The sequence below is a fragment of the Pholis gunnellus genome (genome assembly GCF_910591455.1).
Source record: "Pholis gunnellus genome assembly, chromosome: 15".
In the NCBI taxonomy this organism is placed as follows: Eukaryota; Metazoa; Chordata; class Actinopteri; order Perciformes; family Pholidae; genus Pholis; species Pholis gunnellus.
In genome coordinates this window covers 13,384,755-13,435,877 of record NC_136542.1, presented here as the reverse complement: position 1 = coordinate 13,435,877, position 51,123 = coordinate 13,384,755, and the positions used below count along the sequence as shown (strand labels likewise).

Sequence of the window (51,123 nt, the reverse complement as noted above, 5' to 3'; positions counted from 1 at the left end):
CACTGATTTATTTAAGGCACTATAACGAAATGCTGTTTCTAATATATTTATTTATAACTGTACCACAAAGAACATTATGCTCCATCTGAGACTAAAGGTCCTGAGACTGCCATGTTTGCAACTTGTAGGCTATAACGGTATATTTTGGTGGGCGCGTCCAAATACGTGGGATTGTGGGAAATGCAGTTCACATTTCAGAAGCATCACCAACGAAAAGCCGGCGTGCGTGTTGGAGAAGTACTTCATTACCCACAATGCCTTGTTTTGTTGCGCCTGCGCTGTTTATATTTTCCCGTCCATGTGTAGGCGAATCACGTGTAGAGAAACCGTTGATCGTCATGTCTCTGCTGTAGCAAAGATCCGTGCTAGATTTTATTATTTGCCTTCAGTTGTCGCTGCACTTTGTTTTGACAGCTGCTTGTTTTCTTTTCTCGTAACCTGTTTACCGAAGAATGAGCGAAAACGACGACATCGACGTCGACAGCGATGTATGTGTTTTAGTTTCCTCTAGAAGTAGCTAGCTTAGCCAAATTGTTAGCCGAACAGCAACTTTAACATTCCTGCCAACCGTAGCTATGTGATTGAGTTAGCTAGCTAGCTAGCGGGGTTTCTTGGCTGAAACTGGATTTTGAGACAAATCGAGAGTGAGCTATTTGGAAAAATAATGTTTTTGAAGTGTTAACTGGCTCGCTGGCTTGTTGATGAATGTCGAGCACTTAAGTGTGGTGAAGACGTTGCCCCGTTTTACTGATGTCAAGTGGGGTCAAGTGAGCCGTCATTTGCGCAACCCAGTTAAACCAACCATCGTTTTGATTTCTTATGCACAGCTATTTGTGTAATTACGGTACAGGTGCTGGGAGCAGTCAGAGAGACGTAGACAGACTCGCTCAGTATTATATTACAAATCATTTACTAAACACTTTCAAATACGAAAGAATGTGTGATTTTGGCCTTTTAAACCTCCAATGTAAACACTTTTTGCATAGACAATTCCCTCAAATTTGGAACTATGATGAAACCGCTTTCATAATGGGTTTGCTGAAAATCCCAGTGGATTTCTGCTCAGAGAGCCGTTGTCTGATGTTATATGAAAAGGTGGATTTATATTTATCTATATTTGGGAATATCGTCTCATTGCAATTAGCGTAATGTCAACTTTGTTCAAGTCTTCAGCGAGAGTCTTGACACGTCCATCTTGGCCGCTTAAAGCAGTGTCACCGTAATTGCACGAATACACGCGCAACGAAACCCAAACGGCTGCTGTGCAAACAGTACAAGACGGATGTGTTGATGTGTTCTTGTTTTGTCGACCACGGACATGCCAAGTTCAGCTCCCATTTCCTTGCAGCTTTCTGGGCCTTTTTGAAATATTTTCTCCTACAACGAGAATCCAGTGCTGCTGCAGGACACATCATTTGAAAACATACTTGTCAAATGCAAGATCACACATACTGTACATGCTAATTTGAATTCCCCATGGTTTACAATCCCAGCAGCCTTCAATTGCACGTGGATGTGCCGCTGTGTTTTAACTGAGAATGCATATGAAATCGTGTCAGATCATCGATCTGGTCACATATTTCTCAGAGCCATGGATCCCCCCCTTCCCACCTGCTTGATTAAGCTGGGATCTCCAGCTTTAGAGCCTCTCACCACAGTATACATATACTGTTATGCCTGCTAAGCCCACATTTTTAAACAGTTCTAATGTTACAGGATAGGCCAAACCTAACATGGAAATATTATTTCCATGTTATACATCTGTTATAAATGGCAGCTCTTATTAATGACATCCATCTCAATAAAAAAATGTGTATAGCAATTTTACTCTGTACTATTTTTGTGCTATTTTCATACATTTGTACGTTATTTGACCTGGCAAATTGTATGATAACAACTATGAGGAGATCATTCATCCATGTAAGGGTTAACGGTGTGAAAACTTCCCACACCAACAGTGCTCCTTTAACGTTTGACACACATTACACAAATCTATACCAAGTATATGTCTGTTGACAATCAAGCCATCATCAGGTGAGACACATTTATGCAGCGTCGGAAGCTATTGAGCCTAAGATTAGAGTATTCCTTTGGCATCTATTGGTTCTGTTCAGTCCATTTCAAACAGAAGAGAGAAGGTAGACAGTGGAGTTGATGTTGAGTTCCTGTGAGGGACAGTTGTTTGACATGCTGTTCCAACCCTTTAAGCAACTAAAAGCACGCGGCACTTCTCCAGTTAAGATGTACAAACAAGGACCCTGTGAAGGATAAGATCACTACTTAACCAACGTATTTGCAATTTAAAGCTGCAGTGTTTGCATATTGCAGCTTCTAATTTCTCGCTCTCTTCTTCTAATTTGTTATAAATCACAAACCTCCTTGTGACTTCCTCGGTTCAATATATAGGACATGCAGTTTAATGATACATCTTTTCCTGTCTCTTTGCAGGCAGACAAGCGAGCCCATCACAATGCGCTGGAGCGCAAACGCAGGGACCACATTAAAGACAGCTTTCACGGTTTACGAGATTCTGTGCCTGCATTACAAGGGGAGAAGGTGAGAGGAAGTTATATGCACTTTCTACATTCCATAACTCTTCCAACGAAGAGATGTTGAATCGTTTTTAAAGGTAAGGCCGTCTATCTCGGGGCGCAGCAACCTTGTCCACATAAAGAGACAGATTTAGATTTTATTGTCAAGTGTGACAAGCGAACTATTGGCGTAATTCAATATGCAGGTGTGTGATGATCAACATGGAGGAAATGAGTGTTTTAGTGCTGTTCTGCAGCGTGTCAATGTTAGCACATGTAACAAAGGTTGCTGACCCCTCGGAATAGTCCTGTTGTGTGTTTTTTAACCCTTATTTGATCATTCAGATTAACAACATACATGTATGACACTGTGTTCTTTGCATAACTGTTTTTGCACAATTGATGTTGTTCTTCCTGAACAAACAGACACTGCAGCTTTTCCCCATGGCTCTCTGAAATTTTTGCTGACAGAGTTCTGTCAAACAGGCCTCCCGAGCACAGATTCTAGACAAAGCCACTGAGTACATCCAGTACATGAGGCGAAAAAACCATACCCACCAGCAAGACATCGATGACTTAAAGAAGCAAAATGCACTGTTGGAGCAGCAGGGTAAGTGGAGGAGTTGCATGTTTTTGTGTGATGCGGTTACAATAAGCGGTATTTTGACGCTTGTTTCTGTGAATTGCAGTGCGTGCCCTGGAGAAGGCGAAGGGCAACACTCAGCTCCAGACAAACTACTCTTCTGACAGCAGCTTGTACACGAACCGCAAAGGCAGCGCGGTGTCCGCCTTCGACGGCGGGTCCGACTCCAGCTCCGAATCGGAGCCGGACGAGCCGCCCAACAGAAAGAAGCTGCGCGTGGAGCCCAGCTAGACTCTGCTCCGCCTCCAGTTCTCCGAACAGACTCTTTTTGCCCACCAGCCCCGAATCCTCTCACCTGTCCGCACTAAGTCCTGCCTTCTAACGCCAGTCCACGAGACAAGGTGGAGGCCTGTGTGAGAGAGATGCTATTATGTATAAAACGCTTCTACCTTCTTTTTTCTTCCTCCTGGCAAAGCATCCTGTCACTCCGTTCGTGGCCCCAGCGACCACTTTTAACACCCCCCAAAGAGGCAGCTCTGCAGTTTTGAAGGACTTTTTTCCCCCCCTCTTATCTTTATGATAACCTTTCGTAATCAAAAGGAGATGACAAGGTATGACGCTTTAGTAAAGCTACACAAAAATATGAGTTTTTTTTTTTTCCTCCTTTTGGTTGTTTTGGACAACCTCTGCAATCTGTTGGAGTTGTGAGACTTTTTGACCTTTGACAAAATGGTAATTAGGGTTATTTCACCTTTTTAATATTCATACTTTTCCAGAAAAGAATGTGAAGTTGCTTTTGAAAAAAAAAGAAATGTCTGTAATGCAAAAATGCAACACCCTCCACCCCCCTTATTCAGTGTAGGTGGCTGAAGTTTTTGTCTTTGAAAATGTCTGTGTAATCAAAGAAACCCTCTATTTATAGTGATGCACCGAAATTGATTTCTTACCCTCGTGTCTGATCTCCTCTATGTTTGGCTTGAGATTTTCCAGAGAGCACAGGAGGATGAACAAGTTGACCTGCTGTTTTAGTGGATTTTCCACAGGTACAACTATTTATTTTCCTCTATTTTTATTATTATCAGATAAAATGAGTATAAGAAGAAGAAAAAAAAAATCCCCTATTGGATACTGAATGTTACACAATGCAGGTGAGGGATAGTGACCTTTATTTTTGTTAATGGAAGTTCATCTCCGTGTGTAGTATATAACACTGTATACTCTTTAATGGTGTCAGTTCTGCAAAGAAAAGCCTTTCCTTGAAATATTTGCCTGTGCCGGGAACGTTTATCTTTTCTTTCTTTTCTTTCCTTTTTGCAGAGGTAAACTAGTGTGTACGTAATCAATATTTGTTTGTTCCATTCCGTGGAAATTACAGGTATGTTGTACATACTGCCAACGGTTGTCTTGCAAGTTAAGGCATACCTTTATTATGAGACTATAAATAAAACTATTTTATCCTTTTGGGATGTATTTGTGACTCGACATGTTTTTAATAACAACCATATGAGAGCTTTTGTACATTACGCTTTCTAAGCTTCTTCTTTTTGTATGTGTTTGTTGAGGGAAATGGCTGAGTTAATAAAATAATCAGATGTGTTTAATCAAATTTAAGAAACTGCTAATAGAAAGCAATCAAGAGGGATCATTTAGTGAACACCGTTGAGGATATTAAATGTCTCTAAATCACTTATTATGAATTGAATATTTATGTTTCTTTGTTTTTCTCAGTTCCAGATATTAACTAGACAACAAGAGACAGGTGCTTATACTCGGGATGCTGTTGAAGACACAGAGGTCATATCCTTATTCATATTTCAGGGAGTTTGGGGCTTTACATCAACACAAGTTTACATTAAGGGATTCCATAAAGCCTGATTCTGATAGTTTTAGTCAAAACATTGTAAGATTTGATTGTTGTTATGCAAACGTAAGATAAAATGAATAAAAATAAATAACCGTGGATTAGATATTTAGTATTGTCCATCAACATTACATAATGGCAGTGTGGAGAACAGAAACAGAAAAAGAAAATGGAATTTTTTACATTTTAAAGCATTTGTTGCTTTATAAAAGTGTGAAACGTAAACTCGTTTTTTGGTGTTCTGGGGTGGGTGGGGTTACATTGAGGGAATGTTGTCTCATGACCTCAGTATATCTAATACCTGGCTATAACTCTGCATATACAGATAGTTTAAATATTGATTTTTGGGATCAGCTCATGTGTGATGCGTCCCAGCTGACGCTCCCACTGCAGGAGGCAGCCTCTTCAAGGATGCAGGTCGTGTGCTGCCTTCTGGGGACGTAGGAAATGTTTTAGAGAACACAGGAACGTAAATTAAAAATGAAATAATGTCTGTAAATGAGAAGATAGTGGCCATTTAAACACATTGTGCGGATTCAATACATACTACTTAGCATTGTTCATGTTTCTACAGTCTTTAGCCTATAATCCGATAAACTCGATTGGAACAGCAACTTGTACTTTTCCGAGTATAGAATGGGGTTTTCCGAGGGGCACTGAAGGCAGCACACAGCAACGGTGTGTCTAAAGCTACTTAGAAGTGTCATGCTGTACCTTATGTTTTAGTTTTTTTTGGTCATGGCTAAACAGTACGACGTTTTGTTCAGGCTGCTGATGCTCGGAGACTCGGGGGTTGGGAAGACGTGCATGCTGCGCAGGTTCACGGAAAGTTACTTTGATCCTTCACATATTTCCACCATCGGTAAGCCCTCCGACAAGTTTTCAGTGACGCCTGTTTCAAAACTCATCCTATGGCTCCGTGTTGCAGCCGCAGGTTGAACCGGATAAACATCAGTGAATTTTTTTTTTTTTACACTATGAATGTCGACTTTTGAACTGAATTGTTTCAGAACAATTGCCAGTTTTTCTTCAAAGTATAAGCAGGCCTACTCAGCTAAATTAGTAGGATTAGTACAAAGTGCCTCAGGCCATAACTGTGCCCTGAAAGTGAGTGCTTGGAAAGCTAGCCTGAAATATTTATAATGTATAACAGAGATATAGCCCTAAAGAAATATACTTAAGGATGCCGGAGAGGTCTGAAAGCAAGGCTTTTAACCGTCACAATTACAATCAATGGAAAGGAAAGTTCACAGGAAAAGACATTTTCTCTGCCCTCAAAGTGTTTCATATCCTGTTATTTATTCAGAAAAATGGATCTTGTCGACTGATACTCACATTAGTGCTCAGACTGTGTGATAAACTAATGACTCGGTGGGAAGGGGTGGAGCTGTTGCACACAATAGAGTAAGTTATTTCCAAATCAGCAAAGAAAAACAGTTAACACATAACTTCCATGGTATAGGCTAAACTGTTGTGACTGTAATAAAAAAGAAAAAGTGCGGTAGTGTTGAGGGAATTCCTAGTAAGAGGTTTGTGAACTACAAGCCGGAGAGCTTTACATGGGATTAATCCCAGCTATGAAAGTGCATTGTTGGTGAAATCTCCTTGCTTTTAGATGCATGATGGTAGTTATTGTTGGTAAACATCAGCCGCATTTCTCACAAGCACCGTGTGTTTCAGGGACGTGTGGGAACAAGAAGCCACTGACATGCAGGCTGAACAGACCTGTTGAATATATAATACATAAACACAAGTAAAGCCCAAATGGCACGTTTGTAATATACAAGCTTCTGTCAGTAACAAGGTGTTAAAAGGGCTTTCTGTTCCACAAGAAGCACTGTTTTAAAGGCGAAACGCACCATAAAGTACTGATTTCTGTCGCATTGTATAGAATACAATACAACCTCCTAAAGCCAAATATCTGACACAGTTATCCCCTCTCATCTCATCCTAACGGTGACTAAAGGAACAGCATTACATTTTTGACATATAATTTTACTGAGACGCACAGAAGGCACAATTTCTGATTTCATTAGAAACAGTCAAATAAAACGTATTTGGATGTAAGGTAGCATAGTGGAGCAGAGACCATTAGTCAGCGAATGGATTAGTTGATTGACAGCAAATGAATCTTTACAGTCAAACTGTTATGGCTCACTGGGGCTCTTGAATAGAACAGTGCCATTGTTAATGTATTTAACACATGTGCTTTTCCTATTATGACAAGTCTGCTGGGAAAAAACACAACATTTTATTTTTAATTTAGTTTCTTTTTCAAGCAATAGTTTTCATCATCTGGGCGATATGGCAAAAATCTTCCACCCCGAAAAAGGTCATTTTATATGTCAATAATAATGTACTGTACATGATGATATATCATGTTTTCTGCTCATTTAATAAATATATAGTCTATACAACCACATGGTAAAGCATATTCTTTTATACTCCTGTGTGAATTAAATACATGTCAAATTAGTATTTTTTATCAATTGATTAAGAACTTTTGTGCCAAACGAACATAACGGTTCCCAGTAGAATTATAGAGAAGAAATACTTCAAAAATAAATAAATATTTCCAGTTATATACACTGACTGTGTTATGTTTACATGCACGCACGCAAATACAGAGTTATCTGTTATAAGACTTAAGACTCTATTTTAATCTGTTTTTCAGCATTTTCTGGCAAATTTAGATCAAATGATCATATTGAATAATCAGGAAAAAAATTAGTAAATGAAACATTAAGTAAATAATATACCGCATAGTATATTTCGGATAGATAATCTCAAAACTGCAATACAACAGTACTAATGCAGACAGTATGTAGCATGAACAACGGAAATGAATCTTTTTAGTGTGGACTCAGCATAAAAACTAAATGAGAATTGATTTAAGGATATGAACAGTATGTCGTCTTTACTTTAATATATACTATGTATACATAAGTCTTGTTGGCAGCCGGTGCTACTCGGTCACATATCTTAGCTCTCTTGTCTTGTTACCCAGCAAAAACAAAACATGGCTTTAGTTCACATCAGTTGCCGCTCCCTTGTGGAGACCCAGTGATTTAAAAGCTGACAATATGCAGTGGCTGAGACACTATTCATTAAGGATAATAGTGTCTGAACAGCACTCATTAAGTTCTCACAAACGCACAACAGCCCACGTAAAATACCACAAAGCAGGACTTTTCACCAGTTTGTCACAGTTGCTTAAGTGATTCCAGTTTAACCGTGTGAAGGTGTTTGCGGTTGCGTCCCAAATTGCTTCTGTTGACTCTGCTGTTCTGTGAAATGAAATGTCATTTTTCTCCTTTTTTTTATTTTGTAGGAGTTGATTTTAAAATGAGAACACTAGAACTAGATGGAATCAAGGTGCGAGTACAGTTATGGTAAGTTATGTCTAATTGTATTGCATGTACAGTATGCTGACTCGCATGTTGGGTAATCTTCTTCTGCGGATGTGTGTGTGTGTGTGCTGTCTTGTGTGCAGGGACACGGCAGGTCAGGAACGCTATCAGACCATCACCAAACAGTACTACAGGCGTGCACAGGTGATCACCCACCGCCGTATGAACAAGTTACCTTCATGGGTTAGGGTTAGCGTTAGCATTCCTTCTCTAACTCCTCCTCTTGGATTCTTGCCCAGGGTATCATCTTTGTATACGACATCACAAGCGAGTCGTCCTTTCAGCACATAGTGAAGTGGGCCAGTGATGTGGACGATGTAAGGCAATAAACACTTTCGTGATGCTTGCTGCACACCTACTAGCTTAGTGTGAGTTACAAGATTATGAGGTCGCTTATCTCTCCGCGATCTGTCTTTCCTTTTTGTTGTTGTATTGCAGTATGCCCCAGACAACGTGCAGAGGATCTTGGTAGGAAACAAGTCCGATGAGGAACTCAGGAGGCAGGTAACAAAGGAACAAGGAAGCAAGGTTCGATTTAACCTCATTTTTTGGGTTTTATTTGGATTTTTATGGTCTTTTTGTCATGTAACTTCCATATTAAGGGATCATGTATTGTGTGGTTTTGTTTTTTCCACTGTTCCGCTGTACATTCATTGACATAAGATTACCAGGATTACATTTCTAAAGGATACACTGCTAAATCTCAGTTTTGTTTATCAGTTTGGCAAGTATTTCACTAACTATGGTTTAGGCATGAAAATGATCCTGGTCAAAGCAATTCCAATTCACAATATTATCCCAATAATCATCAAAATATGCTTAAAACGGCACTTAAACTTATGGAAATCACTTAACCTTCCATATTTTTAAGAAACTAATGTTTTTATTGCATCGCACATCATTTTTAGTGAGTCATTTTTTGTGAAATCCAATCAATTTTGAATAAGGTAATCACAAATCATAAGGTCCCCCTGCACAAATATAGGATCAATAAATATAACACTGTGTTCTATTTACATCATAATTCCTGTATTTATTTTAATCGTGGTCTATTTTTTAGTAATTTACATGATAGCGCGCTAGTCAGCCTTTCCTAGTTGCTCGTGACTATGTTCACGTTTATCCCGATAATGGGATTTCACCATAATCAGCTTATGATAAAATACTACACCGTCCCATGTATTAATGTAGCTTTCATGATCACTTTCTTTGCTTGCACAACAACAAATTGATAGGCCAGTTAATAACTACTAACATTCAGTCTCCTAAAACCTGTTTTTATTTTCTTGCAGAAAAAACCCTAGACTAAAGCTATGAAATACCTTTTGTTGTACTTATTTCTCACCACATCCATATATATATATATATATATATATATATATATATATATATATATATTGCAGCTAGCAGAAACCTATGGGATGGAGTTCTTTGAGACCAGTGCTTCCACCAGCAGTTACGTCACTGAGGTAGGATACAGGGTGCATCAGCAAAGAAACTGTCCGCCACATTAGAGATGTGCACAAATACTGCGGGGAACTCCCTGCCACACTGTTGTGTTTATTTTTCACTTCCTACTTCCTTCAGGCCTTCACTCGCGTGACAGAAATGGTGCTGCAGGCTCACAAGAGAGACGTGGATAACTTGTTGGGATCTCTGGATGATTTTCTGGAGAATGCCGCTTTAGAAGAAGAGAAAGACAGTGAAGGCACCGTCGACAAAAGCACTCAGAAGACCTGCGCCTGTTAGAAGAGGGGCAATCACCGTACCATGGCTCATACTTTAGACATATGTTCCCCACTGTGACTTGACTCCTCCGCCTTCTTCATAGATACTGTGATCTGCTGCCCAGAAGGGTGCTCGATTGGTTTCACTTTTTTGTAACTAGGTGGTAAATGCAGTTAGCAGCAGCGACCAGCAGAGGGACGTTTCTGTTGCCCGATCACTGAACCCTGAAGCCAGTGAAGAGTATGTCTACAGTGTGTTTGCTCTAGCAAAACTATCAATGCACATGCTCTCTTGGTTTTCCCTGCTGAAATGCACTATGCATCTACAAATCTATTGGTAACATGTAGATCCATGTCTTAAAAATCAAGTTAAGTTGCAAAGATATATATATATATATATATATATATATATATATATATATATATATATATATATATATATATATATATAAATGCTACAACAAGGTAGCCAGAGGACAGAGTTGAATTATTTACACCTCGAAACTCTAACCAAGCAGGGAAGGATTGTTTTACACAATGGGCTTATTTCCTCAAGGGAGACAGTGTTGTGCCATGTCCGTGACCTTTCTCAATGCAGTGCATGTTTGTTTGTATCCTGAATGTATGTGTATGTGTAAGTTTGTGATACGAATGTGACTTGCATTGCCTACTGTATGTTACACATTTAAGCTGTGTTACGACTGCTTATACTAATGTTTTCAGGGTTTGCTGAGGTGCCACAGAAATGTCATTTTAATGTAATGTTTGAAACTAAAGGATGTTGCAAAAAAACAAAAAATCAAGCGATGTTTTAAGTTAATAAATTTAAATTGCCATATTTAAAACGGATGTATTGGGTGTATGAGCCTTGCTGAGTCACTACATGTTGGATAGAGAGTGAAGTTAGGTCCATGGAGAGTTCAGACAGGTTCATTTATTTTTCATCAGCTGCGGTGGAAGACACGTTAAATTTTTAAGGACTGAGAAATCTGAAACGTGTCACAGAGATACCAAACCCAAATGCGTACCATAATACGTGCTATTTCCCCATTTTCTCTTTACAATGAGCGTGTCAAATACACACCCAGGGTAACACTTACTCACTTAAAAGAATTCCAATAATTACCAACACATTTAGGTTGAAGGAAATTCTAAAATGTAAACACCTTTTCAAAGCTCATCTGAAATATAATAGCGCACGTCATTGTAATTCATGCAAAAACTACTTCATGTATTTTTGTGGTTTGACAATACATTACATCAAACTATCTGAAAGTTGTAAAGAGTATTGTTTGTGAGGTGTGGATCAGTTTCTTTCAGGGTCATTTGACACCCATGAAAGGCAGCTTTCTGCCCTGAGTGAGTCAGGTGACCAAGCAGTTGGATACAGTCACAGGTTGCGGTCCCGTCTGCTTCCAGTGAGGAAGCACAGGAGTCAAGATGACGTTCATCGCCAAGACCTTCTACGACCTGAGAGCCACCACGCTGGAGGGAGACTCGGTGGATTTCAACGTGTTTCGGGGACGGGTAGTCCTGATCGAGAATGTGGCCTCTCTCTGAGGCACCACCACCCGGGACTTCAGCGAGCTCAACCAGCTTCAGAGCAAGTACCCCCATCGCCTAGTGGTGCTGGGGTTTCCCTGTAACCAGTTTGGATATCAGGTCAGTTGAGCAGCATGGTTTGGGTTGACCTTACAATATCTGGTCTAGATACACCGGAAGGCCAGAAATCTCATGATATGAATTTATATAGAAATTGTGTTTTTTTATTCACGTCAAATCTGCTGTATTAGTTCACTTATCGATACAAAACTTCACCCATTTTGGTGCTTTCTCTCGATATGAAATACATTTTTGAAAATTAGTCACCTGAATCAGATGCTTAAAGTCATTTTTTGAATCTATAATTTTGTGAATCGTGTCTATGTGCGTTCTCCCAAGTGTGCGTTACCCAATGAGAATGATTCCATCTCATTCAAGTAATTCAAAAGAACAGCATGACTCATAGAGTGAAAACTGTAACCAGCTTAATTCCCGTTATCACCAAAATGATAAGATGGCCTTAAAGTCTTTACCATATTGCTGTGGAGTACAAAAAAACGGGTCAATATGAAAATGAACACTGTTTTGCAGGAGAACTGCAGCAATGGTGAGATCCTGAATTCCCTGCAACATGTGCGTCCAGGCGGCGGCTTTCAACCCAGCTTTACCATCTTTGAGAAGTGCGATGTCAACGGCACAAGCACACACCCGGTCTTTGCCTATCTCAAAGATAAGCTCCCCTACCCTGATGATGACCCCACCTCCTTCATGCAGGACCCCAAGTTTCTGGTTTGGAGCCCCATCAGCAGGACGGACGTCTCGTGGAACTTTGAGAAATTTGTCATTGGGCCGGAGGGAGAGCCCTTTAAGAGATACAGCAAAAAGTTCCCCACGATTGACATTGAGCCTGACATTCAGAGACTGTTAAGATTAACCAAAACCTAAGAATAGCCTCCACCTCTTAATGACTTCTCATCAATCCTATAGTCAAAGCTGATATGCTGTCCTCCTCACTTTTAAGCCTTATTAAATGACGGTGATATTCTGAAAAGCTGAGGGAATATTATCTGAGGCCTTATAAGTGCTTAAGAGTAGTGGAGGAATAGATTTGATGCATGCAAAATGAATTCTACAATATAGAAACGTGAAAAGCAGGGTTTTTTTCATTCTGCTCCTTGTCCTGTCAGAGCCTGGCCAGCAGATGGTGCTACTGATTTGATCATACAAGTAGACAACTCCTGTGACGCTTTTATGAATTAACATTCACCTCACACACGCTCACAAAATGTTTGCCCTGGAATAAAACCCTGAAAACCAATATTCTCTCTCACTGATGCATCTTCTTTTAAGCAGACCATATAACCAGTGTGGCAGCACCTATAAAGATGTATTGCTCTGATGCAAGGTTGACAAAAATAGATGTATGTCTGAAACAGCTCTGTGTAGGCATAGTAATGAGGCTTGACAAACAGTGGGAAGGGTGTGGAATGATGATGCATGTTTTTTATTGCACATTTCAAAGCTCACAGGCCATTCCTCTGCATTATGCAACCTCTCCTCTGCTGATTTGGTCTTTATTTGTTGAGATCTTCTTTCTGAGACATTCCCAAGTATCTGCTGACACCAGTAGCCCGCACAGCAGCAGGAATGCTTTACTACCACAGTGACACCTGAAGACAACTCCTAAATCATGCATTTAGAGGAGCATCGGCCTTGCCACTGTGTAATGAGCTCTTATCCAGCTTTGATGCACAGCGTGCATTGTTTCCAAGGTCTGCAGATTAGCGGTGGGTTTTCTGCACATCCACTCACATCCACATCAGCTGATGATGTCAGAGCCACAGGCTACACAGGCCATGGCAGTGCCTTAATGTCTTTGGCAGGTTGCTGCGGGGACAACAGTGAAACAAAACAGCCATTTGACACTGTTTTAGATGTTTGCAGATCGCCTGACTCGCCATCTTTGCATATCACATTTAAATATTTGTATTGTCGTGAGAGACTAGGACATTTGATTAATATATTTCCCTCAAGCCTACTGGTCCGTGGCTTACAGCCTAGTATTGTTGCCTATTAGAAACAGCAAATATTGGAGGAGGAATACCAGGGGCCTCTCCTCCACACTCTGCACTGCTCCCCTGCACACTCAGCCTGCAAAAAATACCACCAAAGATCGTTTAGGTTAACAAGATGAACCACTCAAATGGATTCTCGAAATTCTAAAATAATAGAAGAAAGAAAAAACACCTCATCACATAGGACTTTGTGGCATTCTCTCGACAATACTTTTGATTTGCATATGTTTCGATCCAAACAGCCCTGCAAGTAACTGTAGAAATTATCAAAATAATAGAAATAAGCATGCGATTTCTTTACAATAGCAATCTTTGGCCCACACCTTTGAATCCGCCCACTCGAGTGAGTTAAATTCTGTCCGATATCAGACATGGTAAACATAAAAAAAGTGTGTAGCTACAGACAAAAGTGTGCAACTGAACACCTGTGTTTTCAAAGCAGAGTGAGAGCTCCTCGTTTCACCGCTCGTCTCCTCGTCTACCCACTACAGGTGAGCTCTGTTGCCACGGTAACGTTTGCTTTGCCCACGATGGCTTCTCGCGAGACTCCAGGGCAGAGAGAGGGAGAGGGAGAAAATGAGAGAGAGAGACATAGAGAGAGAGAGAGGGGGGAGTGGATGATCTCATCCCTCCAGCAGCTGCATAGCGCAGCCAGGCAAACCCGTAACTTTCTATCAAACTTCCAAGTTGCCCGTCAGAGGACGTCACCGGGGCATTGTTTTCGGTTTGAACCGGAGCGAACACGTTTTCACGAGAAGGTGAAGGAACGCGTGCTGCGCAGCGCGTGTGTCGGACTTACGGGGACCTTGTTACGAGTTTAAACAAAAGGAGGAAAAAAAGAAAAAAAAAAAACCCGCTTCGTATTGTGTGACATCCACAAGCTCGGGGCGGAAAGGAGCAAAGGTGAGTCGGGAACGTGGTGCTCGTCATGTGCGCGGTGTGTAGCTCGTGGTGGTACGAGGTGCCAAACGTTATACACACACAACATCTGTCTGTGGACAAAGCGTATCTTTGTGCCGTGTGAAGGTGCAGCGTGGAGCCAGTGCGCAATCAGTGCCAGTGTTTTAGTTCCACTAATGGGGTTGGTGGTGAACGAAGCGGACTCGGTAATGAACGTGTGTACCCGACTATCACTGGGTCCAAATGTATAGCATCCGCGGCTATATGTCAAGGGCATTGTTCCCCTCGGCACTGCTCTTTTTTGGGGGGGGGGCAGACGCTGTACATACAGGTGGCGTCGTGCACACTACACCACCACACACAGGACGTCTCCTTGTGTCAGTGTCACCAACCCGAGTCATCTGTATGTTTGTTTCAGTGTTGTCGCCACGCCAGGACGGATTTCACGCAGGTGATTTCCTTGTGCCACATCTGGCCCCCGAGAGCTCTGGTTTGTTTCTGTTGCTTCTGATTAGGCCAAGCTGAGTGCATGCGGGTTCATCTTAATAAACAAACCGTGTCAAATGTCAAACAGGGTGTCCACTATGGTCACGGTCCCCCAGGACACTTTGAGCAGATGTTACCCAATGCAGACTCTCCATTTGCTGATTTATTTCTGCTTTAATGTGCAGAATATATCACAGTGGTTGTAGATGGACAGTTTTGGAATAGATAGAGAATACGGATCATGGCTACATGATAGATTAGGAAATATTTGGCAATGCTGGGCAAGAAGGTAAACACAAGTTTGTTTGATTAGTAACAAGCAGGAAACAGCGCCAACCTTTCAAAGCTCAAACATAAGCAGTATTGTGTCTAAACGAGCATATTTACAACATATCAGCTGCATCATACCAGTTACAACTATGCATTGAATGTCCCCTCTCACTGAATCACAGCTCCTGCTCCAGTGGCTTGTTGGAGTTGGATAACTTGGCCATGAGTCAGGTGAAAAAAGGATGCTTTGGAGTCTAGCTTGTGGCAAGGATCAAGGATTTTTAGAATTCTTAATAGGCTTAGCTGACCTGCGGCGCGGTGGGCTTGACTGATCATACACTGCACTGCAATTTTTTTTTACGAGTGAGCCTAATCTCAGCTTTGTCCCATCTAAATCATAGCTATTATTCACGCTGGACTGCTTCTTGCTTTCTCTGATGGGATTTCCTATAGAGGAATAATCGTATGCAGAGGCAGCAGCTGTGTATCCTCTATTGGGGAAGAGCATGCATGCTCTTGTTTTTAATCTGCCACAATGGGCCGACAAGTCTGCGTTTGATGCCGCTGACAGAAATCCCATTCAAGGTTGAGATAAGGCATAACTGCGTGGGACTACACACATCGAATTTTCGGGAGGTCAAGTCCAAAGATCAGTGTTTGTGCCGCCCGCTCTCATCCGAATGCATCGAAATGCACACTCTACGCGTGATTGTTCCTTGAGAAAGAAGCCATGGCTTCTCACGTCTACCAGCAGAAATAGTCCCCCTGGTTTATTACTGAAGGACGGTGTTTCTATTTTCCACTTTTATTGCATCATGCTTCTCACACAACAATAACAATAGTTATTGTGCTTCATTTGTCGCCGAGTCGCTCCAACGTGCACAGAGGGATGCTTCCTGTTGCTAAACTGAGCTTATGTTTCTATTGTCTCTTGTGCGTTGGCTCGAAGGGAATAGCTTGAGCAAAGATAAAAGACAAGAGGAGCATTGTGCTGCTTTATAATTTGCCACTGTGGAATGTGTGTGCTGCAATTATGCTAAGTGGCCGTCATTCAAATGCTTAAATTCACGGTTTTAATTCATTTCACGACGAATAATGATATTTTTGTTATGATTGATTCTCAAGTTCAAGGTGAACTTATCTTTTATTGTTTTAATGATCGTAATGTGTGAAGTAGGTAGACAAACAGACCTTCAGAAGTTGGCCCTGGATGATCTGGTGCACCAGTGTGGCTACAAGGCCGCTTTCTTCATGCGTGTTTATTCTATGGCAGACACCAACATGAGTCATGTGTTCATGGGTTTTGACACAACCTTCAGCTGTAGCTCGAAACATATCACTTTAAAAAACAAAACAAAAGGGAAGCTCCGTCAGTTTTAAGATGAGTGATGGGTCTGGCCGGTATGAGTCACTGATAGTCAGAAGTCAAATGACTTGTTGGTGATGTGGCCTCCAGCGTTTTTTCCGTGCGAGTGTCTTTTTCGCCGGTGACTGAGGGGGTTGATGAGTTTGATTGTAATGAAGTGTGACTATACGGTTCTGCGTTTCCTGCTTGCTAAACTGTTGGAATGCTCCGTCTTTGTCTGGATCGGACAGTCCACTGTGTACCAGCCAATGGAAGGAAAGCAGAGGGCTTCGGAAGCTACAATAGTGATGATGTAATCCCTTTTCAGCGCGCTGTCACCGAGTAAATGCATGCAGACAAGGGGAAAATTCCCCTCCTCTTCGCCCAACCTGCCACAAAGTTTGGGGAATTTTTACCTCGCTCTGCAATTCGTACACTGTAATTATCAATAGCAGAGATTCTGTGGGGCTCACCGCCACTGAGGGGAGTGTAGCAGTGGGACAGGTGCAAAGTGTTGCTATTGACTCTGGTCTGGACCTCATGCCTGACTGACAGTTGTGTGTCTATTTGGTGGTCCGTTACTTCTACGCTCATGCACGAAAAGCAGCCTGTCTGTTCCCGGGTTCTGTCACGCCGCGTCCAACTCTCAACCCCAAACCAAAACCCACAGTCATGCAGAGATCAGACACTGTGTAATTCCCCTTTTCTGCTCCCATCAAACCTCATGCATGCCGAAAATAGTACGACATGGCGTAAAGAATCGGAAGATGGGGAAGAAAATCGTTTTAAAAAAGCTTGACAAACAACCACTTAAGAAAAACTTAAAGTGAGAGAAGATTTAAAAAAAAAAAAAACAACACGTTGCATAATAAAATCTGGAATTCTTCTGATGATGATGATGATGATGATGATGTGTTGCTGCCACACAGCAATGACTTGCTCGGTATTGTCTCGACATGTCTGCCAGTTGCGACAGCGTCTCTGTGCTCGGGCCTGCACGCGCCCTGGAATGGATTACGGAACGCTGCTCGGAGAAGAATCAAAACATCAAGCAGAGTTACAGGCCCCGTGCCCCGTGCAGAGCCTGCCCGCGTGAGCAGCGGTGGAAAAATAATTCCACATCCAAAAAAAACCAGAGAGGTTTTTTGCTGTTGTCCCTCCTGTGGACAGAAATCTGAGAAGCAGGCAGGAATGCGTGAGGGCTTGGTCATGGCTGAGCTCAAAACAGATCTCAATGCATAGACAGGTCTGTTCAGCTTGTCCTCATTCCTCTGCACGCTTACAACTGTTTTTGTTACTTTCAGGTGGCACTTTTACGATGTGATTTGTAGTAAAACAGTCCCCCCCCCCCTGCAAAACACTACTCTGAACGCTGTCTGAGCTGCTTAAAGTTGTCTGAAATAGTCAAAGCATTCTCTCTGAAGCTTGTGTGTTGTGCTTTGTTTCCTGTCCTGAAAATCCCTCCTCGCATTGCTCCAAAATTTCACATCCTTGGAACCAGGGAGTCCATTTCCACCCGGTGAGTTCCTGCTTCCCTCTCGGCTTTGCTGAAGAATGAGACCAGTGTGAGCCGAAGGCGTCCTTTGCTAGATTCAGATGACTTTTTAAACAAATAGTAGTTTCAGGTGGACTGAGTGGACTATTCCTGCAGCATGTCCCTGTAGTTCAGTTTTACAACCCCAACTTTGAACAAAACATACTACATTACAATACTGAAATAATCAGGCTATACAGTTTATAACAGACCACTATCTGTTAGAATTGGGTCATAGTCTCTTTTTCCAAGTCGCTCCAGGTGCAAAGGGCAGATAGGGCCGGCTAATAACAAACATGGCTGCTTTCCCAGCCTTTCCTCTCTCGCTGCCTGTTTCCTGTGTGTGTTTCATTGATGTATTCCAGGATACCGGGGCCTGTATATTACATGCATGCAAAGCTGAATGTTGACACGTGAGTGCTTGTGCTTAGTTCAGCAGTTCTCATTACTGTTTCTGCTGGGGAGGAGGGGAGGAGGGGGGGGGCGGTAGTGTTGTTGCCACGTTTGTGTTTACATGGCACTCGTACTGGCCTTGAATGTCAATTTGGAGGAAGTCACGGGTGGATGTTTGACACCAGAAATATGAGACATTCACCTGTACACATCCCGGTTTGCCCTGCATGTTTACCTTTTGCCTCATTGTTAAGTGGCCCTAAAAAAAACAGGAATTAAAACACTATTTATGCAAACACTCATGATGGTAGATGGGAATGAGGGAGAGCTCCAGTCAAAACTGGTTTGTTTTCCTCCTCTGTGACTTATGGGGATGCAAAGTCCTGATTATTGCCAGCCGGGGGATAAAAGTGTGTGTGTGTGTGTGTGTGTGTGTGGGGCGCGTTAATTGCATTCTGCTTCACTCTATCAATGAACTAAGGCTAGAACAGAAGAATTACTGGGACAACTGTCGGAGGTTGTCTGATTAATAAAGCAGATGTTCATTTGCTTGCCTTTTGCTGCCATGTATTTTCAATAGTGTGGTGGTTTTTTTGTTGTCTAATGGAAACGAAAGTATTGAAAACACTGCACCCTCTGGGCGGCTGTTGTACAGGAGATGTGGCTTTCATGGAGCTGGCTCACATGCATGATAAACCACAGTAGCAGAGCTGGCAGGAGTGTGCCAGTAAGTGCAGTGCAAGCCAGCAGCAGCAGCAGCAGCAGCCCAGCGCTGTGAAGGTTTGCACTGGGGTTTGCTGGCACACACTGATTTAGCAGGGCACCGCTGTTATGCAACACTAGCTGACTTATCACAGTCCAAAAGACTGTGTTATGAATTGATTAACCTGCGGCCGGACTGTTTATAATTGGACTGGAAGTGCACTGGGCTACGTGCTGGACACGTGCCAAAATCAATATGGTTCACGCGTATAACTTTGCTACGCTGTTGTGGTGGATTTAGTATCCGCATCAAGCCCTTCCACGTCCAGAACTGCACCTTTTTTTTTTTTTAGAAACTATTTGCCGTTTCTGACAAATAATGTAGATTACTGAGGCTCACCTGAGCTTTCCGCTGAGTCCACAGTCGGGGAATTAGGCTGCCCTCCAAGTTGTGGGGGACAACACGGTCTGCCAGGCTTCTCCAGAGACGTGGCAGAGAATGCCCCTGAGGTTTTTCTGCAAGGATAATAAGCCCTCACTGTGCTGGTCCTGGTCCTCGTGTTAACTCGCACTGAAGCTCCCCCCCCCCCCCCCCCCCCTCCTGCCCCAGCACTGCAGCCCATGTTGCTACCTTGTTAAATCGCTTACAAGATCCCATTCTCATGTTTCGGCCTGCATCCTTGCAAACCAAGTTACCAAATTGCAGGGAAGGTCTTGTGCACTAGTCACACAATTAATGTCTTGTGGCAGCACGGCAGCTATTTGGCCAATGTGAGGGGATATTAATCAGGCTTTCACCTTGACTCTGGCCTTCCACGACGGCTGCCTCCATTCTCCCTTTTACTGCGGCCCTGTTAGCTAAGGATCCTATTGTTTCCTAGCAGCACTCTCGTGCTCCTCTGTCACTGATATTAGCCTGTGGGGAATCCTCGTGCAGTTGAAATGCATCCCATTACGGCTGCCTCTATTCATCTCTGCTATTAAATTAGTTGATGTGCTTCATCCTGATTGCTGCAGAGGTGTGTTCGTTGGCCAAGCAGTTGTTGATCGATTGATAGATCAGGTTGTCTGACAAAATGAACTCCAAGGATGTGTGGAGCGTCTTATGATAGATTTAACAGCATTCTCTGGGGGCCTTTTTAAAGAGCCTGTGGTCAATGCTGCTGCTGCAGTGAAGCTCATGTTTCTCATGTTTGCTCAGCAGGGTCCCGACCCTTCCCAAACTGCCTAATCAAACCATCACAACTGCTCCTCTTCCATAACATCACCTTGCCACAACCTGTCCAGACAGCACTATCAAAACAAAGAACAAACCAATGCGTCCTTCCCGAAAGTATTCGCATTTTTTAAATGCCATTTCAGCAGCACAAAGGGTTCCTATTGTGGGTTTCATGTTCCCTGTGAGCTATTTCTTTGTTGCCGACAATGTTTTCATTCTTTTCTCCTGCCAGACTGTTATCTGATCTGAGCATTCAGTTAATGTTTCTGTGTTTTAGCAAACAGATACTAGGTTGGTGTTGAATGGGCACATAGGCTATGATTTTCACTCCCAAACACTTTATTATTTCTGAGTTTGCAATAAATTAGAATGTGCTTTATTGTGGGTAAAGGTGGTCCAATCAGGATTCTGTCTTGGTAGTCCTCAGTGATTTGGCTAGTCCGCTACCTGTGTAATCAGGCGGAGGATGTGAGAGGACAGGGCAGTGGATGACTTCCAAACATCACAGACATCTGTCATATTGACCCTTCTGCCTTGAGAATCCGTCAGGCTGCTGTCAAACTGACCTCGCTGCTCATACACAGCTGTACACTAGCTCTCTCTCATCCCGGCTCTGTCCTCATGAATACATTCTTATTCACTTAATACAGATAGAAAAATCTATCGCAGTCAATCGTGGAAGCTAAGAAGAATAAAAATCCATAACCAAAGCAACGTGACCCAATCAGGCAACCGACATTATCATCCTCTGAGCCGTAACATGTTAGCATTGATTAGTTTGTTTCCATTAGGAACAATGGAGCCACGTGATTAGTATTCCAATAAGGATTTGTATGCATCATGCACGCTTGTTGCCTCTAAGCGTGATGATTTTCAGGAATATTATTGACTGCGTCCATTTTATTTCCACTGCTAGTAGCCATGGGCCATGGGAGTAAATGGCTGTATTGGCCTGAGCCAAGCTAGGACTGGCACGGGGCAAAGGACCAATACTCACTGATGGGCACACACATGCACACAGCGGGGTTCTCTGGCATGCAGTGTGTGTGTGTGTGTGTGTGTGTGTGACCACTGGATGTGCACAGCCTCCAGCCGCCGGCTGTGCACGCCACACGCTGAAACATTCCATCTCCGGCACCAGCGCTCGCACAATCAAAATACCGTGATGTAATTGACATTTGGATTGACCCGCTCTGTTTATCCCTGTTCAAACGTTCTGCAGCGCCACAACTCTGCGGCCCCCCTTGGCCGTAACGTGACATCGATCCAGCGGAGCAGTCGAAATGCATCTGAACATGCTAGATACACACGATGCGTGAGCAGCACTGCAAGCTCACTCTGATTTGTTTAGCTTGAGAGTGCCTGTGATCAGAGAATGAAGTAATTGCAGGCTTGGGAAGTGTTTTTGTCGGGCTGAGCCCCCATCCCCAGTCTTCTGGCACGTGGAGAGGCTGAATTATAGACGGCAAACGCACAAACTATTCACTCAGCCCTCCTCGGAGCATCATCACTGTTAATTATATACTGCTGCTACTCTCGCATCCCTTCTATTTTAATCCTCAATTGATGGAAACTGCCTCATCCCAACAGAGCTCACACTCACACTTGAGAACACATGCTGAGCTGGGGGTATTTGTTTTGTAACACATTCACAGCTTTTCAGATATTAAGCAGGGCATATATACCGTTCCTTTGGCGAATAGAGGAAATTCAGTGGCCCTATAAACACCTCTTTACCCCGAGCCCACACTGCCCTGTTAAACGAGGCATGCTGCTGGGAAATGCTCCCATTCCATTGGGGTTTAATCCAGGTGGCCTGGTTTCACACTTCAGCAATGCAAAAAACGTAAATATCTTTTGCATTTTTACTACAATGTTGAAATATGCCAATATAATAGCAGTAAACCTACAGTTGTCAAAATCAAATGAATGACTGCCTAGGCGGGAGTCACCTTCCAGCCGCTCAGATAATCTGATATATTATAGATAGAAACATTGAAGACAGCTGTCCAATGCAAGTATCATAGTGTTTATAGTGGATGCTAATTTGCAACACCTATCCCTTAACACAGTAGCAAAAGCCCAAAATAACACGGATTACAATGCGAGTGTGCCTATGAAGCACCCGCAGGGAAGTCTTTTCAGAGTGAAAGTAGACCGGGTGAACGATGGGTTTTACTCATCAGTCTGATGCACAAAACCCATCGTTCATTACTGCTAAAGATCAACAGGTGTTTGACCCATTTATACCAGACTGCTGTCACAGGTGATTACACAAGACCTGTGTCTGGAACTACTTTTTGCCACACACACAAACACACATTTGTGTTTTCTTGACTTTTGGGAACATTAAATTGACTTAAATTCATTTACTGACTTACCTCAACCATAACCATAACTACTACCAGCCTAATTCTAACCTAAAACGAACCTTTAACCAAGTCTTCACCCTCAAATCTTAAATGTGCAAAAGGAAGGCGTGTCCCCACAATGTGACAGTTTAAACAAAACTATGTCACCACAAGACGGAGAAAATACAGTCACACACACACACCCTACTACTTCTACTACTACTACTACTACACCCAACTATACTATTTCACTACTAGTTACTACCAGAAGTGTCCCAGAACTTATTGAAATGCAGTAATGGTTACACAGATTTGTCAGCTTTCCGTTCATTAAACGTGGGTACGCAAAGCTGACATGTGCTGATATGGGGATGCAACTTTTTACAATATGATTTATCTCTTCATCACCTTATAAAAAGATTGAGAAGAACAAAGTTCATGGATCACAGCCCGTATCTATTGTCTGTTCGGCAACAAGAACATACTATAATCCCTCACTGGCCTCCCATCTGCGAACACTTCCTGCTGGGCACACTATGGCGCTCAATCAAGCCAGAAACACGTCTGCAGAGTTACACGTGGCCACTGTGTTTATTCGCATGGGCAGCCCTAATTGGACTCAAACAGAGGCCATAACTTGCATTTCAAACATGATTTCCAAGAAAAGGTCATCTTAGTTTGAGGCGGGTATTACAGAAATAGCATCTCTTCGAGCTGGCATGGGACCGAAAAGTGCTGTCTTTGATGTTTGCAGAAACAGACAAGCAGTTTGAATTATCTTATTCAGAAATAACTATTGTCCCATGAGTTTACCCTCACGAGCCAAATCAGCTTTTTGTATTTCAATAGAATTCGGTGTTTTATTTTCAGGGTTTTGCTCCGTGTATGTATGTATGAGAGCCTTTGTCTCTGCGTGTACCTGTCCATGTGCATCAGGAGCTCACTGTCTCTCTGATGGAGTCCTCGTGATGGAGCCGGGCAGACGGGGCAGGAAGAAGGAAAGTGCAGCCTAGAGCAGACCTCCACTTTAAACCTCAGCTCCCAACTGCTGCAGCAGCCGGGCAGCCACCTCATTAGAATTTTTTACATTCCTCTTCAGGCAGCAGCGCACTGCTTCCTCTCCATTGCTCTTTATAACGCACAGCTTTTAAAAGCTGACGAGCTTAAATCTGAGCCTCCTCATTAAAGACAAGTCATCTATAAAACCACGTCAAATATGAGGCACTAAACCAACTCTGGCTCCGTCTCTGTAGATTATTGTATTTATGGACCATAAAGTTGTAAAATTTGCGTTGACGTACCTAATCAACTGAATACAAGCCTGTCTTTTTTTCATCTTTGTTTTCGACGGGGTAGCTAAAAGATTAGAGTAGAAGAAGTAGTGATCCTTTTTTAATCTGGACAAGTAGACCACCTAAGCTGTTAGCAGTGCAATTAGCTTTTATTTCGAGGTAAATTACCCTCTAGGATTTGGACAATGGCCGTCTTTGTCCAAATCCTGGCCCACCCAGATAATGACATTGGAAATAGGACTGGGTTTATCATTTCTAACTATAAGTGTCTATTTATCCTGCCGTCTCACCCACGCAAAATGTGAAAGGTGGAGTACTTTCTGGATAAGAAGAGAGGAAGGATCGAGGACACCCTGCTGGAGATAATGGCAATGAATATATCCTGGCGCTCCTCCAGACCTGTCTTCTTGTGTAAGGCAGTGAGTGAAATTCACTTTGCCAGTGGTTAGCTATGCCCATTACTCACTGAGCTGTGCTGCAGTGATAGCGAGGGGCCCAGGGACGGGGCAGAGCGGCAGCACATCACAGAACAATGGCGATGATGGATGTGGAATCACAGCCACCGGTTTTTGAAGTGCTCCAAACTACACGCAGAGTTTGCATCGCATGTGTGGTCGGTTGAGCAATTCGTCGGTTCAGTTCCCGTTTTTATTGTGGCTTCATCCCGAGCTGGTATTTCATAAATCAAGGCTCTCGGTACAACTTGGCTGCAGAGATAGAAGGCCGTAGTAGTAAAGTGATGGCAGACTTTAAAGTGTTTTACAACTGACTATCACTGTGACAGTCTTGCACTTTCCTCTAAGTATTTGCCCAAACATGCCCTACTTCTTCCCCCCCCCCCCCCCCCCCCCCCACACACACACACACAGACATTCATCACTTCCTCCACTGAAATTGGTGGAATTCCAGGATGTCGGCTCGCGGTTGGATGATGCTAGTATCGTCTGTCTGCCAGCGGGCCTGCCTGTTTTTCTCTGAAGGTGTCAGGTTCACAGGTTTGCTCAATCAGACGGGCAGGTTTGTGCTTGGTTCATAGCCAGATGCACATACAGGAGGAGGGGAGCAAACAGAAAAAGGGTATTAAAAAAAAAGAAGAGCTACACAGATGGGAGCCGGGGGAATGGTGGAGATGCTTTGTTACTTCCTGTGCATCTGTTGTGGCTACGGGTGGCCGTGGTTAATCTACACCAGTGGATGTGTAGAGACCTCAGTTTATCCCTCACTCCTGAAAACTACTTCCTTGACAGGAAATGATGTTGTGAAGGAGTCGGTGGATTTATTATTACTGCCGAATTTTTCTCTTCTAGAGTTTAAATCCTCCTAAATGTCTGACTGGTGCACAACCTTGTGGGAAAGCTTGCTCACTGTGGAAGAGTAACTGCAGCTTGGCTCCAGTCTGTCGCTTTCATCAGGCTTTCCCCATGTTTCTCAGTCATCTTTATGTGTTGCGGCAGCGAGTAACACTCATACAAACACCACACGGATCATTTTGTGCCTTTTTTTTGTAAGCCTTCTTGCTATTTCTCTGGACAGGTGAGCCCTTCCTGTGCTCATCACAAATGTATCCTTCTAGTTCTTTGATGTCCTGGGTCAGTGTTTGCTTCATCTCTTATTTCTTCAATCCCCCCTTGCATCTGATTTGTTTGGTTTTCCTGGCAGGCCTCATATACACAGCCACAGTGAGGTTCCCGTGCCAGGCAATTTTCAAAGACTTCACTATGTTGGAATGGGGCCCCAGTCTTGCCCGGGACAGAGGGACCTTTGTGCCTGCTGCCCAACAGCCCAGTCGGCCCTTAGAGCAGAGGAAGATTAGGGGACAGGGTGAGCCAATGAGCTAAATGGTAGGGTGCCTGTTTGAAACCCAATGGTGTCAGCCGAACAGCCCCTTAGCCCCATTCAAGCACACAGTAATTACAAGCTTGTAGGGCAATCCTTTGGCTCCTTTGTCTCGGCTTTGGAAACACTTGCCCAGTCCACTGCGAAACTTCATTCCCTCTCTGTTTGGAGACCCAGGACGAAGAGTCTTTCAACTCCAGCATGCTGTCCTTTCTCTCGGGTACAGCAGCTAGCCAAGCCAGCTCAGCAATGGGGATTCCCCTCCAGGGGGCTCTGTCTTTGAGAGTGTCTAGCATCCCAGGCTGTGTCTTGATGATGACTCAGGTCTTTGCTTAAGTTGCTCAGATTTTTGTGAGTCAGATTTGAAAAACCCAGACCCTAAGTTCATGCTTGTGATTCATCATCACAGTACTGTTCTGCTGACTGACTGCTGTCTGTCCCCCTTTAATTCCTTGTAGTATGTGTGTGTGTGTGTGTGTGTGTGTGTGTGTGTGTGTGGAAGGCCCACTGTCTGAGTCACCTGCAACACATGCACAACACATCCTCGGTCTGTATAAGGGCATAATATCAGAGCGCAGTCCTTTGTGTCTTGACTCGTCCCTACAAATTGTAGCACCTCTGAGGTGTGCCGTGACTTCACTAACGCTTCGTCTGCACCAGCGCTCTGCTCATCATTTGACGAGCCTGACGGACCAGCTGGGAGGTCAGAGACCCAATTACAGGAAGTTAACCTAATTTAGTCAACAGGCTCAAGCTGTCTGGACATGCCCCACAGAGCTGTGAAAAAAAGCCTCTGTTTAATTCAGCAGAGAGTGGATAGGGGATGGCAGGATAGGTTGGAAGAAGCCTTGTGATGTGGGGTCTAGGGCCGTCCTTGACTAAAGAAATTCTTAGTCCACTGACACTCATACAATTTTGTCAATTTATTTATTCAATCTTCACATCTGTAAAACCGGGTTTCTCCACAAAGAATAATTTAAAGGTACCCCTTTAAGTGTATACAAGAGACGTGCTCATCCGTTTTTCAAATGAATCATTCAGCATGAAAAAAAGCATAAAAACGACTAATCGAAGAAATAAATCTTAGACCAAAACGGCCATTAAATCGACTAAGAGGGGGCTGCCCTAGTGGGGTCTCTGACTGTCTCGTTCTTTCACCCTGTCTCTCTCTCTGTCACACAAACGGCCATAAGACAGACTCCCTCAGTCGCTATGCCACACTCCTTCCTTTTAATCTGACAAGACCATGAAGCCAGTCATCTGTCTGTGTTTCCTTCAGCGAGTGGATTAGCGGCCCGTTTTCTGGCACTTGTGTGTGTGTGTGCGTGCGTTCTTATTTTGTGTGTGTCACTTCTATTTCTACGTCTGTCCCTGTGGACGCTCGGCAGCATGCAGGAATGAGGCCCAACACTTTGGGACTGGACCTGCAGTTTAACATATATTCCCTACTATTTCCACTCTTATTCATGTCAGAGAAATAAGGGTTTTAGTAGGACATGAATGATTTTTTTTTTTTTGAATTCATTAATGAGTTTTTATTAATCTGCTCCAGACACTTACTGTACTCCCATGCCCTAAAGAAATGGTGCCCATTCATTAGAGGAGTGTGTAGTTGGGAACCTTCCTTATGTGACAGATGTAAGATCACAGTGGCAATATTTTTCTTTTCATCTTATTTGAATTTCTTCTGACTGAAGATTTTGTGTCGTGTAACCATGAAGCTATGACAGCCTTGGTTTGAATCTGAAAATTGCTCCTTTCAATTTGATGGTCTTTGCTCTGATCGGCTTATTATCGGACTACTAGGCTCCACGTGGAACCCTCTATAATTATTTCCTTGCTTGGGGACCCTGTCAACACAAAAATAATGTAGGCTCCTACTTTTATTTTGCTGCTTGCTTTTGCTCGATATTGGACTAACAGAAGGGGTCTCTGCTGCAGAATATGCACAGGTTTAGAGGTTTGTTGTGAGAAAACACTCTTCTATGTGTTTGAAGACTGGGGATGCTTTGCCTCGGGCGCTCTGAAAACTGAATCATCTCCACAGCCTTGAGATTTTACACTTGCACCTTTTTCCTGACTTGTAAATTGATGTTTATATTATCAAACAAACTGCATTGTCTTGGGAACATTTGAGCCATCTCTCAGTTGACTGTGCCACTGTGGTAATGTCCTTGGTCACATGGTATTATGTACTGCTATTATGTCATAGACATCTCTGTTTACTTTTATATATACTGGTATTTATATAGTAAATATATATTTTTCATTTACTATTTGAAAGCAGATTTTCTCCTAAGTACTGTATGTGTCGTAGTTGGCATAAAGTTGCCCCTGATGCTGGAATGCAGTGTGAAGGTGGCTGTGCTGTAGGTCCGTCACAGTGCACTGTTTGCTACTAGCTAATGTGATCACAGCCACAGCCAGGCAGTGCTGCGAGTGGAGCCTTAATCTCTGCCAGTGTCTCCCTGCTAAATTGGGCCGATTTGTCAGGCAGAGGATCATCACCCTCTTTCAAAGAGTCCTTTTGCTTTTTGATATTTGATCAAGAAAACTGCTGCTCTGCGTCACAATTCACCAATGTTGGCTACTGAAGGGGCTCGCAAAGAGACATCAGTCAAGTCACAAGCCAAAAGCCATTGGCTTAGGGATGAGATGTTTTTTTCTCTCCCTTACATGTAATTTTGGTTATGACTTAAGACCTGAACAGGTTTATTAAAATACCAACGAAGTCATCTTGAACGTTCTCTTTGGATGAATTAAGTCATGAGGGCAAAGGCATCGTTTTACCAAGACACACATTGTTGTCAACTCATTATGAATTTGGCTGAGTTTTCCCGTTTCCCCTCGATGCTTATTCTGAAATTGGTTTTGAAAAGTAGGCCCCCTTATCTGAAATTGAACACGTCAGTGACTTTTCATTGGCTCTTAGAAAGCCGTCAAAGGGGGGAAAAAAAATACATCCGGCTGGTTTGTAGATTCCTTATGTATCGCTTTCATTTCCTACAGAGAGATTTGCATATCTGTAAAGATGTCCTCACCATTTTTCATAGGAAAGGTTGCATTACAAGTTGCCCTGTTGTATGAAGACTGAAACTAGAATATCTTTTAAGTATGGATGGATGCCCTAAAACCACAATGTTATTAAGTAGTGAAAAAATTGAGATATTTGTTTGGCTTAAGAAGTGAAATTCCAATGTCCCATGTCAAGGACAGTGAAACTGGGCACCGATCACAGCCAATCAGGTATAAAGTCATCTGGTTTTCCAATACTAAGGATCTTATTTCTTAATTTAAGACTTGCTACCCAGCCTCTCTTATTTCCAGTCTTATATATTTAAGCGGAAAGTGATGTGAGTCAGAAACAGATGTATTTGTTATCATCTTCTCTCCAGACTCTGACTGATTTTCCTTTTCTTTTCAGGATAGTTTGTCCGGAGAAAGACAAATGTGGTGGCAGTGTCGACACAGTTGAGGAAGCAGTATGAAGGCTTGAATGCTGAAGAGGTGGGCTCGATCCAGACAATCAACCTGCCCATGAAGTCGGGAAGCAGCATCCCATCCCAGAGGCAGCCATGTCTCCTTGCTAAGTGCCTTTAGCCTTTTTGCACTGGTGCCATGACCAGCCTGAAGGATCCACCAATGGAGCGCACCGTTGGGGGTTCAATCCCTGCCACTGATGAGTTTTACACCCGCCACCTCCGTATGGTCAATGGAGGGACTGTGTCAACCCGCACAGACAATGTCCATGCCACTGTGAGTGCAGGAGTGCCTAAAATGGGTGTACGGGCCCGGGTGGCTGACTGGCCCCCAAGGAAAGACCTTACAGGGGTTGTGTGGCACTCAGCTACGGAGCCTGAGATCTCTGGTGTGCCCTCTGCTGGCAAAAGTCACATTAAGTTAGGCTCTATAATGAGCCCTCAGGACTCGTCAATGCTGCGTAACATTCACAACACTTTGAGGAATCGAACCCAGGCCCAGGCCAACAACTACAGCCCTGACACCCGGTACCTAGCCCCAGGAGACTACAGAGGCCCTGCACATAGGAACCCGCGACAGAGACGCATCCGTCAGCGCAGCAACAGTGATATGACTATCAGTGAGATGGAAGGCAGCGGAGACAGTGGAGAGGACTGGGGTCCAGCATCGGGAGCCAAATGGTCCCCACTCCATCGCGAATACGGTAGCACCTCATCAATAGATCAGCATGGAGCCGCTGGAGAGAGCTTCTTTGAAATGCTTCGGGCCTATCAAGGGGACAAAGTGGACCAGCGTAGCCCTGCTCCAGAGAAACTGGAGGACATGCTGATTGTTGGGCAAAAGCAGGCCAGCATTGATCTTCAGGAGGATGTCGTAGACAGCCCGACTCCTAAAGCCAGAGATAAGCCCCCAAAGAGAAGAACTAAATCTGAGACAGGGGGTGAGTCTATATTCCGTAAACTTCGGAGCGTGCGGGGGGAGTCTGACTCCCCTAAAGCAGGGTCTGACATAGAGGACAGCCGGACGGAGGACACGGGCCCCCTTTTCAAGCCCTGGGTGTGTCAGAAAAGCTTTGCCCACTATGATGTTCAAAGCACGCTGTTTGACCTCAACGAAGTTACTCAGCTGCGGCAGATCGCAGGCAAGAGGAAAAATACCACCACGGGGGCATCTGCTGCTGCTGTAGCATCGGCTACCTCCACCCTCTCGTCCACACACAGCCTGCCTTACAGCTCCCCGAGCGGTAGCCAGGAAGACCTCAGTTCTAGGGACAGTCCTGGTCTGGACTCGGGGGATGAACAGAGCAATGAAATTCTGCTAAGTTGCCCCTGCTTCCGCAATGAGATAGGTGCTGACGGCAATGGGAGGCGCAGAATGGGAGTAGGTGGGGCAGGGTATCATGGGCTTGTGGGTGGTGGAGCAGTTCACAATGGCTCAGGGACCCTGAGTGGGGAGGGAAACTTGTACGAAACATCTGTGAGCACGCACTGCACTAATGCTGGAGTAGCAGTGCTAGAGGGACCAAAGGAAGGCCCCAGCACGCTCAGTGAAAAGGGCAAACAATACATTGTGGAGCATGTGGACCTGGGAGCCTACTACTATAGGAAGTTCTTCTACCTGAGGGGTAAGATTCATTTGACTGCTTTCTTTATGTACTCATTAGCATATTTAATGGGTGGTGTTTAAAGCGGTAAAGTTTCATATTACCCAACAGATGTTTTCTTTTTGTAATTTTGCCCGTTTCTCTGCCACTTTCTCCTCCTCAGAGCACTGGAACTATTTTGGGATGGACGAGGCACTGGGACCAGTGGCAGTGAGCTTGCGCAGGGAGAAGCTGGAGGAGGACAAGGAGCACGGCCAGCAGTATAACTACCGTCTCATCTTCAGAACCAGCGAGGTCAGCCATAGTGTCCTATCCTTCCTACACCTCAACCTCAGCATCACATCCATCCTTCCTGCCTGCGGAGTGAAACTTTTGGTTGCCTGTGAAAATAAACATACGTTTTGTTTGATGCCTGCTCGGAGCTTATATCCAGTTTATAGTACACCTTCTATACTTAGTAGAGATGCACCGATTGATTTGCCCGTTGACCGGATCAGTCTCAGATTCTGTGACAGTCAAATTTACACAGACTATTGTCACACATAGTGTTGCCAACTTGGAGACGTTCTCGCTAGTTTTAACTGACTTTGCAGACCCTCTTAGCGACTTAAGGCTATTTCTAAAAAGCTACAAACGACAAATTAGCCGATTTATTCAGACAATCAGGGAAAAAGTGAGAAATATAAAAATATAGGTTTTTACTTTGTAATTCATTCCCGTGCATGCTGCTCAGAGTAACAGTGCAGGGTCTCCTCTCCTCTCCTCTCACGCTGTGCACAGTCAGTAGGTGTTACTATAATATAAAATACACTTTTAAATAGATACTGACTCATAAATAGTTTTGTATAAATAAATAGATGTATAAATACATAGTTTTAGCAGTTGACTCTGTAATATCCCTACATACACACTATAAGATTCTATTTTCTGTGATTCTTCTCTGATATGTAAATACTATTTATCATGTTCATAATTTATAAACGTACAATTTAATTTTCCATCAAAGAAAAGTTACAAAATTGTTAGTGAATGCTGTCAATTATAGTTCTTAGAAAGAAAGAAAACCAGGAAAGTTGCAATCGATGTATCTCTGCTACTTGTATGTTAGAAGGTGTGTATAGTTCAACTGCTACTATGCCTGCTACATACCAGGCAGACCAGCCTGAGGCAAAAACCAGCCTCAGTCCTTGTTTCTTGTTATACAATCAGCCCTGGGACTATTCAGCTGTCTCCCAATATCAGCAATGTGTGAAGGAACTTGAGGAAGTGCACTCATCTTCCAGCCTCCAAGGCCTGTCAGTGCCCAACAACCTCAAACCACTCTGCGGAGAGTGTTTCAGTAAAAATAGAAGTCATATTTAGTTGCAATGTTGGCCCCCAGTCTTCTGTGTTTGGGTTTTAGGATTTATTATATGGACGGACACTTTCAGACAGAGCGTAAAGGCACCTGCCTGTGGCTGTTTGTTGTGAACTGAAGTAGGACAGGTGCATGTGATTAAAACCCCCCACACAACCCCCACAGACTGAAGTACCACAGGGACCCCGCCCCCTATCCTACCTTCAAAACATGGAGAACACAGGTCCATTGTAAACACGGGCCCTGCACAGCCTCCAGCTCATAGGAGAGATCGTGTCGGTCCATTCCAGCTGCTTATGATAGCTGACTGATTGAGTTCACTCCCAGAGTCCAGCACAATGCAGACTTTGTGTATACAGAATGCTTGGACAAGCACTCCCACCTCCTCTTCCTCAGTTCCACTTTCAATTTGCCCAACGTCTTGAGTCGTAATTGTCTTGTTGTTTTGTGTCACTTTCTTTGCGAGTACAGTAAGACGATTGTATCGCAGCAACTTGTATATAGTTGTGTAGTCTGTCCAGGCATGTTTTGCAATCAGTCCATTCAATCTCCCATGAGATTCCTGAAAGGCATTTTTTTCTCTTCTCCAAGCTCTTCTCTGTAATCTCTTCCTCTCCGTCTCCCTCCATTCAGCTCACCACGCTTCGAGGTTCTGTCCTGGAGGATGCAGTGCCTTCCACCTCTAAGCACGGCACCACCCGGGGGCTGCCCATCAAGGAGGTACTGGAGTGCATTCTGCCTGAGCTGGATCTGTCCTGCCTCAGACTGGCCCTCAACACACCCAAAGTCACTGAGCAGCTGATGAAACTGGATGAACAAGGGGTAGGAGGATAAAGCATGAGCAAGTGTTATTTTACAGAATGAGAACGTTTTGCAGCTAGCAACAATAGCTTGCCTGGATTTGTACAGAAAGAGAATTCGCGTTTATGAATTTTGTAATTTTGTGTTTGCTTCGTTGCTGTCACCCAGCTGAGTTTTCAGGTGAAGGTGGGGGTGATGTACTGCAGAGCGGGCCAGAGCACAGAGGAGGAGATGTACAACAATGAGATGGCCGGTCCCGCCCTGGAAGAGTTCCTCCAACTGTTGGGGGAGAAGGTTCGCCTCAAGGGCTTCACCAAGTACAGAGCCCAGCTGGACACCAAAAGTAACAACTCCCAACCTTCCCTTTTAGATCTATTACACACACACACACACACACACACACACACACACACCTACACACACACACCTACACACACACCTACACACACACACACACACACACACACACACACACCCAGATGTGTTCTTTAGCTGCCTAGCCAGTGGTCTCAACTTTGTATTACCAGGAGCAGTCCTGCAGTAAGTTAGTTTCACTTTAGTTTTATATTACACTATACTTTATAGTGCTTGTACTTTGCTCCTTTTATCTTGCTTTTGGTCAAACGTTTCCTTTCACTGGAACTCATTTTATCCCACCAGCTTTGTCCGTGGGACATTTTGACTTTACTTTACTTTTCCTTTCTCTTCTCATGTCTCCTTCTCTTTCTGGTGTGTCCACTACAAAAGTCCCTCAGTGGTACTAATGAGTGCATAGATGTGTCATTGAATCTAACTTTAGGAAATCGGACTCGACTCGAACAAACAGATTTGGTGATTGAATGAAAAGGTTTATCATTTCTGTTCAGTTTATGGCCTTGATGTTACAAAGAAACGTTGACTACAAACGATTTAAACATTTAGATACCGTCCATTGTATTGGAAACTGTAATGTGACAAAAGACTGGAAAGGGCTCCACTTACAGGTTGACTCTAAAACAGTTGACGGAGCATTGCTTTTGACAGTCATCTTATCCAGGCGGACATCGATCCACAGTTCGCTATTGTTTAGCCGTTTGGGCTACGGTGAAATTGCATCCTGTCTTGCACAGAAGCCATGGAGCACAGGTGAGAGAGATGGATAGTGGTAGTTGTGCAATGGGCCTCAACACTGAATTGCTATTTTTTTCCCCTGCAGCGGATTCCACGGGTACTCACTCCCTGTACACGACTTACAAGGACTATGAGATCATGTTCCATGTGTCGACTCTGCTGCCTTACACACCCAACAACAAACAACAGGTAAAGATGGAGAGCCCAGCCTTTGTATTTGTGTATCAGGTGAACTCCTTTATTTGGAAACAGATTGAGCAAAGAAAACCGATGAAAAGGAAGGGTGTATCAAATAGAGGAACGCTTGATACGACTAGTGGCTCAGTTATCAGATTTGACTCCCATCCAACTTTCATTCTAAGGAAAATGCTATTGTTTCCATGTGATTAAATGGAATGCACCATATGATTGGTTTGACTTTGCTTTCAGATTGAAGTCCCATACTCCTCTAATTAAGACTGTGTTGTTTTCCAATGACTAGTTGCTGAGGAAGCGCCACATAGGGAACGACATTGTGACCATCGTGTTCCAGGAGCCCGGCGCTCACCCTTTCACCCCGAAGACCATTCGCTCTCACTTTCAACATGTCTTCATCATTGTAAGGGTGCACGATCCCTGCTCTGAGAACACATGCTACAGGTGGGTTTTTTTATTTTTATTTGACCAGCAGAATAATGGCTAAGCCCTGATAAAATGAACAGCCCATTGAGGTGTACGGTAAATGTGCCAGGACCACAATAGAAACATGGCCATGTCTCTTTCTCTTTCTTCTGCACATACATGCTATGTGGTTTGTCAAAGAAAGGAAGGAAGGGGAAAAATAACCTTGGAAAGGTTTCCAGTTGACCTTCTTATGAGGATGGAACTGCGACTCACACTGAGGTTAAGTTAAAAGAGAGGCGGTCTACATCCAGATGTGTATCTTGTGGTGTGGAAGCACAGATAACAACACACAAAATGCCTTCAAATATGAAACAACCTTAAAGAAATTTAAAACAAGATATTAAAAGGATGCCGGTTATGCCACCAGGTATGAATAAGTAAGACTGTATCTAGAGACTTAGGAGACTCGTAACAATTTTAAGTGGGTCAGACTGACCCAACCCTATACCCTTTAACTGCCATCTCGGTGCAGCACTGGACTTTTTTTTATGGGACAGCTCCACACCACTTTCAGTGCTACCAGCAGTGTTTTTTTCTTTTTTTTTTGCTACAGTAGCATTAAGACAAAAGCATTGACTGGAAGGCATGGGGGGAAACATAAAAGCCTGTTGCGTGACTGTCCTGTCGCTCCCGATTGTGCATGGTCATGTCCACTGCATGTCTCCATCAGTATAAATTAGTTTGATTATGATCAAATGGAATAGATTGGCCCTTCAGTAGCTGTCCGACTGATAGGAGTCCTCCTCCTCTTCTCGTCCGCTGGCTGATTCTCAGCCTCGTGATGATCGGACTGCAACTCGGTGCATCTCTACCCCACCGCGCACACACTTTCTGTGTCCTGCATACCCATATATGACACACACACTTCACAGATAGTTGCTCCCTCTCACTCTCTTCCTCCCGTTTCTCCTTTTTACCTTCTTCTCATGCTCACTTTCACACGGTTACACACACACACATGCACGCACTTTTCCCCATGCACACTAATTCACTCTCAAAGACTCGCTCTTCACACACCCATACAATACAAGCCTCCCCCTCCCCCCCCCCCCCCCCCCCCCCCCCCCCCCCCCCCCCCCCCCCCTCTCTCCCCCTGCCTGCCACTTTGCCTTTGGGCAGCGTGAGCCGGAATGGTCTGAAGGAGTTAGCGGCATGCACATGAAGTGCTCTCTTCGCCTGGACATGCATGTGAGCGGGGAGGATTGTTGAGAGCAGAGTCCCTCAGAGCTCACAGAGTCCATCTCAGGAGTGGACGGGTCAGGCCAGCCTTCTGTCTCTCAGCTCGCACCCGCATCAAATTCAGGCTAATTTATTTGGAGCTATTCTTTTCTCTTCTCTAGTTCCTTTTTTTTCTGAGCAGCTACTCCATCCCATCAACCAGTGGACACCTTGATTCAGCTTGCTTTTTGCCTAAAGGGGGCATGTTTTAGTTTAAGCTCTGGGAAAAGACAAAGGGTGAAATGCTGGTTCTCTTGGTTTGCTTGATGGAGGAAATGGAGAGGCGCGGGACACCGAATCCTTGAGGACAATCTTATCTACCCCACCCAGAGAAACCGACGCACTCTGAGCCTTTGGCTTCTTCTCCTACTCCTGGGATTGAGGCACCAAATGTGAAGACTTCACTCCTGACTGTGTGTGTCACAAGTCTTTCCATGGATTCCTTTCCCTGATGATTTGGAAAAAATTCTGCATCCAGACAAGAGAACACAGGACACAAAGATTTGCTCCACCGTACCGAGTGGAATATCTTGAGTGTCGGCTTGTAGCTACAGAAGAGAATCTAGTTATCATCGACCCAGGGATTCACTTCACATTGATTGCAACAAAGATTCAGGCTATTGGGCAATAATACTCAGTGAGAACATGGTTGCTTTTGGGTGACACCAAGAGGTAAGTTATACACTGCAGGTGTTTGTGTTGATGTCGGCAGGTTGTGGTGTGTTGGTTTTGTTAAAACCATGCAGAGTAGTTGATGCAGGGATTTGACTTTTCCACTTACTGGATTCCAGCTGATCGCAAGTCACACATTTGCAAACACAAACAAAATTCTTCAACACACACACGTACTAGCTTGAAACCTGATTTCCCCAAAAAATATTATTGTGTGTTTATATTTCTGCTATCATGTCTTATGTCTGTGTCTTCTTATCTAGTGATCATGGGATGTCTTTATTATTAGAGATTAGGGAAGTACAGACTATGTTATGATTTCTTGAGTCATCTAGTTATTAATAGCCTGTTGTTGCCTGCTGCTGAGTTTTGGATAATGCTCAGGTCATATTGAGCCAGACCAGAGCATTAGAGGAGTAAGTGGCCCGGGGCCAGCGGGGTGCTAATCTGCTGCTTTCAACCGCTGCCTCAAAGTCACACGGGGCCAGCAAGGCGGATTGCATAACTAGCCCTTTGTCTGGGGTTTGTGCTTGCTAGCATTAGCCGCAACACTGCTTTTCATCTCATGATGTAGCAGAGAGTGGCAGGGTGTCAGCACAGGGAGCCGGCTTGTCAACTGTGATTGGATGTATAGTATTTATACGCCGGGTGTAGTCAGGCATAGTTTGCAACATTTCTGCTAAAGGCTACGACTTGTTATCTGTTGAATGGACTGGATGGGGATTTGTCCGGACTGTCCCATCAGCTCATCCAAGACCATGTCTCGGTTTTCATGCACTAATGGTCTTGGTGTATATGCTACTGACTGTACTGTATCTGTACACTTATAGCCTCCATTTATGCAGCCACACCGCATATAAACATGCTGCCAACTGATTTGATAATCCAAGCATGTTGTCCCAAATGGTAAATTAATCCCAATATGTTTAAAAAACACACTTTGCTGAATTTGTTCCACACTGAGCACATTTTAAAATTTATGAACAACAACAATGACACAACAATAGCTACACCTGTTAACTAATTTACAGTTGTCCAACTCGAGGAACAGACATTGTGTGCAAATGGAACAGGAGCAGTAGAGGGTAACAAGAGGAGAGAGCCTTCCCCGTAGGAATTCTAACACAATACTTTATACTCACAAGTAAAACGGGTCAAAGGCAACGATACCTTAGAGGAAACTATGTAAAGATGTCTCCACTATGCTGATTTACAAGCCCATGGGCTGTTTGTCCTTGGAACGTTTCTTTCCTCCTATTTATTTGACTATCATGGAATTCAGTTACTTTAAGTGTTTGCTTGTTTTCCTGTTTTATGCATAACATCTTGTTGTGTTTCATGCTAATCATATTTCTTTATTATATATCATATCATCATTTAATTCTATTTTGATGTATTTGTCTTCAGATATACAGACTTTAGACTTATTGTTTTCCTTTATATTTCTGCAACCATCTGTTTTGATTGTTTTATGACAGAACCAAACAATACTTTTAAAGAACATTGCTTACCAGGTATGGATTATGTTTCTTTGTTTACATACTATAGCAGTGACTTGAAACCTTTCCCCTCTTTTTTCCCCTTTCTGCAGCGTGGCGGTCACCCGTTCCCAGGACGTTCCCTCCTTTGGCCCCCCAATCCCCAAGGGTGTGACCTTCCCCAAGTCCACTGTCTTCAGGGACTTCCTGTTGGGCAAAGTCATCAACGCCGAGAACGCAGCCCACAAGTCGGATAAGTTTGGTGCCATGGCAACGCGTACACGGCAGGAGTATCTTCGGGACTTGGCAGAGCGTCACGTGACCAGTACTCCAGTAGAACCCACTGGGAAGTTCCCCTTCATCTCTTTGGCGCACAAGCGACGGGAGAAGGTGCGTCCGTACAGTGGGGCGGAGCTGCGGAGCCTGGGGGCCGTGACCTGGCAGGTTCATGCTGAGGACCAGGTGGCCGGTGCTGAACGCGAGTGCCTGTTGGCCATTTCAAATGACTTCATCATCCTGTTGGATCAGGAGGCCAAGGCGGTGGTGTTTAACTGTGCCACGCGGGATGTGATCGGTTGGTCAACGGGGAGCCCCGCCTCCATGAAGATCTACTATGAGCGTGGGGAGAGTGTGTCACTGCGCTCCATCAATAACAACACAGAAGACTTTGGAGAGGTTGTCAAGAGACTGGAGGTCAGTGGGGCACCACTACTGTCTGTGACAGTACGTCTCATTAACCGCACCATCTGCTGTAGCTCTCAGAGGTTACATCTGAGCCAAACACCCCAACACACTACTTTTATCATTGTGTTTACATTTGAGCTAGTTATCTGTGACGCTTATCTAATGCAGATAACAGTGACTAAAACTTGTAGAATAAACATACATTGCTAAACCAAGTAACCGACGTCAGTGAGTTCAACACTTCCTTTAGGAGTGTTCCTATAGCCGGTCCACAGGTATGTAGGCAAAAGTGCTGAGTGTAGTTCTTCACTGCTATTAGTTACTTCCAGTCCCCTGATGTGTGAGGGCATGTTACGCCGTCTCTCCGCTTCCTTGACAACAGCTGTATGAAGAACTAAGTATTGTTGCTGTTATTATAGCAACATAAGGGTGTAGCCTCAAATTATACAGTCACCAAAATGCCACAGCTGTTGTGTTGACTCTATGATTATAAGTCATGCTAAGCACAATATATAGTAATTAGGTGATTTGATATCATTACCTGAGGGTTTTCAATGCGGTGTAGGTACGGCAGTGTTTTTTGATGAGGCAATTTGATCATTCTGCTGACACTGCAGTTCTAGTTAACTGTAAACAAAGTACAGATTCACTGTTGCCTGCTACCAGTCCTGGCACGTGCCCTCCCCCTAAAGCAGGTATAAAGGAGGATCTCTGCTCTTTCAGGGATTTGCTACTATTTTGACTATTTTTCTGTTCTGTGTACTTACGACTATTTACTTCTCAGTTAACTGCCCACAGGTAGAGGAAGAGCTAGACAGGGTGTCTAATGGTGGTCGGCTGCCATGGGAGTGTACCAAATCATTTCAATTCAAGTGCTTGTTATTCATAGTATGTAACTGAAATGTGTGCCTCAGCTGGGGCGGGATTAAAGCTAGTGTCAGATGCATCTTAAAAGATGTGGTTGCTTTGAAGAAGGTTTATTAGTTTATCTGCAAAAGAAGGAGATAGTTTTACACATCATGCACGTCTTCTGCTCTTTCTCTGATTTGTCCCTCTACACCTCCACTCCCTCACTCTATCTGTTCTGTAGCTGTTGACCAAGGGCAGTCAGACCACAGAGATGACCCTGCGCCGTAACGCCCTGGGCCAGCTGGGCTTTCATGTCAACTTTGAGGGCATTGTTGCAGAGGTGGAGCCCTATGGTTATGCCTGGCAGGCTGGGCTCAGGCAGGGCAGCCGATTGGTGGAGATTTGCAAGGTGTCGGTGGCCTCGCTGTCTCACGAGCAGATGATCGACCTGCTCAGAACCTCTGTTACTGTCAAGGTGGTCATCATCCCCCCACATGAGGACTCCACACCACGCAGGTATAGTGTGGATATATTGAATCTGTAGATGCGAGAGAAACCTTTTTGAGGCTGTCCCATTCTCACTGTGAACGCTTCATGTGCCAACAGAGGCTGCTCGGAAATCTACCACATGCCGCTGGTGGATTACAAGAACCACAAGGAGGGCATGCCCTACGAGTTAAAGTTCCCCTTCCGCCCCACCAACAACAACAACACCAAGTGGCCACGCACCTCATCCAGCCCTCAAACACGCTCTGCCGGCACAGGGGGAACGCTGATCAAGGCCCCACCTTCAGACTTCAGTGACCGCAACGCTGCTGCTATTCCCCGAAGTGTGTCCAGTGACGGACGACCCGTGAACCCCAAAAGGTCACAAAATATACATAATGCTGTGATAAAACCCGCAGACACACTGAGCACAAAGCTGTCTGCTTGTAGTACACAGTTAAGTCTTTAATGACATACTTATGCGTCGTCACAGATACTCCCCAGGGAACGACAACTACGCTCTTGCCTGCTCCATTGCGATGGGCCGCACAATGCACAACACAAACTCTCCCTCCAGCCTCCCCTACGCAGACACCATGAGCTCCAACCGGTGGAGGCAGAAATCTATGCCGGATGGGTAAGTTCTTCTGCCCCCCCCCCATTATCCGTCGCATGCTAAATTGGCCTGCTGCACTACCTGGCAACATAGGTGACCTTCCTTATATCCCCATTAGGTTTAATAACAACAGCTGCCCGTCCCCTGTGGCATCTGTGCGGCAGCTGGCAGGTGAGGGGGTCAACGGAAACAAAGCGTGCTCGAGCTCTGGTGTTGGATGGACCCGAACTGGGGAGAGGGACAAAACCAGTGCAGGTAAAAGGAACTCCAAACTCTAGTCTCGGTATTAGCTATAGTATTAGATATGACGTGACTTTTGCTGTGCTACCACTTGTCTACAGAACTCATTAACCGTAAGTCTTTTCCTTCCGCAGACACTGTGGTTTCCAAAGGGGTGATTCCTAGACTCCAGTCGTCAGAGCAGGGCAGCCACCTGTCTCCGAACAAAAGCACTAAGGTGAGCTGTAATCAATAAGCACAATACTGGAAGCAAATCTCTTCCTCCTATGTGATGGCGAGTTGGTAGAGGAGGCACTGTGTAATAGTAAATATATATATATATATATAGAAAAACTGTTAAAATGCTGAATTGATCTCTCATCTCTGAATAGCCGGACGCTCCGTATTCATCCAGCCAGTCTAGCAGCAACACACTCTCGAGCAACGCCTCCAGCTCCGCCCACAGCGACGAGAAGTGGTATGAAGTCGGCTCGCGTTCGGGAGTGCGGAGCGATCTCGAGCTCAACGGGTATCTTCAGGGCACCTCCACTGACAGCGGCATCGATGCCACCTCCTTCACTGCCACACAAAGCAGCACAGCTTCCTCCACCGGTGCCTTCGGGGCCAAAGACGAAATCCAAAGGCAGGATGACGAAGCAGGCAGCCAGAGGGCCACGGACGCTTCACCTCCAACACCAGACTCTCTTGTCGCCATCGGAGGCAGTGAGATCCCAGCGAAGAGTCCATCAGCCATTCCGCTAGTACCTGATGGTGGCTCCTACAGCCAGAGTGATGCCGCCTCCCACTCCAGGTGTGCTGCTGTTCTGTCTGAGTCAGCTGTCGTCGGCTGAGGAATTTGTGGCCCTGCCTTGATGTTTCATTAAACAGAATTAATCATTGTAGTGCATATATATCTTGTACTATCCCAGATGCAAAATTCCAAAGCTCTGCGGTTTGGCATTAGACAGCGGGAGAGAGGAAGAATGAAATATGTGCGTGTGTGTGTGTGTGTGTGGTTTTGTATATATAAGTATATATATCTCTCTCTCTCTCCTGGTATCCATGATAGAAAGGAAGTGCTTGAAGTTGCTAGAAATGCAGACTGTGAGCTCAGCACTGTTCCCCCCTCTTCTAAATCCCACTTCCTTTTGAATCAACTAAAGCTTTCCTCCGTCTCCTCTTCACTCAGCCAGAAATAACTCGGCTCCACCAGACCTGTACATTGGCAGCTTTGTTTTATAGTATGTGCACGCCAGCACACCGACACAAAACCTGCTGTTTGAAAATTTGAGCTTTTATTTCAAACTATGGAGAAATGTTATTTGAAGTTGCTGGAAATGAAGTGCAAGGACACTGTGTCCTATTTTTTTAAATCTAAAGTTATCTGTTGATCCCATCTGCAGAGATAGCATGAAATGCAGTGCTGGATTAGGTAATTGATGTGTTTTAGCAGAATCTGTTATCTTCTGTTTATACATGAAAATAGTCTTAATGCAACCGCTTAAATATTATGGCGGTTTGAATTAGAAGGAAAGTGTCTCTCTGGGCGAATTCATTTTCAGCCAAATTAAACATATTTGTGCTTCATCAATCATGCTAATTGAAGCAAGGCAAAATACAATTAAGCACAAAACTAAACTAACTACATTATATACTTGACTATAGATAGGCTAATGGTTTGTCTCAACTCCCTCCCTCTTTTTCTCCAGCACACTCAGTTCAGGCCACTCGGGGAGTCCCATGGACCAGGGACAAGACGAGGCGGCTGCAGCCACCTCCCCTACATCACCGAACAGCAAGAGTTTCTACCCTCGTCAAGGAGCGACCTCCAAGTACCTGATTGGATGGAGGAAACCCGGGGGAACCGTCAACTCTGTGGACTTCGGCAACACTCGCAAGTAAGATCGGAACTCGTGTCCCCTGCAAATGCTGCATGTTGAGAAAATGATCATTCGGTGTGGAAATGCGTCCAGCTGTTGGTTGGGTTGATGTTTAAGAGATTGGGGAAAGGAATTACATTTTCTTTTTTGTATTTTGTCTCACTGAATAATACTTTTTTAGTTTGGCCAACAATGCCACCATGTGGTGTAGCTGGGTTTGAAACTTTCAAGCAGATCTTTTGGTTCCCATAGACGGGTGACTAACATAATTTCCCTTTATCACTCATTCAATGCAGCATGTGTCTCGTTGTTTGGCCCAAAGGGCGATTGCATCATTTGTGGTTGGTGGTAACTGCTGTTTTCTCACTGTACAGCTGTTCATCAAACCAAAGATAGTCCGGCTGAAGCAATTAAGTGGTTAAGTGTCATGTCGAGGGCATTTGAACATCACAGAGAAGAGTTGAGCCGCTCCTTATCGTTCACAGATTCCCATCCGGTCTCAGAATTTGAACTGCTGACCTTTAATCACAGGCGTGCTGTGTTATGTTCTTGGCCACCACCTTTGCCTACTGATGTGCTGTATAATGAGTGTTATTTGGATTTAAGAGGTATCTCTCTGATTCAAATCTTGCTTTTGTCTCCAGACGGCACCAGAGTGACGGTCTGCTGGGAGGTCAGCCGCAGCTCAGGGCCAATCTCCGGGGCTCCCAGTCGCCCCAGCGGCACACTGCCAAGTCCAGCCTGGAAGAAGACTTGAAGAAGCTCATCACACTTGACAGCCCTCCACCTACAACAAGTGAAGAGAAGGTACTGAGAAAGGCTGTGGGCTAATTGTCCATACTGATGCTCGCAACGTAGCGCGGCGATTCCTGACCAATCAAAAATGTGCGTTTGCAGTATTCTTTCTCTTTTGTTTTACCTGTGTCCTGTCACTCATCCGTTTCCATTCCTTTCTGAAGCCGCTGTTTCCGGGTCCGCCGCCCACTCGTCGCTCCCTCCAGAGAACCCTGTCAGATGAGAGTATTTACAGCGGGCAGAGGGAGCCCTCCTCCAGCGGACAGCGCGACACGCCTACCGACCTTCTGTTCAGCTGCTCCACCATGCCCCGCTCGCCCACCGCTCGCCATGGACCAAGCCGGCGAGCGTCACACAAATCCCTGGGTGAATGTTTAGTCTGTAGCTGATCATAGAGGAGGTGGCAGTGTGATGCATATTTTCTTTTGTAGTTCGAAAAAGTAATGAAGTAGGATAATATGATTTGCAATACATAGTAAATAGGGTTTGTGAACTTAATCTCAAAAAACTTAAAATAGGCGCCTTCAAAAATATCTCAAAATCTCTTATTTTAAATGTAGCATCGCTGCTGGCTTCAAAAAATTCTCTATTTTTCCCATTCACTATGTTTTACTTTGCTGTTTCCTCTTCCCAGGAGACCTGACAGCCTCAGAGAGCTCAGAGCTGGAGCTGGAGCTGGAGAGGAAGAGGCAGCAACTGCAGGACGCTGCCCTCATGCCGCTGCCTGACACTGGGGCAGATGGCCCGCTGGACTGGGCCCACCTGGTAGACGCTGCCAAGGCCTTTGAGGGTAGGCACACGTTGTGTTTTCATTTCCTCCTCGAAATCACTGGAAGTGAAGGTTCATGACTGGTATATCTTTTTTTAGTGGTAGGTGTGGCCAGCTGCCATCTTTATCCTCACCAGAAGAGGGCACCGTTAGTCTTTATTTGTTCTTTCTCCAAGTCTAATAATACCTCTTCTAACTGTTTTTTATTCAGAGCAGAGGCTGGTCTTCCTTGCAGCCCAAGAGGAGAGCTCCATGGCTGAGACTGCAGCAGCCACCAGTCCCCAGCAGGCTGAGCCTCAGGCAGCACCGCTGAGACAGCCCTCGCCTGGGTAAGAGGCCACGGGTTCATGGCCCGGGACCAGTGTTTGCTCTAATCCACTGGTTTCCAGCATTGTGCCATGGAAGTCCCTGTAGATTTCACTGCGGTTAAACACTACAGCAGCTGATATCACAAATTAGTCCTCCGTTCGGGTCCACTGCATGCTAATCAGCAACTATAGTGTATAAAGTACACCTCCACAGGACTTGGAAAGGGCAACTTTTGATCGTGGCGCAGCTTTAAACACTGCTTCATTCTGATGTTTCAGTGTTCCGTCCAGCTAATGTCCTGGTTGTCCTTTTTCTCAGAGAGACTCCAGCCTGCCTGGTGGGGAAGGTCAGCCAGCTGGAGTCGATGGTGAAAGTGCTTCAGGAGGACTTGAAGAAAGTGAGTCATCTCATTAGAGTGAGACACACAGACTTAGACTGACAAGATGTGGTGCATCAGATTTAATTGTTTTAGTGTCAAAATCCATGTAAATGAGGCTTTAACTCACTAAATATGGTTTTGTAATAAGCCAGCGCAGAACTGGGCAGCTTTGAATAACTGGAATAATCTTCTTGCCAATTTTGTACCTAAGCACTGTTGATGAAATTAAATCACATCAAAAGGGGGAACCCGTGAGTCTGTTGTTGAACCGAGTCAAACCTACGATCACACTGCTCACACACATCTCTGTCCCCGCCAGGAGAAGGACGCCAAGGCGTCACTGCAGGCTCAGATCCAGAGCCTGCGAGAGGACAACCAGCGTCTCCTGGAGGAGTCCTACAGCGCCTCAGCCAAGCTCAAGAAGTTCACAGAGTGGGTCTTTAACACCATCGACATGAACTGATGCACACAGCTGCAGACTGCTCTACATTAGGAGTTTGACCACTACTCAAGCTGATCTGAAACGTGGTTGTTCAGTGCTGCACACACACACAACAGAATGACTTGTAAAAACTCTCATCATAAACGTTTACTCTCGGGCTTTGACAAACCAGTGCCAACATGGACTTACACGTCATCCGTCTTCAGCCTTGTGGATCTGTGGTAGGATCACCATGAAAGACTTTGGGGAAAGACCAGGGGAATAGAGGAAAAAGAGCAGTGGTGCAACTGTGCGTCCGTTTTGATCAGCATGCACTCCCCCCCCCTGAGAATTTCTCAAATATGATGTTTTGTGTCCAATCTAATGGATTGTTGGTACCCCTGCATGTCAGAGACGGCGAGATGTCGAAACTAACCAAGAGGGATTTAAAGCCACTGTCCCCATTTATCTCCCCAGCTAACCTAATTAAAAGCGAACAGATTTCCAATTAAAAAGCCCCAACACAAATTAAAATGTGTGAAAATAGTCCCATATTCCTCTGATAGAGCTTTACACTTTCTAAGAATTGAGCGACAGTGTGTTGTAAATTATCAATTTTCACTGATTGTTTTGTATGACTAACCAAAATTAAAAAAAAGGTATATGAGATGATGGGAGACGTTGTCTCCCATAAGTCACTATGCTTTCTCGTAAGCAGTGTAGGTAGGTCGACACAGACAGACCGAGACAGACAGGCCCTCTGCACAGCACATAGCTGTAAACACTGTACGGTCAAGTATGTAATGCCTATGCACTGTGATAAGAAGTGTATCAAATGTCTAACTTCTAGAGGGTTAAAAGCAAGTTAAAAAAACGACTGGTCACAAGCTGATGAAAAGAATATGTAATGTAAAATCACAGAACAATATGTTCAGTTCAGTGTCACCTATTCAGATTATTGTAAATATATGCTGTTAACATTTATTTTCTCACCTCTGCCCTTGATATATGTAAAGAGTATTTATGACAAAGATGATGGCCAAGAAAATAAAAACAAGTCGTATGCAGTCAAGAGATCTGCATGTACTTATAATGGCCAGTCACTTATATGAGAATATCTATATATCTATATAGATATATCTATATATCTATATAGATATATCTATATAGATATATAGATATATCTACTTCAATTTCAAACTGAGTTTTAAACAGGAAAAAGCTTTGATTGACAGCGCCACCTAGTGTTGACAACATGCCCTCCATCCATAGCATGCTTCAATGCCTCAATCTGATCCTTATTCAGTTTAAATCGGTACTGTTAAATATATGATTACACAGTAAGATAATGTGTAAATCCTGAAATTCCAGCTACAGAGTTCTCTGTAGTGTGTAAATCTGCTTGTAAACCAGACCTGAATTTGGTCTGCAGATAACCACAGAAAGTCCTTATTTAAGCCTCATAACTGTTCCTTTTGTACTCAGATACTGTGCAACTGTATATAAGGAGAGTTTGATATTCATCGGAATTTGCACCTTCATTCTTATTTTTTAAGATTATTTTTTGATGTATTTCTGCTTTATTGGCTAGGATATAGTGGAGAATGTAAGACGCTACGTGAAAGATAAACAAGGGAGACATAAGACAGGACAAAGACCATGAGCCGGACTCGAGACGGAATGAGTCCCGGGCCCCTAGCACAGCAGATCGCCCCTGCCACCTTCATTATGAACATGTGTGACAGCATGTGATCCTTTCCATTCAGCTGTGATGTGTAAAAAATGTTTATATCTATTAAAGATATTTTGTTGAATTACACTTCGCCTCACAGAGTGGTCTTTTTCTTTTTGGTCGTGGCAGATATAATGTGATTTAGACACGACGGATATTCATTTAGAGACAGATTTCCTAAAAAAACAACAAAAAACATCAAAGACAAAAACAGGAAGTGGTTTCACCGCTCGGGGCCACACGAGGTGACTTCCAGAGTCAATGGATACCCGTCAGTGGCCTGGCAGGAGGTGACGGCCTGTTGTGAGTAACACAGAGCTGCTGTTTTCCCACTTAGGCGTGATTATGATTACACAGGGTATAGTCTTCCTGACACGAGCCTCGATCAGACAGACTGATGGATGAGGATAACCTCTGGGGACATAAACGATAATGGATCCAATAAATGACTGGAGGGTGATGTCATGCAGAGTTATGGCTACACCGCTGCAAAGCTGTTTTTGGATATGTACGTGTTTTTATTCGTCTGCCTTAGAATAACAAACACACGGCCACGTGCGGGCTACGTTCCACGGAGGTGTTGGTAGCTAGAAGTTTCCCCACTGTCCATGAAGGGATCCATTTCATGGTTGAATGGAGGAGAAGGGGGACAAATCTATAGTCGTAGTTCTGTGCAACAACGAGTCCCCTCACAGTGACAATGCTAACACAATGGTGTTTAGTATTCACCATGGTATTTAGCCTGTTGTCATGCGAATTGTTGGCTAGTGAGCACAAAGTTGTGCTGAGGTATTCGGGGGCATGAACCAAAGTTTTTAATTTCAGCTCGATAATGGTGAATTATAATGTATCCTCTACGGGCCTGGGATATCTGTTGCAAGTTCTCATGGCAATCAGCCAGCAGTTAATGAGGTATCTCAGCTGACTGACCCGTCGCTGTCCCCAGAGCCACGCTACTAGCATGACCTATAAGAGGGAATGTCATATTAATAAGACCTGATACCGACTTCATTTGTCTCATTTAGACTGCTGATGCCTCATCTTTACTTTGGCTGAACTTCACTTTCTGAACTGTGGGTTTTTTTGTCCGTCATCTCATCTCATATCTGACCAAATATCTCTGTCATTACAAAAACACTAGGGCATGTGATCATTGTTGTTAGACAGACCTGAAGCGTTGTAAACCCATCCTTTAAATGTATTCCCTTAATAATGAATACCTCCACATGTCATGTGTGAGATGTGTTGCTCCCCGGCGGTGGTGTGGCTTTGAACAGGCTGCTCAATAATTTAGCATTAATGCAGATTATAGCAGGACTGCCCCCCCCCCTTTATAACAGATTAGAGAAGGCCCTGCCTGCCTCTCTGTCTGTCTGTCTGCCACGTTGTTAATGATGGTATTTCTTAATGCCGGAGCAGCTCATGGGACAGTAAGATATGCAGGTCACTGTAATGTGTGTGGTTTGTAATCAGGGGGATGGGTGGTTATGTCATATTACAATATGCCGCATGTAAGACATGGCCTACGTGTAGTTGTGATATAGCAGAGCTCTTACAATATGATGGGATATAATACACAACACCTGCTCTCTCCTGGTGAAAAGAATTTGTAACTTCATCTGCTTTGGCCTGAAGGAAATTGGGCTTTTCTTTTCTGTGTGCGAGAAGAAATATTTGAAGCGCCTCCAATATTTTCAAAAGCATTAAAGAGGGAGCTTTGGAGCCAGGACCTTTGCTTAGATACAAGCACACATGCCGAAAGAGAGAGAGAGAGAGAGAGAGAGAGAGAGAGAGAGAGAGAGAGAGAGAGAGAGGGGAACACATGGTGAAGGAAAGCAAGCAAGAGAGTTCTCTGATAACCGGCGAACTGGTTCTGTCAACACAAACATCTGTATGTGTGCGTTCACTCTGCATGCATGCATTAACAAACTGTCCGTGCCATGTATTTCTGGAGTATCCTCCTCGGGGGCTTTTTGGATCTCATTTATTGTCGAAAAAAAAAGAAAAAAAAAAAAAGGTTCATTCGTTTGAGTTTGCCATTTAAGCTTGACTGATTCCAGAGTTTTCAGAGATGGAAGGAGGAGAACATGCAAGAGGGGAAAAGCTGGAGACGGAAATAGAGTGCATGTTTCCCATCCTCAAACACAAAAATGGATTTCATAGTAATGTGAAGAGATGGATAAGCTTTGAATGGAAAATGGAAACGTGTTATCTCTGAGGTTGCTTCCTCAAAGAGTCTGTGATATATATATTTATAGCCTGCATCTGTGTCTGTGCTCAGAAACAGTAACTTGTTTTCATATTAGCATTTCAATATCCTCCTAATGAAATGTTTCTCATTTTCAGCATCAGTGGGCGCTGCTGCCGTGTGCATCTCTCTGCCCTTCTTTCCTCTATGCTGTGTATCCACTGCTCACACACACACACACACACACACACACCCTCGCTGTGTCTGTCTTTTTCCTCCCTCTATTTTCCTCTTTATAGTCTCTCTAATTCCTTCATCCCTCCCCCTTTTTCAACTTGATCTGCTCTCTATTGCACAGCATCTCCCAGCCCCCCCCCCCCCCCCCTCTCTCTCTCTCCCTCTCTCTTAAACACACACACTCTTTCCCTCTCGCTCTCGCTCAGGCTCAAGCACATGCAGACAGAGGGAGAGGGGGGATGAACGAGATGCACACATGTGAGGATCTCCTAAACTGCCGGGGCAAGGCAGGACTGAAGAGAGAAGAAGAAGAAGAAGAAGAAGAGGAGGAATAGAGGACTACTGCAGTGACCAGCCAGCTTCTCTCTCTCTCTCTCTCTCTCTCTCTCTCTCCCTCTCTCTCGCTGCTTTACTGCTTTCATCCCCCTGTCTTCTTCATCCCCTTCTCTCCCCCTTTTGCCAATTATACCATGAACCTGCCTGCTGCTTGTTGCTAAGGGGGAGCCATCCGGGGGAGCAGAGTGGACGAGGCATTATTTTGTTTCCAAGGTAATGAATGCTCCAGTAACGGCAACTGTCAAGTGTCACAGAACGGTGTTGCATTGCACTAGGCTGTTCGCCTGCTGAGGTTGAACATTTTTGGGACTCACAATATGGTTCTTAGTGTAACTGGAGCACGGTTTGTTTGTATGTGTGAACTCTTTGGCAGTGTATTCAGTTTGTATCAGTTGGCTGGGTGTCTATGGGCTTGTTTATTTGAGCCGATGCGGGGGCTGCCCTTTGAATATGTGTGCAGTGTCCTTTCGTGTTTGTCTCCTCATAAATTGGTGTTTGCTTGGATTTTAGGCTGTGCAAGTGCAGAGACAAACACATGCACTGTACAAGAGGGCATGTCGGTGCTCTCTGGCTGTCTTTCAGCAGCTGTCAGTATTTGGTCCGTTTCACTATGACACAAGCTTTCAATTAACATCTTGGTTGGACCGCTCCGTGGACTTTGATTTGCATGCTTGAGCAACTCAATTGGGAGGAAGTTGTTTTCTAGAATTGCAGCTTCCTGTCCACAAGGGACCTATTGGATCGCAATTGTTTTCTTCCAGCAGGTGCTACGCGATCCATACTG

General features: G+C 44.2%; 4 protein-coding genes across 6 annotated transcripts; all 4 read left to right on the top strand.

Moving 5' to 3' along the window:
* The first annotated feature begins 326 nt into the window (after positions 1–326).
* LOC306707716 (protein max-like) lies at positions 327–4,580 on the top strand. Of its 2 annotated transcripts, none has more exons than XM_079175292.1 (4): positions 327–488; positions 2,449–2,556; positions 3,018–3,141; positions 3,221–4,580. In XM_079175292.1, the coding sequence occupies exons 1-4, from the start codon at positions 453–455 to the stop codon at positions 3,403–3,405; spliced, it is 453 nt and encodes a 150-aa protein (XP_079031418.1). In that variant the 5' UTR covers positions 327–452; the 3' UTR covers positions 3,406–4,580. The 2 variants fall into 2 exon arrangements, with proteins under 2 accessions (XP_079031418.1, XP_079031417.1); XM_079175291.1 differs by having other exon boundaries at positions 3,003–3,141.
* Positions 4,581–5,668: 1,088 nt separating this feature from the next.
* LOC306707769 (ras-related protein Rab-15-like) lies at positions 5,669–10,506 on the top strand. The gene is made up of 7 exons (XM_079175371.1): positions 5,669–5,837; positions 8,307–8,367; positions 8,469–8,529; positions 8,625–8,702; positions 8,824–8,913; positions 9,789–9,854; positions 9,973–10,506. The coding sequence occupies exons 1-7, from the start codon at positions 5,714–5,716 to the stop codon at positions 10,132–10,134; spliced, it is 642 nt and encodes a 213-aa protein (XP_079031497.1). The 5' UTR covers positions 5,669–5,713; the 3' UTR covers positions 10,135–10,506.
* Positions 10,507–11,458: 952 nt separating this feature from the next.
* On the top strand, positions 11,459–12,599 carry gpx2 (glutathione peroxidase 2; the record flags this gene model as incomplete). The annotated part of the gene is made up of 2 exons (XM_079174128.1): positions 11,459–11,774; positions 12,246–12,599. Exons 1-2 carry the CDS (start codon positions 11,553–11,555, stop codon positions 12,597–12,599), a joined length of 576 nt encoding a protein of 191 aa, XP_079030254.1. The 5' UTR covers positions 11,459–11,552.
* A 1,730-nt stretch (positions 12,600–14,329) lies between these two features.
* LOC306707544 (signal-induced proliferation-associated 1-like protein 1) lies at positions 14,330–47,659 on the top strand. 2 transcript variants are annotated; one of them, XM_079175049.1, is made up of 22 exons: positions 14,330–14,632; positions 18,232–18,249; positions 29,482–31,161; positions 31,304–31,434; positions 33,131–33,319; positions 33,467–33,641; positions 34,494–34,597; positions 34,890–35,047; positions 38,553–39,132; positions 40,214–40,488; positions 40,579–40,839; positions 40,952–41,095; positions 41,193–41,329; positions 41,449–41,531; positions 41,686–42,104; positions 43,003–43,191; positions 43,818–43,980; positions 44,133–44,334; positions 44,603–44,758; positions 44,949–45,066; positions 45,365–45,443; positions 45,745–47,659. In XM_079175049.1, exons 3-22 carry the CDS (start codon positions 29,676–29,678, stop codon positions 45,886–45,888), a joined length of 5,193 nt encoding a protein of 1,730 aa, XP_079031175.1. In that variant the 5' UTR covers positions 14,330–14,632; positions 18,232–18,249; positions 29,482–29,675; the 3' UTR covers positions 45,889–47,659. The 2 variants fall into 2 exon arrangements, with proteins under 2 accessions (XP_079031175.1, XP_079031174.1); XM_079175048.1 differs by lacking the exon at positions 18,232–18,249.
* Positions 47,660–51,123: the final 3,464 nt, after the last annotated feature.

What these genes read in the sequence shown, in the direction of transcription:
- LOC306707769 (XM_079175371.1), top strand. Translation starts at nt 5,714, where the DNA reads ATGGCTAAACAGTACGACGTTTTGTTCAGGCTGCTGATGCTCGGAGAC. An exon ending in TTCACATATTTCCACCATCG is followed by an intron (nt 5,838 to 8,306) that starts GTAAGCCCTCCG and finishes TTTATTTTGTAG; the next exon opens with GAGTTGATTTTAAAATGAGA. An exon ending in AGTACTACAGGCGTGCACAG is followed by an intron (nt 8,530 to 8,624) that starts GTGATCACCCAC and finishes ATTCTTGCCCAG; the next exon opens with GGTATCATCTTTGTATACGA.
- LOC306707544 (XM_079175048.1), top strand. Translation starts at nt 29,676, where the DNA reads ATGACCAGCCTGAAGGATCCACCAATGGAGCGCACCGTTGGGGGTTCA. An exon ending in TGAAACTGGATGAACAAGGG is followed by an intron (nt 33,320 to 33,466) that starts GTAGGAGGATAA and finishes GCTGTCACCCAG; the next exon opens with CTGAGTTTTCAGGTGAAGGT. An exon ending in CAGAAATCTATGCCGGATGG is followed by an intron (nt 41,096 to 41,192) that starts GTAAGTTCTTCT and finishes TATCCCCATTAG; the next exon opens with GTTTAATAACAACAGCTGCC.
- LOC306707716 (XM_079175291.1), top strand. Translation starts at nt 453, where the DNA reads ATGAGCGAAAACGACGACATCGACGTCGACAGCGAT. An exon ending in ACATCGACGTCGACAGCGAT is followed by an intron (nt 489 to 2,448) that starts GTATGTGTTTTA and finishes GTCTCTTTGCAG; the next exon opens with GCAGACAAGCGAGCCCATCA. An exon ending in TGCACTGTTGGAGCAGCAGG is followed by an intron (nt 3,142 to 3,220) that starts GTAAGTGGAGGA and finishes TGTGAATTGCAG; the next exon opens with TGCGTGCCCTGGAGAAGGCG.